The 72089-nt window shown below is 44.5% G+C and overlaps 1 protein-coding gene across 5 annotated transcripts; it reads right to left on the bottom strand.

Moving 5' to 3' along the window:
- Nucleotides 1-6133: 6133 nt before the first annotated feature.
- SLC30A6 (solute carrier family 30 member 6) lies at nucleotides 6134-41854 on the bottom strand. 5 transcript variants are annotated; one of them, XM_073557537.1, is made up of 14 exons: nucleotides 41710-41854; nucleotides 35319-35405; nucleotides 30852-30936; nucleotides 28727-28769; nucleotides 28349-28414; nucleotides 27384-27464; nucleotides 26303-26338; nucleotides 26136-26230; nucleotides 24831-24879; nucleotides 21065-21184; nucleotides 20441-20543; nucleotides 9096-9143; nucleotides 7554-7622; nucleotides 6134-6881 (listed from the first exon to the last, which is right to left on the bottom strand). In XM_073557537.1, the coding sequence occupies exons 1-14, from the start codon at nucleotides 41782-41784 to the stop codon at nucleotides 6372-6374; spliced, it is 1467 nt and encodes a 488-aa protein (XP_073413638.1). In that variant the 5' UTR covers nucleotides 41785-41854; the 3' UTR covers nucleotides 6134-6371. The 5 variants fall into 5 exon arrangements, with proteins under 5 accessions (XP_073413638.1, XP_073413639.1, XP_073413640.1 ...); XM_073557538.1 differs by lacking the exon at nucleotides 41710-41854 and adding an exon at nucleotides 41332-41677; XM_073557539.1 differs by lacking the exon at nucleotides 41710-41854 and adding an exon at nucleotides 41328-41676.
- Nucleotides 41855-72089: the final 30235 nt, after the last annotated feature.

The raw sequence follows: 72089 nt of genomic DNA on the forward strand, positions 1-72089 counted from the left end.
CCTCCCAGGGCTGTGGGGTACTCGGTACCGGGCCGGTAACTCAGGGGGAAAAGTGTACAGCACCGGTGACCCGGTCCGTGGCCCTGGGCGCCCAAATAAGAAAAGGGGACTTGAATGATGGAATAAAGTTGAATGGTTCGTGACGCCACCTGTGGTGTTCGGCAAGGGGGGTGTTAAGCCGACACTGCATTCAGATGCTCTGGGACTGATGGTGTAGTGCAGCAATGATGTTATAGCTCCCCACAGGTGAAGCTGTAGTCCCAGGGCAGTGTAGATAAGCGTTGCCGGAATGGTGCAGTGTAGGCACAGGGATGTAGCGGTGCCAGGTGTGTGGCGCAGGAATGAGTGGAGGACACCAGGGCATGTAGTTCCAAAGCTTTACTCACAGTCTGTTGTGCAAACAGGTGCCTGCCTCCGTGCCGTGTCCTCCGGGTCAAGGACTCAGGCAACCTCCAGGCCAGATGGAATACTCCTTTCCAACACTCCGCCAACATGTGCCTTTCTGAACATCTCCTCTTATAGCGCGGACATGACTGGCTGGAGCGATCACGAGTCCTACAATCACTGGATTCAGCGGTCCTATGCGATCTACATTTCCATCACCGCAGAGCCCAAAGATTGGCTGCAACAATAATGAGCCCTGCAGTCATCACATCACCGTTGCAGCCAGTCATCAAAGACCTGAGCAGTGGCGGAGTTTATTTTAAACAAGAGCAATCTATTAATAAAATACATATACATGGAAAACCCCTTTAATCATAGTATAAGGTAATGATGTAGAATTAATCAACAAAACTGTAATTTAACTCGCCAGTGCCGAGATACCAGAAAAGTCACATTGATGGGTCCTCTTATTTCATGTAACAAATCAGCAGGTCCTTGTCGTGCACCATTTAAATGTTGGATGTATTGAAGCCGTGGCCAAGTCACAGTGCAACGTGAAACATTCTGCATGTCAATGATAAAGGGAGTTGAAATGTTCTCTCTAAACATATTTATAGACAAGTCTAACCAGATTACTGACACTCACTGTGGGTGTTCCTACATATTTCCTAGTTTCATAGAAACTATTGTCAAAATTATACACATCTGTATACCAGTGTACACTGACATCACACGGGCAATGACTGAAGGATGTGTTATATAAAAAATAGGAAGAGTTTTGTGTATTTTATTCGCAACAGTGTTTGTTCTGCCGCATAATCATTTCACTAGTAAGATAACTATGAGTTGAGAAGATTACAGGAACTGCTGCATCATTTGTTAGGATAAAGCATCACTCACTGCATGATTGTAGGGCTTCCTAATTAGTGATGAGCGGATGTGCCCGATAAAAGTGTAATCAGAGCATGCTTGTGTGCTAATCGAGAGTCTTCGGCGTGTTCGAAAATATGCTCGAGTCCCCGCGGCTGCATTTCTCACAGCTGTTAGAAAACCATAACACATGCAGGGAGCGCCTGTTTGTTAGACAATCCCTGCGGGTGTTCCAGCTGTCGAACAGCCATGAGACACGGAGCCGCGGGGACTCAAACATATTTTCGAACACGCCGAAGACACTCGGTTAACAACTGTACACGGATAACACCTTATCTGAGCACATTCTTTCATCACTATTCCTAATGAGTAAATCACTGTTTTGCCAAAGTTTCCCTTACGGAAGCTGAACACAAGGCCATTACGGGTCCACTCTGATAACAGTAAAATGGGGGAATTCATCATACACTTTATTCCAATTTTCTACTATATAAGAATTGCACAATTTTTGTGCAACACAAAGATCAGATGAAGCTCGGTTAAATGCCACCCAAATTACTATAATTTAAAGGGATTGTCCAGTAAAAACAATTTATCACCTATCCACGGGACCACTGGGATCCACACTGATCAGCAGAGCCGGGAACTCTTACCCTATTAGAATGGATTAGCAGTGCACATACTCCATCGCCGCACCATTCATTCCTTACGGGGCTGTCGAGTGTTGTGTTCCACTTTTACTGGCAACCATATAGGAAATGAAGAGCTGTGACCGTGCGTCTGATCTGCTGCTCCATTTTATAAAGTTCTCCGTTGTGGGTAAAAATTCCCAGAACTGGTGAGAGTCCTGAGCACAGGTGATAACTTTTTTTTAACCTAGGCAGCAAGCCAAAAAATGGTGTAAATTACAGCAGAAATCCACTCTACATAACAGCTGAAAAAGATTTTGGACTCTAGCACATGGGCAGTCAGGTAGAAAAAGAGAAATCTAGCCATTTACTTTTAATAAAAAAAAAAATTAGAAAAAACATAAAATGGACCAACCCAACAATACAAAAATGTAAGAGTAAACCTACGCGTTTCAGACTAAAGCTTGGTCCTTACTCATGGAAGATGCATGCCTAGCCCTAAAGATTCTTAATAAATTTGGAGTACCTTCTACACCATACACTTTATCAAGACTGACGTCAGAAGCCCCCATCTTGATTAACTTTCCCCAACTCGTGCTTTAAAGCGCAGGCAGATCCTTTACCAACGTACCAGTTTGGTCCTCACTGTCAGATTTCCTTATGTCTGAACTGTATGCTGAGTAAAAAAGCATCAAGGTTGCTTTGTAGCCATTAAAGCGTAAATCAACTTTTTTCTTTTAATTTTCTCTAATGTGGAAAATTATCTAAAATCCCTCACTGTAGGATATGTCTTCGTTCCTGTAAAAAAATAAGACAAATTTTCAAGTAAGTAGCTTCCTAACCGCGGCTTTTCTCCACTCTATTTTGAACAATTACATGACACTGACATTGTGGGAAATCATTAATATAAATTAGGAGAGGCAGTGTAATTAATATGTTCATATTCCTAAATGCATAATGAATTTCTAATTAGCAATTGCAGATAATTAAATGTTATTAGATTCTGTGTGACAGTGATTAAGTAACAAAAGGGCCGATTGCCTTCTACAATGATTTTATGCTCGTTATGTCACAGCAGGTATCAGATAAAAGTTTAGTATTATAAATCTAGATTGAAAGCATTGATTTCTATTGTTTATCTGTTGCACCTCAGGGTATATGCACACGTTGAGTATTTGCAGCAGATTTTTCTGCACCAAAATCAAAGTGTTGGCAGGAAAGAAAAACCCTATGGAAAATAACGGCATTTTTAGACATTTTTTTCCGTGCATTATTTGTGTATTTTTCCTTGCGTTTTTTTCAATTATTTGAATGGGTGAAAAACGCTGAAAAAAAATTTGACATAATAGAGGTAAAAACAAAACAAAGAAAAAAAAAACATTTTTATGGTTCAAATCCGCAAGGAAAAAATAATCAGCATGTGCGTGAGATTTCAGAGATCTCATTTACTTTGCTAATACTATTAAGTGCAATGATTTTTACTCTTGGAGAAGGTACAGAAAAAAATGCAGCTTCTGAACAAACCCTTGGTCCTAGCAGCAACAAAATGATGTGGTAACAGTGTACTGATCGGACAGATGGAGTTTTAATAAATGAATAATTAAAATTACTCCCCTCACCTAAAAAAACCTAGAAAATACCTAAACCATGTGGTATCAAATTATGAAGAATACTACTACCTCTACCAATACCATTACTACAGTACTGTGCAAAGGGTTTAGGCAAGTGTGGAAAAAACGCTGCAAAGTAAGAATGCTTTCAAAAATAGACGTATTAATAGTTTATATTATTTAATGGGAATCTGTCAGCAGGTTTTTGCTATGTTATCTGAATACAACACGAGATGGGAGGCTGAAACACAGAATTCAGGGATGCGTCACTTGTCAAAATGCGTGCTTTTTACTAACTGCTAAGGATTTATCACTAAGAGATTAAGATTGCTGGACTAGTCCGCAACTAAGAAGCTCACAGTCTAGGACACAAAGCCTGTCGTGGGCGGGGTCAGGTGTGGTGTGGGTGGGGTTAGCTTCCTCAGCTCTGCTTCATTCTAAATCTAAAAGCTCTGATTGTGTGAGAACGGCTGCATCTAGTAATCTAAGTGATATATCATTGGATTTAGAGTCTATTTACTTACATTATGGTGCTCTCCGATGAGGTACCAAAAACCTGCTGACAAGAGTCCCTTTAACTATACTGGAGCATATAGGCAGAGACCTGTCAAGTTACTTGGAATAAGTGGGAGAAGGCACCAGGGACCCGCCTGTCCGACGAGCCTTCAGCGCGGTCTTTTTCGCCGGCAGCTATTAAATAGTGTTTTAATCTTGTGTAGCCTGTTTACTGGAGCAGCAGCTACAGGGAGAATACGTATTATAGCTCTAGCTATTTGTATTCATTCCAGTCATCTGCATGGCGCAGTTTCAGATACTGTTCACTATACAGAGGACATGGTGTAATCACACCCCCAACTCTGGAATTGACAGCTGGCTCCGCACACAAACACTGCATAGAAGGTTGTCAAAGTGCTGGGGACTGATTACAGTGCCCTCGCTGGAGTGAAGAGTGATTGCTCCAGCTGCCTGCACCGTCCTGCTGACAAAGCAAACGGTCGCACGGAAAATAAAAGTTATTTTCCTGTACCCGCTGCTTCAGTAAACCGGAAACACAGGATTAACACTATATCTACAGATAAATAATGTTTTTGAACATAACAGGTTCCTTTTAAAAATTAAAATACACATAAGATGGTATTTCGAAAGGCTGTTAAAAGCAATCTGTGGAAGAATTCACATTAGCATTTTTTTCCTTTGAGGGATCTCAAATATTTTAATGGAAAAATAGCACTCTGTGTATTTATACCTTTAAATTACTAGAACCCTTTAAGAAACTAGCTCATCAGACCCCTAAGCTACAAAGTGGTAGTGATACTTTTCGGGACTTAAATCAACAGGCCATTCTTCTTCTGTCTTCCTTGCATTAATACCCTCTATTTCGGAGGTTATAAATTGGTCTTTACTTGCAACAAGCCTCTATCAAATCAAGCTACGTTGATCTATTTTCTCACATGTGGTGATTATCTTTTATCCAAGGAGACTCCAGTGTCTTTATTTTGGTTTATTTTATTTACCTCTTTTTTGTTTGTGCATGTTTTTAATAGTTTGTCTGTGTCGATTCGTTAAAGGGAATCCGTCAGCATCTTTTTGCCACCTCATCTGGGAGCATCATATCGGAAAAAAGATCCTGAATCCAAGGATGTATCACTTAGCTCACTGGGTTTAGCTGTTCTGACATAATCATGAGTTTTTAGATTTAGCAATGCAGCAGAGCTGAGAAATCTAACTCCGCCCACACCAAGCTCTCTGCAGACATACTCTATAGACAGTGAGCTGCTTGTCACAGGAGGGGGCAGAGTCAGACTTGGAAGCGTGTGCCTGCTAATCATATCAATGATAATCACAAGGTGATTAAACCTACAGTCTAAGTAAACAACAGCACACAGTCAGACATGTGATACACTGTTGAATTCAGTGTTTTAACCCCTACCTCATACTGTCCTCAGATTCCATATCAAAAACCCGCTGTGAGATTCCCTTTAATACATTTTTCAAATTATCACCTCTAAATAGTTGTGCACTATTTTATCTGTGCACCCTTTTTCTTCTCGTTTTATAAATAACGTTTCTGGACTTAACAGGTTCCTTTTAAGATTGAAAACACACTTAAAATGGTAGAGACATTAGTATTTTTGCCTTTCAGGGATCTCACATTTTTGGTGGCAAGAATAGCAGCCTGTGTTTATGTGTACCTTCAGAGCCCCATAATCCCAGAAGAAGGCAGCTCCTGGCGGTTTTTAATGGCTGGATCCCTACGTTTTCCCAGTCATGGACCAGTGAATGCAGTAGCAGTCAACGCTGGATGTAAGTAAACTACTGGAAACCAAGTACTTCATTCCCACTCCCTGAAACCGTCACTACAATTGACTGAATCACTTCCATTTTGAATATTCTCTAGAGCAGGGTGTACATTGTTTGCCGACTAACAGCTGATACTCCTGAGGTGTGTACAACCTTAAAATTAGAGTAGCAATGTGTAGCAGAATATTGCTCCACAGATACAATCAAGAGATATCTCTCCACCCTTGGATAATTTCTCCATCGATCCAAAGGGCGTGTACCCACACGTGTAAGATACCATAGGTCTACATTACAATGTTTTCCAAAGCTCAAAGTGAATAAAACATGAAAACAGAAAAATATCGGTGAAAGTAGATGGTGGCCGTTTAATTTATTAAAATAAATTTGTTGCTTTATACCGCAAACACTTTAAGGAGTTTGAAGGGAAGAAAACAAAAGTAAATGAAAAAGTGGAATGTATCAGTGACATTCAAAAGAAAAGTAAAGCTTAAAACGGATAGGTCCGAATGTCCTGATCTCTCAAAGTTTTCACCTCCAACATACGAAAACTCCAAAAATGGCAGTAAAACGAATGAAGTCATTGTTTGAACTGTGTGAACTGTCCCGGAGTGTATGTTCCATATCTGTTAGCGACATTTGTAAAACCAGTTCTTAAACCCTGTGCGCCACCAATGCCAGGCACTCCAAGTCCTTGGCTAAATGTAGCACCATATTGTGCAGAAGCGTATTGGAGTCCTAGGCCGTATGGCCTTGTTTGTGCATTCTGAAGAATAACAGGATTGATATTTTTGCCTGGTGTATTAAAGGCAAATTCAGGAGGTGGGCTGGTGGACTTTGAGGGTGTGGAAGTCAAAGGACTTAATTCATCAACTGGTGATTTCAGAGATGGCATCTGAATGATGTGATGGTCTGACACGTTCAGCATGTTGGATGGCATGGCACTAGAAGACAGGACAGGCCTGGACCATTCGTCCTTGAAGATCTGAACCGTAAGAGTAGAGACCAATGTATTGAGTCGGTTTGTAACATGAGCCAACACCAGCTGTTCATTAGCGTCTCTTCTAATCCGAACTTGAACTGAACCAGCCTGAAAAGTAAGAGAACAAAATGAAAATGTATCTGATAATCTAGCTGTAGGCCTGAAATACCCTGTTTGCTTGGTCTAAATGTAAATCCTAAGTAAAGATTACAAGGTTATTCCCATTCAGAGATGGATACTGTTGTATAGTGCTTCTAAAAACAAGCACTTTTACAATTTACTGTTTACTTACATTTGCAGCCATTCTTGAGATATTAATGCTTTCCTTTTATGTACAGCTTGTTGCCTAGGAGACCGACCACTGCTGCTGTCTAGCCTGTATGTACTGTGGTGAAGCTGGCTTTGATTAGGAGGTTAAAGCGTGTTCCAGAGATCCTCGACAGCTTCAAAACTGTGCTTACAAGCTCAATAGAATGGAGCTTGCAAGTGCTGCGTATGTTATGCTTTCTAGAATCGATGGTCTCCAATTCAAGAAGCCTGTTGAAATCACAAGAACAGCTGAAATTTTTAATAAGCAGCACAGTGCAAAATTGCTTGTATTTGCACGCACCATTCGACAATTCCCATTTATGAAGTTGGGAATAACCCTTTAGGAAAATAAAACTAAAGTCTGTCCTGCAGTTCTCCAATGTAAGGGTGTATACACAAACACACACATATAATCAATATAATGTATATAACCGTTGCATAATCCATATGTAGCCGCAGCTTCTTACATACCATGGTCCCAAATCCCAAAGTCCAAAAATGCTCATTGCGGACTTCCAGAACACCATCTAATGTAGACACCTTAGTAAAGACAATACAAAAATAGCACAATTTATTAAAAAGTCCAAAGAGTAAAACAATTATAATGTTAACAATAATACGGAAACAGGTTATCCGATAAATATGTCTTTAACCACCATTTTGAATGGCAAATTTTAGCCCGTTGCCAACGTCGGGTTCACATGTTTGGGCTGATCCCACACTAACTGGTAGATGGCAGCTCTGTTATATAACCAGAATCTGCCTGTAACAGAAGCAACCAGAGATAGTTTTGATCGATGCACCATTTAAACGCCGCTACCAATCTCTGACAGCAGCATTTAAAGGGACTGTCTTGGAAGATGGGCAAGGAAAATAAATCAAAACGTGACCTGTGGCTAGAAGGAGTTAATAAGAGCTCCTGGCTCCCAATTTGTATGTGTTAGTAATTAATGGTGTTTACCCACACAGTTGGGTATATGTGGTGAATGGGTTAAAAACTACTTTATAATTATTTAAGGGGGTTGTTCAGGGTTAGAAAATGACTTTTTTTTTCCCAGGAAGGGTGTCACATCTGTAAATGAATAGAACTAGTATTGCAATTCATCCTCATTCAATAAGTGATAGTCAGATGGTCCCTAATCCTTAGCAATGGAGCATAAATGTGCCATTTTCCTTTTTGTATTCTCATCGTTTTTATTTGGAAGATGCATGACAGCTTTAATTATAAGCAGCAACTAAATGATTGATGTATCGCCCTTGCAATCACAGAATTGGTTTCTCAGTGTTTAAAACAACATCTCCACCTTTTGTTCACTTTGCTTAAACAGTAGCAGCCACTCCTTACACTTGTGCATTACATTTCCAGGTCTCGGATAGCACCTGTATAAAGGATCCTCCAGGTGCCATCACAGAAAGACATGTGACAAGTAAAGTCTGAATGTCTACATAAAAGGATCAGCATGAGTCACAGCTGCGGACAGTGATCGGCTGCAGCAGTCACATGCTTGCATGACGGAATAGTATGTCCAGAGCCAATCAGTGGTCACATGCCCGCATCAAGAGGGATACTAGAAACCGGCGGAGAGTAACAGCACTACGAGAGGAGCGGTGGAGGGTTAGTTGAAGGGTATATATTATTTTATTGGGTTTTTTTTGTTGTTTTTTTACATTCCCCATTCTTTTTTTTTAACTTTCTTTCAGTAGCAAACAAATGTAGCATAAGTGTATCCATTACTTTTACTAACAAATAAAGTTGCACTCTGTAGTGTTACAGCATGTAAACATGAAATATATGAAATATGAATTGCATTACAGCTATAGACAATAGGAAAAAACGAAGATATTTAACACAAACTGGCCAAATTCATGCATGCCCAGCAGCCACGACAAGGCGATCTTCTTTACTGGGAACCTACTTTAATAAGGTGACTCCTCTCATGGTCCTACATTTAAGTGGTGGAAAAGCCCTTTAAATAAATAGGATTTTCATTCCCTTGGTTTTGCTTTGCTTACCTCTCGAAGTAGTTTGTCCAGTTGGCCAATGACATGCGGTGGTGTAGTCTTCAGAAAAGAAAACAAAAAAAAAACATTTGTTAAAACTGCAGAATTATTTTAGATTATCATTATTAGTGAATTCCAGGGTGTTGTTCATGTGAAAATGAGACTACATACATGTTATGTGAGTAAACAGACTGTCAAACAGGTACAAGAGGGGGAGAGGCTCCTGCTCCTTACGGGCTTACCATCTACAGGTCTAGATACAAGCTAGACACTATCTAATCCCCAATGATCAGCAGCCAGAGCATATAATAGTGTGAACGCGATACATATCGGAAGCAGATTTGTTTATAGGTAAAACAAGGATGTGTTTGTGTGTCTGTTGTATTTGGCTGGGGTTCGTGTGATAAGTGTTTGTCAGAGCTGTCATTTACTGCAACAACACCCACAAGTGATGTGATGAGATGCAGTCATGTTAAACCCGAATGGGAGTACATGTGATGAGAAGAAATTGCTAGGAAACAGACGGTTGCAATTTACAAGTGTCTACACCTCAATCCTAAACGTATACACCACCGTGAGCACAAAACTGTACTTATGATGAATGTTACTAGCCAAGGAGAAACGTACAGTACCATTCGTGGGTTTATACACAAATTATTAAGACTTTTTTTAGGATACTACAATTATTGGAACCAAAAAAGTAGACATGAAAAGACAAAAGTGACAAAAAAAAAAAAACGCTCTCAAAGTTTAAAGGGAGCAGGTCAAGTGAAAAAACGATATTAACCTGAAGATATAGGGTTAATCTGCAGGTTAATAGCTTTCTGAAGCTATGTGGCCGCCACAATGAAAGCCTGGCTGCTGGAAGGGAATGAACTTTATTCCTCCCAGAAGTCTCTGGCTTTCGATCATAAAGGCACAGATTGAGTCACTGCTCAGCACATGGTGAGTGGCAGCTGTAACCGCACCCCTGGCACTGACTGACAGCCGGCTCTGTACTGATACACTGTAGAGCTGGCTGTCAGTCAGTGCCTGGGGCGTGGTTACATTCTTCGAAGCAGACACACTTTGCGCCAGGCTGTTATCAAGACAATCTTTCTTGTATGTCACCAAAACCTGGGTTTCCTCCTTTGTGATGCTTTGCCATGCCTTTACGGTAGCACACTTCAGGTGTTGCTTGTTTGTGGGTCTGTCTTAAATTGTGTGTTAAGCATGTGAAAAGCATGCTCAATTGGGTTGAGATCCGGTGACTGACTCCGCCACTGCAGGATATTCCTCTTCTTTTCCTTAAAAAACTCCTGGGTAGCTCTCGAAGTATGTTTTGGATCATTATCCATCTGTACTGTGAAATGCCTTCCAATAAACCTTGCTACATTTGGTTGAATCTGAGCAGAAAGTATCGCCCTGTACACTTCAGAATTCATCCAGCTGCTTCTGTCATCGTTCACATCATCGATAAACAATAGTGACCCAATGCCATTGGAAGCCATGCATGCCCATGCCATCACACTGCCTCTCTCCACCATGTTTTCCAAAGGGTGTGGTGTGATCTGGATCATGAGCCGTGCCAAGCCTTCTTCCCACTTTCTTCTCATCATTCTGGTACAGGTTGATCTTCATTTAATCTTTCCAAAGAATGCTTTTCCAGAACTGGGCGACTTCTTCAGATATTTTTTGGCAAAAATTAAGCTGGCCTTTCCATTTTTTAAGGCTGATTAATGGGTTGCACCTTGTGATGAACTCTCTGGGTGTGTGCACACGTCGCGGATTCTGCTGCAGATTTGGCTAAATCCGCAGGTAAAGCCGCAGGTCAAATGACCTGCATTTTACCTGCGGATTAGCCTGTGGATTTCCCCTGCCTTTTGACACCTGCAGATTTTTATAATGGAGCAGGTGTCAAACCGCTGCGGATTCCACACAAAGAATTAACATGCTGCGGATTTCAATCCGCGGAAAAATCCACAGCATGTGCACTGCGTTTTTCGTTTTCCATTGACTTTAAAGGTACTGTACAATGCAGCAGAAACTGCTGCGGATCCGTAGGGCCAAATCTGCTGCGGATCCGCAGCAGAATCCGCAACGTGTGCACAGACTCTCTGTATTTGTTCTGATGAAGTTTTCTCTTCATGAATGAAACGGTTGATTTGACCACTCCTAACATTTCTGATAATATTCTTTTTTCAGCCTAATGATGGGCTGATTATCTTCCTTTTTTTCTTATAAATTTCCGCTATTTTTTTTTTCACCACTTCGATTAAAAAAAATAAATAAATAATAATACTAATATGCAAATCACTAGCACAATTATAAAACTGGTTTTAGACATATGAAAAAAAATCAATAAGCCCCTTAGGGGCTTGTTAGGAAGAGTATAAAAGGATCAATAAATACATTACGGTGGTTTTGGGGGGGGACCCTTGGGAAGCTGACAGGATCCCTTTCACTTAGAAAAGGTGCAAATGAAAAAAAAAAATATTACTGGAATTATTTACACCCACAGACAAAACGTGGAAAAACAACGAAGAATCGAACCCTGTGTGGCCCGTGAAATGAGATTTTAAGGGGTCTCTGCCACCGCTATTTCAGGATAATGGTATGCAAGCGGGCAATGTTACAGGACTTGATTCTAGTTTGTCAGATCTCCTCATAGCAATTTCCCATCAAGATACAATGTCTGCTCCAAAACATTATTTTATATACTAAATAGATAACAATTACTTTGAAATGCCGCGTTTCAGAGAAAACATTATGAAAAGTTTGATGGCTTCTACCTCGCTGCAGTAAATGAACAGATTTCCCCCATGTGTGTACATAGGACGATATCTGTCAATCAACTGGAGGGGGGAGAGACTGACAGCTTCTCAATCTAGGTTCTCGGAAATGCCACAGCGCAGTCAGGCCCCGATGCGTGCTGCCCGGGGATCAGGCAGCCTGAACGGAATGACAGGTCCCATGTAAAACACAACCCACAACAATCTTCATTACATCAGGTCTCATAAAAACACTGAACAACTCTATTCAATGATGACTGACTGGCATTTCTTAGAGTAATCATGGATTGTCTATATTTCTCGACTTAGCTGAGCTGTACTAGCCATATCTCACAAATATAAAGACCCAAAATATGACTATTTGTGACCCAAATGTTCTGGGTGACACGGTTTATTAATATTAGGCAGGAATGAGGAAAGACATTCTTTTATTCAACCTCTGCAACGGTCATTCCATTAATGAACGCTAAAAGGGACAGGCTCATTACATACATTACACACACATTTATTACATACCATTCAGTGTGCCTTAAAATACCTGAATAATTAAAGATCAACATTTTTCATCCCTAAATACAACTCACTCATGCACAGGCAATAAAATGGGCTGTCCAGGGGATACAAATATTTGGCCTAAGACTGGGCTAAAATAATAAAAGCGTACCGGTAATTACTAACTTTCACATATCTCCCATTTTGCCGCCTGCTCATTCTCTGCTGGTCGCTTATTCATGGGCCCGTCTTGATACACCGCCAGTAGTGCCCACTGAGCCAGCCGTGGGACACAGCCACGACCCGCCATATACCTGCTCCAGCAATCGCTGTAATCTGGTGCAGCATCAAGATGAGACCACAAAGTAGAGACCAGCCGGGACGGCTCGAATGCTGAAACAGGAACTGTGAAGGTCGGTAAGGGGGGGGGGGTTGTTTTTTTGCCTCCCTTTAACTAAAACAATTAATATTTTTGTCCAAAATCATTTCAAAACTACCAATCTTTATATTAAGGTGTGCCATAATAAAGAGAAACCAATATTCCAATTGGTGTGTACAAACTTTCTACTGGTACTGTTTATTATTTGGCTTAATGCTGTCTAAACATAGAAGCAAGAACTGGACGTGCAGGTTCCTGCGTCAGCAGTGGGAGAAGTTCTCCATATCCCTACCTAATAAGCCAGAACTACTCCAACAACCTAATCCAAGCGACATGTAAAATGGGAGTGTTAATTGGGCAAGCGGTGAAGATAAGGTGAAGCCGCAGTCCTGAGAGCTGCACACAGATTGCATTATTGGCATCCATCTCTGTCCCCACTATCTATTCTCCTCATCTCAGAAAGGTACAGTGGCTTGCAAAAGTATTCACTCCAACAGCATTATTTTTTTTTGTTTTGCTACCTCACAACCTGGATTTTCACAGTTTTTTTGAGGGTTTGCATCAGTTCATGTAAAGAACTGTGAACATTCAGTTTCCTTTTTATTGTGATGCAAACACATAGGACAAAATAACTGAAAACGTCAGTGTGCATAACTATTCACCCCCCTAAAGTCAGCAAGTCAACAAATGCCCTGCAAAAACACCAAGGTTACTTACCGGTAGCCGGTTTTTCCGGAGCCCATGACGGCACACATGAGAGAGGGGATCCGCCCAGTCAGGACAGGAACCCTACTGAAGATAAAAGGGCGGTACCTCTCCCTCGCTTCAGTTGGTTTACAGAGCATGAGAGGCCCCCCGGGTTAGTACACATGGTAAAACTATCACCACATTATATCTAACTAAAAAAACACCCAAACTATAGTGCACACCAAAGGAGTGAAAAGGGGGGGAATATACAGGTGCCGTCATGGGCTCCGGAAAAACCGGTTACCGGTAAGTAACCTTGGTGTTTTCCCGTCTCCCATGACGGCACACATGAGAGACTTTTGTAGAATAAGACACCTTAGGGAGGGACCACCGCTTGCAGCACCCTTCTACCAAAGGTTAGGTCAGTAGAGGAAGACAGATCAAGTCGGTAGTGCTTAAAAAAGGTCGAAGGTGAGGACCAAGTAGCGGCTTTACAAATTTGTTCAATTGATACCTCAGCCTTCTCTGCCCAGGAGGTAGCCACGGCTCTGGTGGAGTGAGCCTTGATGCCTTCTGGAACCGGAGCGCCACTTGCGGAGTAGGATAACATAATGGCCTCCCTGATCCATCTGGCAATGGTACTCTTAGCTACCCCGTGCCCTTTTCTACTACCCTGAAAGGCTACAAAAAGGGACTGATCTTTCCTCCACTGACTAGTTACTGACATATATTGTAATATGGCTCTTCTTACATCTAATGTATGGAACTTTTGCTCCCCAGGGTTTCTAGGATTGTTACAGAACGATGGCAAGGAGATCTCCTGAGTCCTGTGAAACTTTTGCACTACCTTGGGGAGATAGGCCGGGTCTGGTCTTAGAACCACTCGGTCCTCCAATATCTGTGTATATGGAGAACATATAGACAGAGCTTGAAGGTCGCTGACTCTTTGGGCTGATGTTAAGGCTACCAGTAAGACAGTTTTAAGTGTAAGTAGCTTTGGTGACAGCTCTAGTAGTGGTTCAAAGGGGTCTTTGGTTAAGGCCTCTAAGACTAGGTTGAGGTCCCAGGGTGGTATCTTTGGGATAATGACCGGCCTTGACCTGCCACAGGACTTTATGAATCTGGACACCCACCTATTGGCTGCTAAGTTGCAGTTATATAGGGCCCCCAAAGCTGAGACTTGAACTTTGAGTGTATTAGTGGCTAACCCCAGTTGTAGCCCCAACTGTAAGAACTCTAGGATAGGTCCCACTGGCGCTACATCCCCCAAGGGTTCCCCCAGGAAGTCTAGGAACTTTTTCCACATTCTACCGTAGATTTGGGATGTTATAGGTTTCCTACTTTTCAACAGGGTGGAGACTAACCCTGGAGAGAATCCCTGGAGACTCAGTAGCGCCCTCTCAAATTCCAGGCTGCTAGATGGAAGCCCTTCACCTGAGAGTGGACCACTGGTCCCTGGGAAAGCAGGTCTGGAATCTCCGGTAGTATCCATGGATCTGTCACTGACATGAGCCTCAGAAGGGAGAACCAAGGCCTTCTCGGCCAGAATGGAGCTATAAGAATTATTCTCGCTCGATCCTCCCTGATTTTCCTGACCACTACTGGGATCATTGTTATCGGGGGAAATGCATAGGCCAGGATGAACTTCCAGGGTATTTGTAGGGCATCTACTGCGAAGGGGTTTTCCCTTGGGTTTAGTGAGCAGAACTTCCTGACCTTCCGGTTCTGTGCGGTAGCGAACAGGTCTATTTCTGGTTTGCCCCAGGCCTGAACTATTTGTTGGAAGACTTGGGGGTTTAGGGACCATTCCCCTTGTTTTAGGTGCCTGCGACTCAGGAAGTCTGCCTGTATATTTTCTGCCCCCTTTATGTGCAGTGCTGTGATGGATAACAGATGTTGTTCTGCTAGCTGGAAGAGTAGATCTGATATTTGCATGAGGCCCCGAGATCTCGTTCCCCCCTGGTGATTGATGTAAGCTACTACTGCTTGATTGTCCGTCATGACCCGGGTGTGGCGGCCCCGAAGTAAGGGAAGGAAATGTTTCACGGCTTTTTCCACTGCCTATAGTTCTTTTACATTTGAACCGTGATCCCTTTCTAGCGAGGACCAGGTCCCCTGTATTGAGTGGGATCTCAGGTGTGCTCCCCATCCTGTGGCACTCGCGTCTGTTGTAATGATGTCCTCGACTGGTTTTTGCCACCGGACACCGGCTGTTAGATTCTTTTCTACCATCCACCAGAGCAGGGAATCTCTTACAGCCACTGAGAGACATAGTTTGCCTTCTAAATGCCCTTTTGTTTCTGTGCTGACAAAACTTCCCACTGTAGTTGCCTTACGTGGTACTGCGCCCATGCTACTGCGGGTATGCATGATGTCAGTGAGCCTAAAAGGGACATTGCATTCCTCAGTGTCATATTTGGTCTTTGTATTGCTGTGCGAGCTAGGCCTCTTATCTTGGTCACTTTGCTCTCTGGTAGGAGGCAGCGTTGTTGCTCGGAGTCCAATATCAACCCTAGGAAGGATTGCTGTTTTGCTGGGGTTATCCTTGATTTGGGGATGTTTACTATCCATCCTAGTTCTACTAGAATTCCTATCACTTCCTTCACTTGATGTGTGCAGTGGGAATCCGACCTCCCTATTACCAGAAAGTCGTCTAGGTATGGGACGATCACTATGTCCCTGGAACGCAGAAAAGACATTACTTCGGCCATCACTTTGGTGAATACTCTGGGGGCTGTAGACAGGCCAAACGGAAGGGCTGCGTATTGGTAGTGTTTCACCTGCCTCTGGAAATGGAGCGCTACTCTCAAATATTTTTGATATTCCCGATGAATTGGGATATGATAGTAGGCATCTTTTAAGTCTATCACTGCCATGAGGCAATGCTGGAACAGAATCTTTGTGGCCGTATTGATTGACTCCATTTTGAAGGAGCAATTGTCTACCCACTGATTGAGTCTCCTCAGGTTGACAATGGTTCTCCAAGTGCCGTCTGTTTTTTGTATTAAGAAGAGGGGGGAGTAGAACCCCCTTCTTTGTTCTTGCACTGGGACTTCCTGTAGGACTTGTTTTTCCACTAGTCCCAAGACTTCCGTCTCCAGGGCCAGTTGTTGCTCTTGGGCTTTCCTTCTGGGTTATTATGAAGGTATGCCTGGGCGGACGGATGAATTTTATTTTTAAGCCGTCCTTGATTATATTTAGGACCCATGTACTGGGGGAGATATTTGCCCAGGCGGAAAGGAAGAGAGAAAGCCTTCCCCCTACCTCCGGCCCAACCTCATTGGGGAGATTTTTTGGAGGAAGTGGAGGGCCCTTTAAACATATAGCCCGATGCTCTTCTTTCTTTAAAGTCCCAGCTTTTTCTATCTCCCGGGGGACGACCCCTATTAAATCTCCTCCTCCGAAAGGGCTGCTTTTTGGGTTCTCCCGGAAATCAGGGAAAGCTCTTCTTCCTATCCCCCGCATGTTCCAAAATCTCTTCTAGTTTTTTCCCGAAGAGGAATTGGCCATCGCATGGAATGCAACATAACCTATGCTTCGATGGTAAATCTCTGGGACACCCTTTAAGCCACAGGGCTCGTCTTGCCGCATTTGACAGACTTGCTGCTCTAGCTGTTAACTTTGCAGAGTCTGCAGAGGAATCCGCTAGGAAAGCCGTTGCTCCGTGCACCAGTGTCAAATTAGACAAAATTTCGTCCCTAGGAACTCTATCCTTGATCTGGTCCTCTATTTGTTGCAGCCAGACCATGAGGGCATGAGCGGTACAGGTACCAGCTACCGCTGGCTTCAATCCACCTGCTGAAGCTTCCCAGATGGGTTTTAGGAAACAGTCTGCTTTTTTATCAAGCGGGTCTTTCAATACGCCGGAATCCTCTAATGGTAGGGATACCTTTTTTGAGGATCTGGCTACGGCCCCATCAATTTTAGAGACTTTCTCCCAGGTTTCTGAATCCTTCTGCTCAAAAGAGTACCTCCTTTTTGATGTGGAAGGTAAGCCCCCTGACCTCTCCGGTTTTTTCCATTCCCTGTCAATTAATGCTTTTATTTTATCATTTACAGGGAAGGTACGTTTTCGTTTTTCCTCCAGTCCTCCAAACATTACATCCTCTAATGATTTGGGAGCTTTTTCCTCTTTAAGGCCCATTGTAGCCCTAATTGCTTTGACCAGCTTTTCCACGTCCTCCGCTGGAAAACATGGACGGCCGCCTATATCGCTGTCCGAGGAGGATTCTGAGGACTGGGTAGAGCAAGAGGAGGTGGAGGGGGACAAGGGTCTATCCCGCCCCTTCTGCCTTGGCGAGGCCTCTGAATCGGAGCTCCCTCTACGGTTTCTTTTCTATTTCTTTTTAAGGGCTGCCTTTAGGGAGCCTTTCACCTCCTGTTGTATTAACTCTTTCAGGCTAGCCACCAAATCAGGGGTCTCCTCCTGTATAGTTTTGTTTATACAGTCAGCGCAGAGGTCTTTCTGCCACTGACCTGCCAGCGGGTTTTTACATAGGGCACATTCTCTATTTTTGGTTTTGCTGCTGGCCTTCCTCGACCCCTAGTGATCAATCAGAGAAAAGGGAACACCGTTACTATAAGGGTGACATTCACGAAGATCACTCACCACCGCTGTCAATCAGGGGTACCGATCTCGGAGGCTCCTCAGATGCACTCGTGACGTTCCTCCTGGACGTCTCAGAGTCACGCCGGTCGCGTTTACGACTGCCGCTCCCACCACTCGAGCGACTGCTCCTGGTATGCTGGCGGCTCGGCCTGGCATCTGGCGAGAGCTCTTGCTGCTGCTGACGCTGTTGCTTACGCTGCTGCTGCTGCTCGTCTTGCCCCACTTCCATTCTGAAGCCTTGGGCATGAGTGCGTCTTCTGTGGTCATCCCCCTTATGTAAGGGGGATCCACTGCACTCTCCGCCTCCTCCGGTTACCCCACAGCCCCTCCCCCCCCTGCCATGCCGCCGGGATCTCCTTTCGCCCGTCGGCGTTGTTCTCTATGGGCGCCGCCATCTTGGATCGTCGTCGCCGCCTCCCGACGTCACGCGGGCACGCCCCTTCCCAGCGTGCCCTGCGCATGACGTCAGAGGGGCGCGACCCGGAAGCGGCCGCCTCCTGACGCTCCTGCGCCACTTCTGGGCCTGGCAGAGGGGGAGAGGGCGGCGCGGCAGCCACGGCAGAGCCCCAGGACCCCAGCCGTGCTGCTTCTGCGCCCGCACGGACGCTGAGCCCCATGGGGACCCGCAGACGGCGCTTCCCCCACCCGACGCGCAGCGCTCAGGAAAACCAGCCTTATCTTCAACGCCGGCATGGGAGAGGGGCAGGTACGTGTGACCGCTGTCTTCAGCACACGGGTCCCTGTCAGGACAGGAAACCCAACTGAAGCGAGGGAGAGGTACCGCCCTTTTATCTTCAGTAGGGTTCCTGTCCTGACTGGGCGGATCCCCTCTCTCATGTGTGCCGTCATGGGAGACGGGAAAAAGACTTTTATTATACTCACCTACTGGGCAGTCTGGTCTGATGGGTGTCACTGGTCCTGGTCTGGCACCTCCTCTCTTCTTGAGATGCCGTCCTGGCTTCTCTGCACTATGTGTGGAAGAAGTGTCCTACTTCATCCGCACAGTGTCCAGAATCACACTCTTGCACAGGTGCACTTCTGTATAACCTGGCAAGGGCAGGGTACACTACTGTTCTGCGCATGCTCGGGGTAAGGCCAAAGAGTGCTTGCATATGCTCAATACAGTACTTTGCTCTGCCTTCAGCAGGGCAGAGACGTACACCTGCGCAAGAGCGCAATGGGGGAACGCTGTGTGGATGACTTAGGATGAGTCATCCACACGAAGCAGAGGAGGACGGCATCGCAAGAAAAGAGGAGGCGCCGAACCAAGACCAGTGACACCCATCGGACCAGACTGCCCCATATGAGAATATAATAAAAGCTCTTTTTTTTGTTTTGCAGGCAGCAGCAGGACACACATCCATCAGACATTTATAGCATATCCTGCACAAGTGTCATAAATGTCTAAGAAAAAACAACCCTAAAAAAAAAAAAAAAAAAAATTTGATACATTTTATTCCACTAGTATATCATTATTTCTACAGACGTGATCACGGAGCAATATTTATTTTTTTCTATAATTAATTTTTAAACCAATGGCATACACTACACTATGTTAGCACACCATACCAAGTAGCTCTTCTCCTGCACATAAAATACATCTGGTCCTGGAGGTGACCCTCCCTCTACTGCAAAAATGCAGCTAAACCAAGGAAAGTGGAATGCAAGAATGTGCTTCCCAACCAACCAGTATGTCCACATACATACCGCACATTCATCAATCAAAGCAGGGAATTTCCTCAGCAGTATAATGTGTGCGCTTCTCTGATATTTTTACCTACTTTGGTCTTTAAAATACCAAGCTCTATAGCAAAATACCGCGCTCTATAACCATATTCACAATTGCAAAAGTATTAGAAGAGAGTCCTCTCTCGGGACCCCATGTATAAGTGTCTCTCCCTTGCTCGAGTATCCAGCCTGTCTACAACTTTATCTGTGAGTAGTGAGGTGCCTTACAATTTATTTTTTGTAGCAATAAATTCACGCGATGTACAGGTCACTTCTCTTTCTTAATTCCAAGCAGAACCAAAAATTTGAACTTTTTATAGTGGTCGGAGCTTCAAATTAACAGTTTCCCATTAGAGAAAAGTCAGACGGCCGTAAAACCCCAACGAGGATCACAACGCAATGCTCGGACTGGCTGGCGGCTCTCCCGACTAAAGCGTGACAGCTCCATGGGAATACATGAAACAATCAGGCTTGGGTCGGAAGAGCTGCCAGCCATTCCGAGCATTGCGAACCTTCAAAAAGCCCCATATTCACCAAATTCTGTCCTTGGTAGAAGTTTAGGGTCGATATACTTTATAAAGCTGTCCAACATTAGACACCATTTTATTAAAATTTTTGGAAAGATATACAAACTGCATATAACACCACAGTAAAAAAAGAAAAAAAAAAAAAAAAAAAAAAAAAAACTTACTTGGAGTAGTACTTTGCCACTGTAAACGCTCATGGGATACATGGTGCCAAATGTCATAAGAGCAATGGCGACGGCTGATGCGGTGTCCACTGCAAAATAGTTGCTGCAAACACAAAATGCGCATTAATACCATTTATCTGGACAGAAATTGAATATGTTCCATTGACAATACCCTTCGTAGCACAAAGGAAAATGAGCATGTAAGGGAAGAAAAAATAAACAAAAAGTCACATAATGAACAGTGACAAAGCCCAGTGCTGTAAAATAAACCAAGATACAACTGCATATAAAATGAAAGGTTATATAAAAAGGATTACATAACTGTCAACACTAATAAAAGAACAATTTTAGGAATCAGTCCTTGTAAAACGAGTGATCCAATTACACCCTTAGATTTGCCTACATGGCGATGTTCATACTTCAGACATATTAAGAGGCTACAGTCAGTAGAGTAAGAAGCCACACGTACACTCCAGTAATATGACTTGTACGGGAAGAAATCTGCTTGACTTGATACCATTTTCTATGGCGCTGGACAGATTATCTTGCCATCCTATTTGGCACCTGTAAAGCAATGTATACGTGACAATACTATTTTTTTTCTTTTACAAGTACCATACTTACTTGATTTCAATCAACATGTAGGTGATGCAAAGTGCTAGTGCTCCAGCCACGTCAATCAGCACAAAAGGGTTCATCCGAGGTAAGAAGACACTGCTCAGCCCTGGGATAATGCCACATAAACTGCAAGGACAAAATACGAAATGAAAATCACTTCATATAAATGCTGAAAGGAGCTAATCTGTAAATACTGATCTCTTGATTTTGCAAACTTTCCCATTACCAATTAAAGGGACGCAAAATAACATGTGGATGTAGCAAGTGGATATTTCCCCAACAGAAGGCTGCCACACCAGGGCTTTAATACAAATATGCCGGAATAGCCTTAAAGGTGTTGTCTGGGGATACAGTATTCATGCCCCATATCCTGGATAGATCATCAATATCAGATCGGCGGAGGGTCCAACACCCTCACTGATTATTCGCTTCCGATTATTCACTTTGCTTCAGCTGCGACTTGAAAAAACAGCAGATCAGTTCCAATTTTCTTAAAAGGGCTGACAGGTGGGGGATTCTGGATGTTTCTTCAATGACGTGCTCTTCTAGGCACCTGACCACTGCAGCCAATTACAGGCTGCAACAGTGCTGTGACTTCCGAATGGGGTAGACAGGCGCAGACCTCTGGAGCAGACTGCAATCCAACACCAGCGCTATCACCCGCAAGTGACGTGACATTGCAGCTGACCGAACAATTTTAACTATTTAGAGTGGATGCCTGCCATGGCAAAATATTGATGAGCTGCAATCTATCAGTGGTCGCCGATTGGCTGCAGCAGTAACAGGACCTGTCATATGACCGCACGAAAATAACAGCGCTGACATTGCTGGATCACAAGAGGGGATTAAATAAGTCCTCCCATGAATTTTTTTCTCTCCCAATTTGTGTATGTAGTGTACTGTTAGTGTGTCAATACACTCCCCTACCGCCACCTTCACCGTTATTCAACGCTGTAATGGTCCACGTGAGTGACGTCACTGCTCAGACTCTCCAGATCACTCCATGCAGGAGCCTTATTCTGATGGGTCATGGTCTTACATTGTAAAAGGCTCTTCCAGGACACTCAGAGCGCAGTGTAACCGGGAGAGTCTGAAGAGCGGTGACGTCACTCAGAAGAGGAGCGGAAAGGTGCCAGACACCGGAGAAGACCACAGCAGGCGAGTATATTAATATACTGACTCTACATTACATACACAAAAGTATAGGGGGGAAACAAAAAAAAAAATAATGGGAGGACTTCTGTAAAGGCGTTGTCTAGTCCTAAGCTACAAGTCTTCAATCATTTTATGTGACTACAGACGTGTGAATCCTCACATCACGTGTACTGCACGCTGTGAGGCTTCTCTGATGCTGGGAGCGGGTGGTCATGTGACCGCAAGTATGCAATGTACGCACTCCTGGCCACATTCCGACTAGATGGGCACAGCCTCACGCAATGCAAGGGTGTTGTGGAAAGCCAGAAAGTCTAGTTGGAGTCCACCTACTCCCAGAGAATCCTCACATCACGCAGCGTTCACAAGTCTGCAGTCACATAGAGTGACAGTAGATTTGTAGATTAAGATAGAACAACCCCTTTAAGCACGGGTTGTCCTGGAGAGGACAACCCCTTTAATAGATAAAGCCATTATTCCATCATTTCTTTCCCATTATGAAAACATAACAGCTCTCCCTTTTAAGCATTCTCCATGAAATAACATTGCTGGAGCAACTCTGACTTCTGGAATGTGTTGGTAAAGTGTTCCCTTAAGGTTATGTGCACACGGTAAGCATTTGTTGCAGGCATTTCTGCTTCAAAAACGTGTTTCTTGGCACAAAAATGCTGCATGACAAAGCACGGTTTTGAAGCATTTTTAAGTGTTTTTCGAACCATAAGGATGGGTGAAAAAACACTGCAAAGATGTGTAAAGAAGTCACATGCTTCAAATTTGAAAGGAAAAAATAAGCAACATGTACACGAGATTTCAATAATCTCATTCACTTTGGTGGGACAGTAAAATGCTACGCTTTTTATGGAAAAAAAGCACTGCAGGAAAAACGCAATGTGTGCAAATCCCCCTTACGCCACTCACACATAGAACTATCAAATTTATTTATTTTTGCAGATACAGCATAATAGGTACATGTCCCATGTACTGTTATTTTGCAAGCCATAACTGAAATTAAAAAGGAGACCTGTCAGAGTTTGATCTCATTCACAGACCAACACACACAATGAGTACATCTTGTGATGTAATATACAGCACAGGGATGCCTAATATATTCCTAAAAGTCAGTATCAACCCTTTAGTGAGCTTTGCCACACAACTTAGATGCCAAACCAGAACTTCTATTTGAATAACGTGTTTCAGGATGTTTACCCATCCTCAGTGCAAAGCAAGGGATCTTATTTGGCTGGACGAGAGGCCTTTTGGTCAAGAAAACTCAAGCAAGTGAATTAGACTTATACCCAACCATTCATTGCTAGACGTGACAAACCAACACACTTAACTTCCCAAGAAATGGTAAGGCCCAGTTGATATTCTACTCATATTTCCAGGAACTGTGATCTGCCATTTCCCCTCCTCCTTCTGAAAATCCAGTGTACTGCAGTGATGCATATGGATACAGCAGGGCACCTGCTCTATTGCTCTTGGGATATAAAGAATAGCCCCAACCCTTAATAAACCAGTCACCGTGGGCCTTAAGCCAGCAATACTGAGGTGATCAGGAGGAAGTGGTCATCTGTGTTCTCTCCAAAATTTCTATAAAGGCTCATTCAGACATCTATACAAATCAGTCCAAGATTGAACGGCAACTCACGGACCAGCCATGGCTATCCCTCAGAAATACATGAACCGGTCGTGCTCTGGTCGGGGGAGAAGCAGCCACAGTCCATGCATTGTGGTCTGATCTCGGGATGATTTGCACAGATATCTGAATTTGCCTTAAATGGAACCTGTCACCAGGTTTTTCCCCATATATAGTAGGGCCAGCACCTGTAATTCCTCATATACAGCATTCTAGAATTCTGTATATATACCCCCAATGCATTCTCCATAACAAAAGAGATCGCTTTTATTATACTCACAGACTGCACGTTCTGAACTAATGGGAGTTCTCTGGTCTTGATCTGGCGCCTCCTCTCTTTTTCGATGCCGTCCTCCTTGTTGCTTCATGTGGATGACATATCCAAAGTCATCCACAGTGTCCTCCATAGCAGTCCAGGGCCGGCGTACTTTTCTCTGCCCTGCTGAGAAAAGTGCTGTAATGTGCAGGGAAAGGACACAGAGCGCCGACGCATGCGCACTACAGAACTTTGCTCTGCCCTCGGCAGGACAGAGAGAAGTATGGCTGCGGAGGAGTGCGATGAAGGACACTGTGTGGATAACATAGGTTGCATCATTCACACAAAGCAAGGAGGAGGAGGACAACGATGCTCCCAAGAAGAGAGGCTGCCCCAGATCAAGTCCAGAGAGGCCCATCATACCGGACTGAGTATAATAAAAGCTGTTTTTAGTGTTATGCAGAGCGCATTGGGGACATAGATACATATAGTATAGTGTATATATAATTTTATTACAATACACACAGCATTCTAGAATGCTGTATATGAGGGATTACAGGTGCTGGTCCTAATTTACAGGGGAAAAATCCAGTGGTAGGTTCGCTTTAAAACTCTTTCTAGATCATGTACACCCGTATCTTCACATAAGGGCATTTGTGCAGACACAGAGACTGACCAGTTGCACCCGTGCTGGATATGGCAGGACTGTAGAGTTATAAGCACTGTACCTCCGGCTCAGGTCTGCTACATGTTCTTGAAGCCAGCTTGTACTAGCAGCTGCAAGATAAAGAAAGCAAACACCTGTAACATCCCATAGTGACCTGGTGGAAACATAAAACTATTGGGATCCTTACTCTATAACATTACTGAGTGCATACATGCATGATATACACAAAGAGGAACATTGTATGTAACCAAGTAGATAAAGGAAACAGCAAAACTTTAGGAAGGCAAATGATGATGGAGAGCCTAAAATTGCTCCAACAGAAGATCAACAAGACATTTAGAGACTTGTTATGGCATTTTACTAAAATGTATCAGTCATGTTAAAAATGATGAATATTCTGACTGATTTCTGTTCGACCTGGACTGTCGACAATACAATATAAGACCAAGGACACATTGTATTCAAGCGTTTTCCGATTAAGGGTGTCTGAGCAGCGTGAGCACCTACAATTCTCTACAACCTCATGCATCTGAGACAATCGGGGCCATCACAGGGGTACATTTACACGTGGCAATTTTTTTTCGTGAGGGAGAGAAGCTGCGTTTTACACTACCCGCAAAAGCAAGAAGATTTCGGACGTCTCATGCACACGCAGCTTTTCGATTCCAGACTGCAAAGTCTATGAAAATCTGCAACATGTAAAATCTTTCTGCGTTTTTAGCCACGGAGAGTAACGAGAAACAGCAAGAACACGAAAAATATTCAGTCATAACATTTGTGCTGTGTTTTTGGTGAATAAAACTAATTAACATGTACTTTAGATAAATGACACATGTAACCTGCCTGAACAATGCAGAAAGAGATATCGCAAAAAGCTGCATTTTATACACATGGTTTTACTGCATAAACGCCACATGTGAACATACCCTGGGGTATACAAATGTCCAACATATAAAAACACCATACTCTATTACATGCCGTGTTACTGAGGTCTTCCCCCCTAAAAGCTTTCTTCTAGGGGAGACCAACGTCAAAATACAGCGCCGCATGGAGCGTTGTACTGCAACACCGATGATGCACAGTCTCCCAGTTAAGTCAGGGTTTCCTTATAAACCAAGATGGATCAGGGCTGTGGAGTCGGTGTCATGGAAATTGAGGAGTCCGAATCGGAGGTTTGGCTTACTGACTCCACAGCCCTGATGGATATAAATCCAAAAGACTGACCACATGCATATAAAAGTCAATGGGGTAGAGGGCTTCATCTTTCCTCCTGAGCATATGATTGAAGATTGCAACACAACCTCCCTCTGACTCCAGAAGGTCAGAGACGCTCAGAAGAAAACTGGACGTAGTAATGTAAACTTACCTTCTGAAACATACACAAACGGCTTATTCCTAACTGAAAGCATAGTGAGCAGATTGAAAAACAGGGCCACGAATGTTCCCACAAGCAGACGCCCCCTGAAGAACAGTAAAAAAGAATATAGTAAAAGCTATACTTTACATCGATACCACAGAAGGAAAATCACTTACGTGTGGATCTCTGGTTGCTCCAAAAATCTTTCAGCACTAGAAAACATAAAAAAAGAAAAAAATCTATTGAACAATGTTGGATGATTCTTGATTCATGCACTAAAATGATCGTGGTGCCTTAAGAGTGAGAATAACAGGAATAGGAGGTAGGCTTTCTATACACGAGATAGCCGTCACCCCGCAGTAATGATCTCAAAAAAAGATGCTACTGCCAGATAAATTCTGCATGCTTATCCCACGATGGTAAGAAAAAAATTAAAAAAAAATCAGGCTGGAGGATGTAATATCTGATGACAGTTTCTTCATGACGCTGAACATTAGATCGTAGTTGGGTCGTGACATACAGGATCTACCAATGAACGTCTGCGGAGTACGATCAGCTGTACTCTCACAAGTCTACGGAAATACGGTTGGTTTGTGGGTATATTTTCTGCACATACACGTAAAGGGGTTGTCCACTTAAGACAAGGTACACCTATCCATGGGATAGGTGATAATTTGATTGGCGGCAGATCTGGGATTTTTATCCGTTACAAGTTGGCACCGCAGGTGGGCTTCCCGTCCGCTGATCCATTCATTCTCTTTAAGGCTGGCAGAAAAAGCCGAGTACAGCACTCAGCAGCCCCACTGAAAATGAATGGGGGACATATTGAGCACGTACACTGACGCTCCATTGTATCGGGGTTAAAAGCTCCTCTCTGCCGACCAATGTGCATCACGGTGGACGGAGCCCCTCGATCAACAATTATCCTGCAAACAGGAACTGGTTTATGATGTACAGCAAAAAAGTATAGATAAAATAAGAAAGTGATATTATATAAGCCAGAAAAATACTTTTATGCCCCAAAAAACAATAATATTACTCCTAGAATACTTTTGTCTTTTTTGGAGCATATAATGTGCACAATAAAACCACAACAGGGTGAAGAGCGGTCAGAGTAACCACTAATAATCACAATTATTTCTAGTAACCACAAGTTGAACCTTTCTGCTAAATGAATAAGCACCAGCATTTATCACGTGATTCAGTGTTGCTGGGGTCTGGACTGAGCATCTACATTAGGACATTTGGAACATGTACCTCTCTTTCAGTATGAAGAGCGCCCCCAGTTGTGCCAGGACTGTGGATGCGAACACTGATAACACTTCAAACCTTTCAAATCTAAAAAAAAAAAAAAGAATAACATAAAATATTTAAAAAACATAGAAAACACTGCAATTTGCTAATACTTATTAAAAAAAACGGGAGCGCAAGGTTTTTTGTGATCGTTTACGTTCTTGTCACGGTCTACCGGATTTCAGTAGATTGATAAAGGTTTTTCTGACCAGCAGACTATGGCCCACAGGGTCTCATGCACTCCTCACTAGGACATGGCCACCGGACATTATTATTGTGCACTGCGAGCAGTGAAAGGCCGCTCAGGTGTCGGACCGTACATGTGTAACATTTACTCAGAGGTTGAAGTTGTACCCAAACTGCAGCTTGTGAATTTCTCTTAGCATACTAAAAGGGTTGTGCCCTAACAGAAAATCTTGGTCCCTGGGAACATGTTAAAAAAATAACATAAAAAAGTCAACTCACTCTCCCCAGGTCCATATCAGGGCCTCTACCACAGCGCCTGGGAATGACATCACGTGGCAAAGCTCTCAATTGGGCACTGAGCTAAGCTCGGGGATTGACCAGGCACCAGAACCAGTGGTGGGAATGCAGTGCTGGACCGGAGGAGGAGGAGCAAAGCCCTACTTGTTGTTTTCTTTCCTTAATAACAAACTGCACCTAGGGACTGGGATTTTCTGAAAGGGGAAAATCCCAGCTGATCTCATGGTGAACCATCTAATTGATAGGTCTTTAAAAAGGGCTGGCCAGGACTGAACAATATAACAGAGAAATAGCCAATGGACAACGTTTCATATTAAAAAAAAATAATTTTAAAAATATAACAAGGTTAACCAATTCATTATTAGCTTGTTATTATCATCACTGTGAATTATTCGCAAGTGTGAGCGAGCCCATAGCTGGGCAAATAACATGCAAGCAGTACATACCCAAAAGAATATGTTGGACTTTGTTTTTTCACCATTACCCAATAGCTTATCAAACACGTTATTAAACTGCGAAAATAAAGGCAGAATATAGGGTACAGGTTAACGGGAAGTAATGAGAACATAGAGGAAGCATTCTCCATTAATGACATTGCTGGGCAGATGGAATAAGAGGACGGACTGGTCCTATAATATGAAGTGTAGATCACAGCAATATTCATATATGGAAATCACATGGATCCGGCATCCTGGGAGAACGAACAGGGAATATCCCATTCGGCACCGCTAATTCATTGCTCCAAACACCAGCCAGGGACATTTTTTTTTTTGCCATATGTCAAATTACCTAATAAACAAAGGTAGAGTTCATCACAAGCTTACCTGAAGAGGTCAAAAATTGTAAGGTAGGTGTAAGCAGTTAAAGCTGAAAAAGAAATACAACAAGTCACACTGCTGGTAAAGTGATGCAGGAAAGAATAGGTTATTCTAAAATTAACATTTCATAAGTCATTTAAAGGGAACGTACCCACAGTCTTTATACTGCCTAAAAAACTCACAGGATGACGTTCAGGAACGGCCCTTTAATAGATTAATTTTCTTTATTTTGAAAAATGCTAAAACATTGAAAAAGGAGACGAGTCCACTGGGTGGCTCCTTGGAGGCTTTTCTCCGCCCAGCCTGGCATCATTGACAGGTCTTACCCCGTTCCCATATAGAGAGGGACCTGTCACTCAGGTATCACAGGGAAGGGAGGAGCAAGATGGAGCCACCCAGCGGACTCTTCTCTCTGCCCTACTTGTTTTCTCGGAACCACCACCATAAAACATAGTTCTCTATAATGAGGGAGTCTGACTGGATCTCACGCTGCCTGAAACTGTGGACAGGTTGCCTTTAATATGCTGTGCACCTTGGGAAGGTGATGGCCTTTATATAACTCACACTGGACTGACCCCTTAATAAAAGGCTTCGCTTGTTTTAGAATACATAAACTAGTAGTTTACACTATTAAAAATACCGGTGATAAATAAATGTGGGATAATGATGGATTGCCCTTGGCTCATGAGTAAGAGGTATCATGGAGAGGCAGGACACGCAGAGGTAGCATGGAGAAGAGAGGACACGCAGAGGTAGCATGGAAAGAGAGGACACGCAGAGGTAGCATGGAAAGAGAGGACACGCAGAGGTAGCATGGAAAGAGAGGACACGCAGAGGTAGCATGGAAAGAGAGGACACGCAGAGGTAGCATGGAAAGAGAGGACACGCAGAGGTAGCATGGAAAGAGAGGACACGCAGAGGTAGCATGGAAAGAGAGGACACGCAGAGGTAGCATGGAAAGAGAGGACACGCAGAGGTAGCATGGAAAGAGAGGACACGCAGAGGTAGCATGGAGAGAGAGGACACGCAGAGGTAGCATGGAGAGAGAGGACACGCAGAGGTAGCATGGAGAGGGAGGACACGCAGAGGTAGCATGGAGAGGGAGGACACGCAGAGGTAGCATGGAGAGGGAGGACACGCAGAGGTAGCATGGAGAGGGAGGACACGCAGAGGTAGCATGGAGAGGGAGGACACGCAGAGGTAGCATGGAGAGGGAGGACACGCAGAGGTAGCATGGAGAGGGAGGACACGCAGAGGTAGCATGGAGAGAGAGGACACGCAGAGGTAGCATGGAGAGAGAGGACACGCAGAGGTAGCATGGAGAGAGAGGACACGCAGAGGTAGCATGGAGAGGGAGGACACGCAGAGGTAGCATGGAGAGGGAGGACACGCAGAGGTAGCATGGAGAGGGAGGACACGCAGAGGTAGCATGGAGAGGGAGGACACGCAGAGGTAGCATGGAAAGAGAGGACACGCAGAGGTAGCATGGAAAGAGAGGACACGCAGAGGTAGCATGGAAAGAGAGGACACGCAGAGGTAGCATGGAAAGAGAGGACACGCAGAGGTAGCATGGAAAGAGAGGACACGCAGAGGTAGCATGGAAAGAGAGGACACGCAGAGGTAGCATGGAAAGAGAGGACACGCAGAGGTAGCATGGAAAGAGAGGACACGCAGAGGTAGCATGGAAAGAGAGGACACGCAGAGGTAGCATGGAAAGAGAGGACACGCAGAGGTAGCATGGAAAGAGAGGACACGCAGAGGTAGCATGGAAAGAGAGGACACGCAGAGGTAGCATGGAAAGAGAGGACACGCAGAGGTAGCATGGAAAGAGAGGACACGCAGAGGTAGCATGGAAAGAGAGGACACGCAGAGGTAGCATGGAAAGAGAGGACACGCAGAGGTAGCATGGAAAGAGAGGACACGCAGAGGTAGCATGGAAAGAGAGGACACGCAGAGGTAGCATGGAGAGGGAGGACACGCAGAGGTAGCATGGAGAGGGAGGACACGCAGAGGTAGCATGGAGAGAGAGGACACGCAGAAGTAGCATGGAGAGGGAGGAATGCAGAAGTAGCATGGAGAGGGAGGACATGCTGTGTCTGACACCAAGGATTGTCTCCATGGAATTACGTACCCATACTGTTTGTAGAGCTGCACCACGTCAGCAGGAAGCCCGTGCAAACCACATTTATGGCACCAAACAACAAGATCTTCCATGACTGCAAACAGAAAGGCCAGAGTCATTCACACAGTATGGATCAATATCGCTGCGCTCGCTGACTGTTCCTAGATGTGCCGAGCCACGGCTGGAACTTTAAATAACAATTTAGTTCTGCGGTGAATGCTTTGGGCACCTTTGCACATATTTTATTTTCTGTTGTTGTTTCTTTGCTTCCTAAAAGCAAAGATGTGCAGATTTCTGACTCGTCTTTATTAACCTCTTGGTGCATATGAATGCAACTGTAGTCCGTGCCACATGTGAGAGATGCCGGCTGCTGTTTAACCATTTAGATGTCACTGTCAATCACCAACAGTGGCATTTAAATGGAGTGATTGCCGATGCATGTAAGCTCTTCTGGAAGCAACTGTGGGGTGTCGATGGGTTAGGCCGGTTTCACACTAGCGCATTTTCAGCGCGCGCACGGCCGGGGGTAGCTCCGCCCCCGATCCGGCTCTCTGCCCGCCGTGCCCGCCCCTTCCTTGTAGCGCCGCCTCCTAGCGGACAGCGGCGCCTGCGATCGGCGCACCCTATCTTTAGCATAGGGTGCGCCGATCGTGCGCAGGCCGTGCGCTAGTTGCGCTTTGACCTGCGCTGCGCACTTTTGACGGTGCGCCGTGCGCGCCAAAATCAAACTTTTCGGATTTTGGCGCGCACGGCGCACCGTCAAAAGTGCGCAGCGCAGGTCAAAGCGCAACTAGCGCACGGCCTGCGCACGATCGGCGCACCCTATGCTAAAGATAGGGTGCGCCGATCGCAGGCGCCGCTGTCCGCTAGGAGGCGGCGCTACAAGGAAGGGGCGGGCACGCCGGGCAGAGAGCCGGATCGGGGGCGGAGCTACCCCCGGCCGTGCGCGCGCTGAAAATGCGCTAGTGTGAAACCGGCCTTACTCTGACTCCCATTATTGCCATCTTGGTACCAATGGTTGGGCGTTGTAGATGCCCATCACTGACACGAAATACTGCAAAACATCAGTACTGCAGTATACAGAGCAAATCAAACAAGTCACCAAAGGGAATGAAAGAATGAGTCAGTCAAACAGGAGGCGGCGGCGCTGGTCGAGGAATAGAGCTGGAGTGACGGAGGCTTCAGAACTATAGTAGCTCTTCAGCTTTACTTGCATATCGATTCAAACGCTGATTTCTCAGAAACTAAGGAATGGACGGCCCATGTAATGACCTTGCTGAATTTGTCTTTGAAAGAGCTACATGGACATATAAATAGTTGGGGGGGGGGGGTTGAAATTCAGCAGCCAGATTCCCTGTAAAGAGTTACAAGCCATGGTGGCTTAGTGGTTAGCACTGCAGTCTTGCTGCACTGGGGTTCTGGGTTCAAATCCCACCAAGGACAACATCTGCAAGGACTTTGTATGTTCTCCCCGTGTTTGCTTAGGTTTCCTCCAAACACATACTAATAGGGAACCTAGATTGTGAGCCCCAATGGGGACAGAAATGACGTGTGTACAGTACTGCAGAATATGATGGTGCCATATAAGCAAAGCATAATAATAATTAAGCCCCAACTCACTCAGCCATTATCCCTCCTGCTGTCAGATACGATTTTCAGTTTTTCTGTACAGCGAAGTGCAGCCTGTTGTGCCATCTAGTGGCCAATGTGAAAACTGCAACGTTCACAAGATGTAATAATAATGGATGGAAGACGAATAATAATAATAATAATAATAATCTTTATTTATATAGCGCCAACATATTCCGCAGCGCTTTACAGTTGAACAGTTTCAAACACAACAGTCATAAGTAACAACGTTAACAATACAATAATTAAAGCGAAATAAGATGACCCTGCTTGTGGAGCTTACAATCTACAATGAGGTGGGGGAGATACAAAGCATAGGTTTGTATTTACAATGATGTATTTACAATGACGGTCCAGCCATCTTCAGAGGGTGGGGGTTAGATGGAGATAGTGAATGGGCTACACACACACAAACATAACATGACTTTGATTACTGAATGTGATAGGCCGCTCTGAACAAATGCGTTTTGAGCGAGCGCCTAAAACTATGCAAATTGTGGATGATCCTAATATCTTGGGGTAGAGCATTCCAGAGGATTGGCGCAGCACGGGAGAAGTCTTGGAGTCGGGAGTGGGAGGTACGGATTAGGGCAGAGGTTAGTCGAAAGTCATTTGCAGAGCGCAGCGGTCGGTTAGGCCGATAGACAGAAATGAGGGAGGAGATGTAAGGGGGTGACGCACTGTGGAGAGCTTTGTGGGTGAGAACAAGTACTTTGAATTGTACCCTGTAATGAATTGGCAGCCAGTGTAACGACTGGCGAAGAGCGGACGCGTCTGAGTAACGATTAGCCAAATGGACAACCCTGGCTGCTGCATTAAGGATAGACTGGAGAGGGGAGAGTCGAGTGAGAGGGAGGCCAATTAATAGAGCATTACAGTAGTCCAGGCGGGAGTGGATCAGTGCGACAGTGAGAGTTTTTGTTGTTTCCATGGTGAGAAAAGGGCGGATTCTAGAGATGTTCTTTAGGTGTAAGCGGCATGAGCGGGCAAGAGATTGTATATGGGAGGTGAAGGAGAGATCGGAGTCGAACATAACACCCAGACAGCGTGCCTGCTGTCGGGGTGTTATTATGGTGCCACCCACAGAGAGGGAAATGTCAGATTTAGGGAGGTTAGTAGATGGTGGGAGCAGAAGAAGTTCAGTTTTGGAGAGGTTGAGTTTCAGATAGAGAGCAGACATGATGTTGGAGACTGCAGACAGACAGTCAGTGGTGTTCTGTAGTACAGCGGAGGTAAGGTCAGGGGATGATGTGTACAGTTGTGTGTCATCAGCATAAAGATGGTACTGAAAGCCAAATCTGCTGATGGTCTGTCCAATTGGGGCTGTATAGAGAGAGAAGAGAAGGGGGCCAAGGACTGAGCCCTGAGGTACCCCAACAGTGAGAGGAAGAGGAGATGAAGTGGAGCCAGAAAACAGAACACTGAAGGAGCGGTCGGAAAGATAGGAGGAGAACCAGGAAAGAGCAGTGTCCTTAATGCCTAGTGACTGGAGCCTAGAGAGTAGGAGAGGATGGTCAACAGTGTCGAAAGCTGCAGAAAGGTCGAGAAGAATGAGCAAAGAGTGGTCACCATTACGTTTTGCTGTCAGAAGGTCATTGGTCACTTTGATGAGTGTAGTTTCTGTCGAATGTAGGGGGCGGAAACCGGACTGTGAAGGGTCTAGGAGGGAGTGAGTGGAGAGGTAACGGGTAAGGCGTGAGTATATCAGGCGCTCCAAGAGTTTAGAGATGAAGGGGAGATTGAAGACTGGTCTGTAGTTGTTTGTGCAGGATGGGTCGAGGGTGGGTTTCTTTAGTAATGGAGTAATGATAGAGTGTTTGAAGGAGGAGGGGAAAATGCCAGAGGAGAGGGAGAGATTAAAGATTGTAGTTAGGTGAGTTGTGACGACTGGGGAGAGAGACTGGAGGAGATGTGAGGGAATGGGGTCGGTTGTGCATGTAGTCGGACGAGAAGAGGAGAGGAGCCTGGAGACTACTTCTTCTGTGATGGGATCGAATGTGGAGAGTGAGCCAGGGGGAATGCAGGGAGGGATGGGAGTCACTGAATTTGGTGATTGGGAGCGGATTTCCTGACGGATATTGTCTATTTTCTCTATAAAGTGGGAGGCAAGGTCATCAGCGCAAATGTCTGTGATAGGGGCTTGTGCTTTTGGCCTGAGGAGGGAGTGAAAGGTGTCAAAAAGTTTCTTGGGGTTGTTGGATAGTGAGGAGATCAGGGTGGTGAAGTAGGTCTGTTTGGCGAGGTGAAGGGCAGAGTTATATGTCCTTAACATAAATTTGAAGTGTATGAAGTCTTCTGGTGTGCGTGTTTTCCTCCATAAGCGTTCACGAACCAGAGGACGAACCAGAGGAAATGATGAATGGGCACTGTGCAAAAACCAGATACACACAAAAGTATGTTCTCAAGGCATAACGGGCCCTGCTTATAGAATACGTGTGCACTTTTGACAAGGGCTTGTGTGATCTCCTTTTTAATAAAAGTCGACAAGGTAAAACGTTTTTATAGCCAGAAGAGAAGCACATACATCTCCCCTGCGGTTTGCTCTGTAGGTTTTACATGCCAGTCATTATGTAATGGCCCAATACACTGGGAGTGACTTACATCATAGCGCCACAGAATTTGGAATGTGTGACGATAGCTAAAGTATAGAATAACACTCTTGGCCAAATTCATCACTTTGCACCAGAAATCTGGCATAAAATTATTGCACAAGTATTGGGCAAGACACAGTGGTGCACAAATTCTGCAAATGCTGGTAGTTTTATGCCAGGTCCTCCAAATATGCTTTCTTGTGACTACTTAGCCAAATTACCCGCCCATATAATTGGGCCCTTAGTAGCTACTCACCCTCCGGTCAGATGTCACTAGTCGAAATTCTTGCGTTAATTTGCCCAAAAGTGATCGCTGTGTCTTCCGGAATAGATGTATGGTCCCCTTAAAATGAAAGAAAAGGTATTTAAGTGTCTTCTTACTGGACCAAAAAATACAACAAAGGCGGCTGTAAGAACTCCATAACACCCCCAGGAGAGCAGCCTTAGACATGACCCCAGAGAATACTGTGAACCATGCCGCCTTGGTAAAGACCATAAAAATTACCAAAAAATATAAAGGCCCATATCGTGGATTAAAAAGAAAAAAAAACACACAGGGACCAACAGGAACAAATAAAATAGGAGCAAATATTGGCCAATTTTGACCGGGTAACAGGTCCTCTTTAAAAAGAATATGCCCAGCAAAAACTGCAGCCATATATACTATTCTCAGGAGCGCCGCAGCATTTCAGAGAAAATATACTTTGAAAATGTGGCAAGTTGAGAGAGCCGACGCTAAGGGTACCGTTACACCTAGCGATACACCAGCGATGCCGACCAGCGATATGACGCGGTCAGGATCACTGGTGCATCGCTAGGTGGTGGCTAGTGAGCTGCCACACAGGCAGATCTCACCAGCAACATCGCTGGGGATGGGGGTCGCTACTTACCTGTCAGACGCGGCGATCCTGACGTCCTCCCGAACGGCTCCACGCGTCGCTCCTCGTCACAGCAGGAAGCGCCGCAGGAAGTGGCCGACGAGAAATGATCCAGGAGCTTCTCGCGCGATCAGCGATAACCAGCGGGGGAGCCGGTCGGAGGTAAATATCACATGCAGCGATATCACTAGCAATATCGCTGCAAAGTCACAAAATCGGTGACTTTACAGCGATATTGCTAGCGATATCGCAGTGTGTAACGGGGGCTTAATCCAACACCACAACAGGTGATTGACAGGTCTTTCCGTTGTGTGTACATATGAAAAGACCTGCTTTAGCAGAGGTGGGAAGAGCCGGGCAGGGGCGGTGCCGTGATAGTCTGTTCCCTGCCTATGGTCCCCAGATGGGACCACGTGCTTGAACAGATCCTCTGAACTTCTGCCAACTAACATAAACCCATGTCTCTAGGGGACAACACAACATGTTCTCTAGAGGTGTTTCAGCAGGGGTAGCCCGATCTGATCATGAGGGGCAGACAAAGGCAACTGCATATACGCCAGTTAAATGACATGGTCACCGGTGCTCAAGCGCACTGGCTCTAATAAGCCTCATAGCATGCGATTGTGGGGTACCTATGTGTTACCAAGGCAGCTTGGAGCCTACTGAAAGTCTCCCTTGTCTTTTTGGTACTCCTTTGAAGCTCATTAAACTAAAAAAAAAAAAAAAAAATGAGCTTAAGAAAAAAAGATGTATAAACTCCCTCAAAACATTAAAATATAAAAATTTGAATCAAACCCTCCCCCTATTAAAATACAGTAATAAAAAAACAAATATTTGTAGTAAGGCTGCATCTGTATATCTGCCTCGTATGGCGATATGATCGGACTAGACCCTCCCCCTGTGGCCGCACTAGACCCTCCTCCTGTGGCCGCACTAGACCCTCCCCCTGTGGCCGCACTAGACCCTCCCCCTGTGGCCGCACTAGACCCTCCCCCTGTGGCCGCACTAGACCCTCCCCCTGTGGCCGCACTAGACCCTCCCCCTGTGGCCGCACTAGACCCTCCCCCTGTGGCCGCACTAGACTCTCCCCCTGTGGCCGCACTAGACTCTCCCCCTGTGGCCGCACTAGACTCTCCCCCTGTGGCCGCACTAGACTCTCCCTCTGTGGTCGGACTAGACTCTCCCTCTGTGGTCGGACTAGACTCTCCCTCTGTGGTCGGACTAGACTCTCCCTCTGTGGTCGGACTAGACTCTCCCTCTGTGGTCGGACTAGACTCTCCCTCTGTGGTCGGACTAGACTCTCCCTCTGTGGTCGGACTAGACTCTCCCTCTGTGGTCGGACTAGACTCTCCCTCTGTGGTCGGACTAGACTCTCCCTCTGTGGTCGGACTAGACTCTCCCCCTGTGGTCGGACTAGACTCTCCCCCTGTGGTCGGACTAGACTCTCCCCCTGTGGTCCTCGGCTGTGTCGTCAAACGTTTTCTCTAAAAAGCTGGAAAGTTTCAGAGTAAAACATATTGGGCTGCAATCACCCAGCCGGGCTCCGATCCGTGCCGCATGAACTTAATGACAGGCTGCCTTTAAGATCACATGTCAGGAACGGAGGGGCGCAGGAATACAATCAGAACACCAACAAATTCAGAACAGTGGTATTTACAGCAGGCATATTTATGGTAAGTCTCTAACACGTGATCATTTCTTCATGCTGGGTTCACTTATTTCAGCAGTGCATTTTTTTGCTGTGATTTACAAAAGGGCTCATACTCACTGACAAGAAATACGGACAAGTGCAATCCAATAAAAAAAATCTGATTGCACTCGGACCAATGTTATTCAATAGGTGACATCCCATTTGTGATTTTTTTTTTTCTCAGCCGAAATCGGACTGAGAAAAAAATTGCAGCATGCTGAGAATTGCTGTGTATAGCGGACAAGACTCGTCAATACAAGTCAATGGGTGCGAGAAAAAAAAAATCGTACAGCACCCGATTTATATGCACCGGTGTCTTTTGAAAAACCGGCAATTCATGTGCGGCTACTGTAAAATCACACTGACATGTTAGAATACAAAAGATAGAATACATGTATACACATAGAATAGATGTGATGTATATATACAGTACAGGCCAAAAGTTTGGACACACCTCATTCAAAGAGTTTTCTTTATTTTCATGACTATGACAATTGTAGATTCACTCTGAAGGCATCAAAACTATGAAATAACACATGGAATTATATCATTAGCAAAAAAGTGTGAAACAACTGAAAATGTCTTATATTCTAGGTTCTTCAAAGTAGCCACCTTTTGCTTTGATTACTGCTTTGCACACTCTTGGCATTCTCTTGATGAGCTTCAAGAGGTAGTCACCGGAAATGGTTTTCACTTCACAGGTGTGCCCTGTCAGGTTTAATAAGTGGGATTTCTTAACTTATAAATGGGGTTGGGACCATCAGTTGTGTTGTGCAGAAGTCTGGTGGATACACAGCTGATCGTCCTACTGAATAGACTGTTAGAATTTGAATTATGGCAAGAAAAAAGTGGCTAAGTAAAGAAAAACAAGTGGCCATCATTACTTTAAGAAATGAAGGTCAGTAAGTCCGAAAAATTGGGAAAACTTTGAAAGTGTCCCCAAGTGCAGTGGCAAAAACCATCAAGCACTACAAAGAAACTGGCTCACATGAGGACCGTCCCAGGAAAGGAAGACCAAGAGTCACCTCTGCTGCGGAGGATAAGTTCATCTGAGTCACCAGCCTCAGAAATCACAGGTTAACAGCAGCTCAGATTAGAGACCAGGTCAATGCCACACAGAGTTCTAGCAGCAGACACATCTCTACAACAACTGTTAAGAGGAGACTTTGTGCAGCAGGCCTTCATGGTAAAATAGCTGCTAGGAAACCACTGCTAAGGACAGGCAACAAGCAGAAGAGACTTGTTTGGGCTAAAGAACACAAGGAATGGACATTAGACCAGTGGAAAACTGTGCTTTGGTCTGATGAGTCAAAATTTGAGATCTTTGGTTCCAACCACCGTGTCTTTGTGTGACGCAGAAAAGGTGAACGGATGGACTCTACATGCCTGGTTCCCACCGTGAAGCATGGAGGAGGAGGTGTGATGGTGTTGGGGTGCTTTGCTGGTGACACTGTTGGGGATTTATTCAACATTGAAGGCATACTGAACCAGCATGGCTACCACAGCATCTTGCAGCGGCATGCTATTCCATCCGGTTTGCGTTTAGTTGGACCCTCATTTATTTTTCAACAGGACAATGACCCATAACACCCCTCCATGCTGTGTAAGGGCTATTTGACCAAGAAGGAGAGTGATGGGGTGCTACGCAGATGACCTGGCCTCCACAGTCACCAGACCTGAACCCAATCGAGATGGTGTGGGGTGAGCTGGACCGCAGAGTGAAGGCAAAAGGGCCAACAAGTGCTAAGCATTTCTGGGAACTCCTTCAAGACTGTTGGAAGACCATTTCCGGTGACTACCTCTTGAAGCTCATCAAGAGAATGCCAAGAGTGTGCAAAGCAGTCATCAAAGCAAAAGGTGGCTACTTTGAAGAACCTAGAATATAAGACATATTTTCAGTTGTTTCACACTTTTTTGTTAATTATATAATTCCACATGTGTCAATTCATAGTTTTGATGCCTTCAGAGTGAATCTACAATTTTCATAGTCATGAAAATAAAAAAACTCTTTGAGTGAGAAGGTGTGTCCAAACTCTTGGTCTGTACTGTGTGTATTATATATAGAAAAAAAAAAACGAACAGCACCTCCTAAGTTGAACAAGTGTAAGCTACAAAAACTGTACAATATAGACAAAAAGAATACAGCAGCACATGTGCATGGCCTAGATTCATGCACATGTGCTGCTGTATTCTTTTTGTCTATATATATTATATATACACACATATACACACACACACATATATACACGTTTTGAGGAATATTTGGTTTTCAAACGATTTGTACAGTTTTTTTTACAATGCCATTTTAACATGAGATTTAACAGAGAGAACTGCTGTATGTAAAAGCTCATGTTAAAATAGCATTGCATACGGAAGTTCCGTGTAAAAATCGCACGGAAATCGTATTACACTCGCACAGCACTCGTCCGTGTTTTCGGTCCGGCAATCTGACCCTTTTTTTTTTCTCGCAAATGGGTATGAGCCCTAATAGTGAGATACAGCAGGGTTTCTGCTGGAAATTCTGGAATAACCTGAAACAAATCAGGAGCGAAATTATGAACCCATCATCAAACTGAAGGGATGTTATACTTATGAAAAAGAGAGTTTTCAGCTCACCCCAATTGCAGATTTAAAAATATTTTGAGGATCGCGAGCAACAGATTCATGTCTCTGCCAAGACACTGGGTTCAGACAAGAAAAAGGAAAGAAGAATCGAGCTCCAAGGTAAAAAAAAATATGCAAAAAAACTATTGATATTCAGTAAAAAAAAGGGCTACAAGATCAAATTCAATACAATTCCATCCTTTGTATTGAATTTTCAAGTTATACCATTGGTGCAACCTGTGCGGCCACCCAGGGGCCCCAAGAGATGGGGGGCCACTAATCTCTAAAGCGGGTGTAACTGTGCATTATGAGGAGCTATTAGACTGCCAAGGGCCCATATACCATTCTTGCACAGGGGCCCCTTACTGTCTGTGAGTGCATATGCTACGACTGTCGACAAACACGGCACGGCCGCCTTCTCCATCTCCCTGCGATTATCGCCATCTAACCCTACAAACAGCAGATAGGCAGAGTTACTGCAGCTCACCGTCTCATTATCACCACAACCCCCTGATGTTTCGCTGTTAAAGGGGGTTCTCCGGTAGAAACAAAGATAGGTGATCACTTTTTGACCAGTGAGGGTCGGACTCTTGGGCTGAGCAGTAGGGGAACCATTTTCCCCGTCAGGATGGAGCAGCAGCGCACTCAACCACAACTCCATTCCCTCTCTATGGGCTGCAGGAAGAGGCTGAGCGCAGCGTTCTGCTGATCCGTGCAGGTCCCACTGATCGTCCCCGGAGAGCCCCTTACACAGCCCTGTTAGGCTGTGTGCACACATTGCGGATTCTGCTGCGGTGTACAGTACCATTTAAGGCAAAACAAAATGAAAAACACAGTGCCCACGGTGCGGAATTTTCCGCGGTTTTAAATCCACAGCATGTCACTTCGTTGTGTGGATTCCGCTGCGGTTTGGAACCTGCTCCATTACCAGGTGTCAAACCGCAGGCTAATCCGCAACGTGTGCACTCAGCCTTAGGACACGCAGGGCTGGGACTGCGGCCACACAACCCCTTGTGCTGGGGAATGGCGGGCAGAGTGCAGGGGACGCCTGTTGCTTGCTGTAATCGTTAATGGTACAGTGACCGCCACTCACATACATAATGGGGTCTTCGGCAGGAGTGAGAGGAGGCTGTGGAGCTGCACATGATCAGACACCATTGTGTATTAAAGGGGCCCGTGCCCCCTATGTGCTGGAGCGGCTCTGGTGGCCCCCATGCACTATCCGCCCTCCAATATATGCCCCAGGCCAGAGCACTGCTTCACACCATCCAGGACGCCACAGGTGCGATCTGTCACCATCAGAGGTGCCCTTTAAATGCCACTGACAACCACGATGGAGTTAAAGAGGGGAAGTCCATGCCATGTGACACCCGCATTCTAGGTCAGAGGACAAGGAGCGGTCACTGCTAATTTATATCGCGACATGCCGACACTCGCCGGCATCCCATCTACATGCCAGAATACACAACACTCACCATGTTTAGGAACCCGGGGCCGGAAGAGCCACTGAACGGGGGCGGAACATGTTGGCATGGAGACCGGCTTCTCATTCATTGGTTGGTTGTAGGGAGAGCGTCACGTCAGCGTCCATCACGTGCCTATTTTACCTACGTGGCCGGAAGCCATCTTTACTTTGGGAAAGTTACTAATCCAATGTGCAGTAATCAGAATCGCCAGTAGGGGACAGCAATGGACCGAACAGACAGAGAGTGGTGTGTGCTTCTTATCCTGTGGCTACTTAGTCCGTGGCTATGGGCTTTTCCTAAATTATCGGGCCAGGTTTATGTTTTCTAAAGAAAATAAAAAGAATAAAGTAAAATCCAACAAAAATCAAAGTGGAGTTGTTCCCAGGAGTATGTGTCCTTAACCCCTTAACCCCCAAGGGTGGTTTGCACGTTCATGACCGGGCCAATTTTTACAATTCTGACCACTGTCCCTTTATGAGGTCATAACTCTGGAACGCTTCCATGGATCCTGGTGATTCTGACAATGTTTTCTCGTGACATATTATACTTCATGTTAGTGGTAAAATTTTATTGATATAATTTGCGTTTATTTGTGAAAAAAAAACGGAAATTTGACGAAAATTTTGAAAATTTCGCAATTTTCCAACTTTGAATTTTTATACCCTTAAATCACAGAGATATGACACACAAAAAACTTGATAAGTAACATTTCACATATGTTTACTTTACATCAGCACAATTTTGGAACCAAAATTTTTTTTTTGTTAGGAAGTTATAAGGGTTAAAAGTTGACCAGCGATTTCTCATTTTTACAACACCATTTTATTTTTAGGACCACATCACATTTGAAGCCACTTTGAGGGGTCTATATGATAGAAAATACCCAAAACTGACACTATTCTAAAAACTGCACCCCTCAAGGTGCTCAAAACCACACTCAAGAAGTTTATTAACCCTTCAGGTGCGTCACAGGAATTTTTTGAATATTTAAAAAAAAAATGAACATTTTACTTTTTTTCACAAAAAAAATACTTCAGGTTCAATTTTTTTTATTTTACCAAGGGTAACAGGAGAAACTGGACTGCAAAAGTTATTGTGCAATTTGTCCTGAGTACGCTGATACCTGATATGTGGGGGAACCACTGTTTTGGCGCATGGCAGAGCTCAGCAGGGAAGGAGCGCCGTTTGACTTTTTCAATGCAAAATTGGCTGGAATTCAGATCGGACGCCATGTCGCGTTTGGAGAGCCCCTGATGTACCTAAACAGTGGAAACCCCCCCAAGTGACCCCATTTTGGAAACTAGACCCCCCAAGGAACTTATCAAGATATGTGGTGAGAACTTTGAACCCATAAGGGCTTCATAGAAGTTTATAATGTACAGCGGTACAATTAAAAAAATCATATTTTTTCCACAAAAATGATCTTTTCACCCCCAATTTTTATTTTTCCAAGAGTAACAGGACCCCAAAAGTTATTGTGCAATTCGTCCTGAGTACGCTGATACCCCATATGTGGGTGTAAACTACTATTTGGGCGCATGGCAGAGCTCAGATGGGAAGCAGTGCCATTTGACTTTTTTGGCTGGAATTGAGATCGGACACCATGTCGCGATAGGAAAACCCCTGATGTACCAAAACAGTGGAAACCCCCCACAAATGACACCATTTTGGAAACTAGACCCCCAAAGGAACTTATCTAGATGTGTGGTGAGAACCTTGAACCCCCAAGGGCTTCACAGAAGTTTATAACGTACAGCCGTACAATTAAAAAATCATATTTTTTCCACAAAAATGATCTTTTCACCCTCAATTCTTATTTTTCCAAGGGTAACAGGACCACAAAAGTTATTGTGCAATTTGTCCTGAGTACGCTGATACCCCACATGTGGGGGTAAACCACTATTTGGGCGCATAGCAGAGCTCGGAAGGGAAGCAGCGTCATTTGATGTTTTTGGCTGGAATTGAGATCGGACACCATGTCGCATTTGGAAAGCCCCTGATGTACCAAAACAGTGGAAACCCCCCACAAATGACACCATTTTGTAAACTAGACCCCCCAAGGAACTTATCTAGATGTGTGGTGAGAACTTTGAACCCCCCAGTGCTTCACAGAAGTTTATAACGACCGGGCGTGAAAATAAAATGTATTTTTTCAACAACATGATCTTTTAGTTCCCATTTTTTTATTTTCCCAAGGGTACCAGGAGAAATTGGACCCCAAAAGTTGTTGTACAATTTGTCCTGAGTTTGCTGATACCCCAAATGTGGGAGAAAACAACTGTTTGGGCACACGTCGGGGCTCGGAAGGGAAGTAGTGACGTTTTGGAATGCAGATTTTGATGGAATGGTCTGCGGGTGTCATGTTGCATTTGGAGAGCCCCTAATGTACCTAAACAGTGGAAACCCCCCACAAATGACACCATTGTGGAAACTAGACCCCCCACGGAACTTATCTAGATGTGTGGTGAGCACTTTTAACACCCAAGTGCTTCACAGAAGTTTATAACGCCCGGGCGTGAAAATAAAAAAAATCATTTTTTTCCACAAAAATGTTATTTTTGCCCCGAATTTTTTATTTTCCTAGGGGTAACAGGAGAAATAGTAACATAGTAACATAGTAACATAGTTATTAAGGTTGAAGGAAGACTTTAAGTCCATCTAGTTCAACCCATATCCTAGCCTAACTGGCCTTAACATGTTGATCCAGAGGAAGGCAAAAAAAAACCATGTGGCAAACAGTAGGCTTCACCTTGGGGAAAAAAACTCCTTCCCTACCCCACATACGGCAATCAGACTAGCTCCCTGGATCAACGCAATATTAAGGAAACTAGTGTATATACCCTGTAATATTATACTTTTCAAGAAAGGCATCCAGTCCCTTCTTAAATTTTAGTAGGGAATCTCTCATTACAACATCATATGGCAGAGAGTTCCATAGTCTCACTGCTCTTACAGTAAAGAATCTGCGTCTGTGAGTTTGCTTAAACCTTCTTTCCTCCAGATGTAGAGGATGCCCCCTTGTCCCCATCACAGGTCTAAGAGTAAAAAGATCATTAGAAAGCTCTTGGTATTGTCCCCGCATATATTTATACATTGTAATAAGATCACCCCTAAGCCTTCGATTCTCCAAACTAAATAACCCCAAGTGTAATAACCTGTCTTGGTATTGCAGACCCCCCAGTTCCCTAATAACCTTGGTCGCTCTTCTCTGCACCCGCTCCAGTTCAGCTATGTCTTTCTTATACATCGGAGACCAGAACTGTACACAGTATTCTAAGTGTGGTCGCACTAGTGACTTTTATAGAGGTAAAATTATGTTCTCTTCATGAGCATCTATGCCTCTTTTAATGCATCCCATTATTGTATTTGCCTTTGCAGCAGCTGACTGACACTGGCCACTAAATGTGAGTTTGTCATCCACCCATACACCCAGGTCTTTTTCTGTGACTGTTTTGCCCAGTGTTTTACAACTAAGCACATAATTATACATCTTGTTCGTTCTACCCAAGTGCATGACCTTACATTTATCCCCATTAAAGCTCATTTGCCATTTATCAGCCCAAGCTTCTAGTTTACATAAATCCTCCTGTAATATAAAATTGTCCTCCTCTGTATTGATTACCCTGCAGAGTTTAGTGTCATCTGCAAATATTGAAATTCTACTCTCTATGCCCCCTACAAGGTCATTAATAAATATGTTAAAAAGAAGCGGGCCCAAAACTGACCCCTGTGGTACCCCACTGCTAACCGTGACCCAGTCCGAGTGTGCTCCATTAATAACCACCCTTTGTTTCCTATCCCTGAGCCAGCTCTTAACCCACCTACACATATTTTCCCCTATCCCCATTGTTCTCATTTTATGCATCAACCTTTTGTGTGGCACCGCATCAAAAGCTTTTGAAAAGTCCATGTACACCACGTCCACTGCATTCCCTTGGTCCAGTCCGGAACTTACCTCTTCATAAAAGCTTATCAGATTAGTCTGACAGGAACGGTCCCTTGTAAACCCATGTTGATATTGGGTCATAAGGTTATTCTTCTCCAGATACTCCAGTATAGTATCTCTTAGAAAACCCTCCAGGATTTTACCCACAGTTGAGGTTAAACTTACTGGCCTATAATTTCCAAGTTCAGTTTTTGTCCCCTTTTTGAATATTGGCACCACATTTGCCATACGCCAGTCCTGTGGTACAGACCCTGTTATTATGGAATCTTTAAAGATTAAAAATAATGGTCTATCTATGACTGTGCTTAATTCCTGCAGTACTCGGGGGTGTATCCCATCCGGGCCCGGGGATTTGTCAATTTTAGTGATTTTTAGACGCCGCTGTACTTCCTGCTGAGTTAAGCAGGTGACATTTAACGGAGAATTTTTATCCCTGATCATGTTATCCATCATGGGATTTTCTTGTGTAAATACTGTTGAAAAAAAGTCATTTAGCATGTTGGCTTTTTCCTCATCCTCATCCACCATTTCACCCAGACTATTTTTAAGGGGACCAACACTATCATTTTTTAGTTTCTTACTATTTATGTAGTTAAAGAATATTTTGGGATTTTTTTTACATTCTCTGGCAATGAGTCTCTCTGTCTCAATCTTTGCTGTTTTGATTTGCTTTTTACAGAATTTAATTTTCTGTATTTATTTAATGCCTCATCACTACCTACTTGCTTTAATTCTCTATATCCTTTATTTTTATCTCTTTAGCACCATTTGACTTTTTCAACACAGAATTGGCTGGAATTGAGATCAGACGCCATGTTGCATTTGGAGAGCACCGGATGTGCCCAAACAGTGGAAACCCCCCAATTATAACTCCAACCCTAACCCCAACACACCCCTAACCCTAATCTCAGCCCTAACCCTAGCCCTAACCCTAGCCCTAGACCTAACCCTACCCTAACCCTAGCCCTAGACCTAACCCAAGCCCTAATGGGAAAATGGAAATAAATACATTTTCTTTTAATTTTATTATTTTTCCCTAACTAAGAGGGTGATAACGGGGGGTTTGATTTACTATATATGGCGGTTTTTATGTTTGGCAGCTGTCACACGCTTAAAGACGCTTTTTATTGTAAAAATAGATTTTGCATCACCACATATTGAGAGCTATAATTTTTCCATATTTTGACCCACCGAGTCATGTGAGGTCTTATTTTTTGTGGGACGAGGTTACATTTTTATTGGTACCATTTTCGGGCACATGACATCTTTTGATCGCTTTTTATTCCGATTTTTGGGACACAGAATGAACAAAAACCAGCGTTTCATGAATTTCTTTGGGGGGTGCGTTTACACCGTTCTACCTGCGGTAAAATTGATAAAGCCCTTTTATTCTTCGGGTCACTACGGTTACAGCGATACCTCATTTAGGTCTTTTTTATGTTTTGGCACTTTTATGCAATGAAAACAATTTTATATAAAAAATAATTATTTTTGCATCGCTTTATTCTGCGAGCTATAACTTTTTTATTTTTTTCGCTGATGGTGCTGTGTGGTGGCTCATTTTTTGCGGGACAAGATGTCGTTTTCAGCGGTACCATGGATATTTATATGCGTCTATTTGATTGCGCGTTATTGCACTTTTTGTTTGGCAGTATGATAATCAATCATTATTTTTTGCTTAGTTTTTTATTTTTATTTTTTAAGGAGTTCACTAAAGGGGTTAATTACTGAGACAGTTTTATAGGGCAGGTCGTTATGGACGCGGCGATACCAAATATGTGTACTTTTATTGTTTTGTGTTTTTTTTTATTTCCAAAAAATGAATTTGTTAGGGAATATTTTTTTTTTTAATTTATTTAGCGATTTTTAAATAATTATTTTTACACTTTTTTTTAACTTTATTACATTGTCCCAGGGGGGACATACCTGTCATGTGACAGATCGCTGATCTGTCACATCACAGATCACTGTGACAGATCAGCGATCTGTCACAGGCACTGCGCAGGCTTTCCTCATGCCTGCGCTTTGCAGGCACTGAGGAAGCCAGCTCCCTGCAGGCCCCCGAAGGTCCCCGTCACCATATTGGATCCGGGGACCTGCAGGGAAAGAGCCCCCCGCAGCAGCGCTGCACATTGCGCTGCTGTGGGGGGCTCAGGGAAGCACCGAGGGAGCCCCCTCCGTGCCGATGCTTCCCTTTAACCCCCGGTACACCGTGATCGTGTTTGATCGTGGTGTGCAAGGGGTTAACGTGTCGGGGGCGGTCCGTCCCCTGACATATTGTGCCAGGTGTCAGCTGTGATAATCAGCTGACACCCGGCCGCGATCAGCGGCGCTCACCACGTGGGCGCCGCTGATCGCTGTGACATACTATCCCGTCCCTGGGAATTAAGTCCCAGGGCACATGGACACAGTGGTGGGATTCAAATTTTTAACAACAGGTTCTGTGTAGGAAAGCCACCCCCATTTAAGCCACACCCATTTTAAGCCACACCCATTATTAAGCCACACCCATTTACACGCACCTTTTCCTCAAACATATACAAGTAGGGGCGCAGTCAAACAGTTGAAAAAAAATAAATTGGAATGAGATCAGAACAGTGCACATTCTGGCCAGCGGCTCTCCTGACCCGAGTGTGACAGCTGCATATATTTCTATGCAGCTGTCTCACTTGACTGTCCGGCTGGCCAGGATGTGCACTACATGTCTACGTCCTAATGGAAATTAAAAGTAAAAATCACCATACCCTTCCTGCAAACTGGTGTTACTCAAGTCCCATCTATGTCAAACAATGATGATTTTAATTGCAGGGTTAAATTGGCATATTTCCACAACTAGAACACCACAAAAAGAATGGTTCATGAAAATATCACAACCACAAGTATAATCGACAGAGTAATAATAATTTATTAATGTATAGTACTTATAAAATCACATCAGAACTACAAAGTGCCAAATCCCCAATACGCAGGCACAGGTCCCCAATAGGCAGCATTGTTCCCTAATAGGCAGGCACAGGTCCCCAATAGGCAGGCATAGGTCCCCAATAGGCAGCATTGTTCCCTATAGGCAGCACAGGTCCCCAATAGGCAGCATTGTTCCCTATAGGCAGCACAGGTCCCCAATAGGCAGCACAGGTCCCCAAAAGGCAGGCACAGGTCCCCAATAGGCAGAATTGTTCCCTATAGGCAGCACAGGTCCCTAATAGGCAGCACAGGTCCCCAATAGGCAGCACAGGTCCCCAATAGGCAGCATTGTTCCCTAATAGGCAGCATAGGTCCCCAATAGGCAGGCACAGGTCCCCAATAGGCAGCATTGTTCCCTAATAGGCAGCACAGGTCCCCAATAGGCAGCACAGGTCCCCAATAGGCAGCACAGCACAGGCCCCCAATAGGCAGCATTGTTCCCTAATAGGCAGCATAGGTCCCCAATATGCAGCACAGGTCCCCATTAGGCAGGCACAGGTCCCTAGTAGGCAGCACAGCACAGGCCCCCAATAGGCAGACACACAGGTCCCTAATAGGCAGCACTGCGCAGCACAGGTCCCCTATAAGCAGCAGCACTGCACATATACAACTGACCTGGTGTTGGCCTGTGTGTACCACAGGATGAAGTTGAACTGAAGACTGAAGTAAATAATCCCGCGGTGAGGCAGGCGGGCGGCGGGCCACGGTCACCACACACAGACTAGTGTCCTCCTGTCCAGGCTCAGGCGCTCAGCTCACTGGGCTGCCGCAGCAGCGGTAACTCCTGAGTCCAGACCAGCGAGCTCCAGAGTCTAGTTACCCGCCAATTATAGCCGCACTGCGCCGCAGGAATCAGTGCACGGGCAGCGGGGGCCGCCGGGGTTTGCTGTGCTGCTCTGTCCAGTAGTCAGCAGACAGAGAGCAGCACGTCAAGTATCAATGCGTGCGCGGTATCTGGCAGGAAGCAGAGCAAGAGTCCTCCTCTGCTCCTTGCCTGCAGGCAGCGCCGCCAGCAACATCAGAGGACCAGATCGCGGCTCTGGATCTCCCCGGTTCGGGGAACCAGCTGCTTTTTTAACAACCGGTTCCACCAAACCGGGGAGAACCTGCTGAATCCCACCCCTGCATGGATGGGATAGTACGTCACATGATAGAAAGGGGTTAAATCTCTGGAGCGCTATGTGAAGTTTCTTTAAGGCTGAGGAATTAAAAAATAATAATTATATATATATATATATATATATATATATATATATCAATGAATATTTGGTTTTCATATCTACATTTTGAGTAAAAAATTTCAGATTTTGGCACTTCTCGCTATATCTAGTACTTAGGTACAATAGTAATGTAAAGCGTAACCCCCATTTTCACAAGAATACAATTATAGTGCAGGTTCAGCAGACGGCAGTATAATGATTTCTATAATGATATTTTCTGCCAATCCGCAGCACGGACCACCTGAAGTCTGTGGCAAAGGCAGCAACAAACTAGACAGCATCGTCCTCCTGCCGCCAGGCTTCCGTCATCATGAGTGCATGTCATAGGGTCTGACAGACAGTGTCCCCTCCCACACTGAAGACAATGGCTAAGAGCGACACGCAGGACACTGCAGAGCTCAGTGTGGCCTGCGGTACAGACTTTGGGTGGTCCGAGCAGTGATTTAAAGGCAGAGTCCTTAACTCCAAGGCCACGTTCACACATTCAGTATTTGGTCAGTATTTTACCTCAGTATTTGTAAGCCAAAACCAGGAGTGGAACAGTCAGAGGAAAAGTATCACAGAAACATGTGCAGCATTTGTGTACTGAGGTAAAAAACCTCACCAAATACTCAATGTGTGCGCATGACCTAGCGACCGGGCCAAATTTTTCAAATCTGACCTGTGTCTCTTTATGTTGCAATAACTCTGGAATATTTCAACATATCCCAGTGATTTTGAAATTGCTTTTTTGTGGTACATTATATTTTATGATAATGGTAAATTTAGGTCGAAATGTTTTCTGGCTATTTATAAAAATATAAGAAATTTTGCAAAAAATTAAAAAAAATAGCAATTTTCAAACTTTCAATTTAAGGGCTCGCTGACACTAGGGCCGGGATCACACTATCATGTGTGATGCGAGAAACTCGCACGAGTCTCTTGCATCAACACCCGACGCTGCCGCCGGCATTCAGGACCGGAGCTGAGGTTGCATGTATTTCTATGCAGCCGCAGCTCCTGTCCTGAGTGCCGGCGGCAGCGCCGGGTGTTGATGCGAGAGACTCGTGCGAGTTTCTTGCATCACACACGGTAGTGTGATCCCGGCCTAGCATATATTCTCTCATGCGAGAGAATTGGGCCGAATATGCCCATGCACTCGGCTCAAACTCTGTCAAAGTTTGATCCAAGTGTCATCTGAGATGTTCTCTCATATGAGATAATCGGAGCACAAGTGCGTAGAAGATGGAGAACTACATTTCTCCATCTTCTCCATTGACTATGTGCGAGTACATCGGACTGCACTCAGATGACATCTGACTACAGTCTGATGTTGTACATGCACCCATAGACTTTTATGGGTGAGTGTGATCTGATTATCTGATGCACCTGCAGCATACTGCAACCATTTCCTCATGGCAAATCGGCATGGGAAAATGATCAGAGATCTGCACTGCTCCATAGTATAACATTGGGCTGAGTGCTATCTGATGAAACATTGCATGACACTTGGCCGGTTTATACGCCAGTGTGAGTGAGGCCTTATCCAGATAGTCACACCACACAAAATAGTTAATAAATAGCGTTTCCCACATGTCGGCTTTACATCAGCACCATCTGTAAAATGTTATTTTATTTTGTTAGGAGGTTTAAAATTGTAGCAGTAATTTTTCATTTTTTCAAGGAAATTTACTAAACTGATTTTTGTAGGGACCTATCAGTTTTGAAGTGACTTTGGAGGTCCTATGTATTGGGAAAACTCCCAAAAGTGATACTATTTAGAAAAGGCGCCCCACAACATATACAAAACTGCTGTCAGGTAGTTAATTAATCCTTCAGGCACTTTTCAGGAATTAATGCAAAGTGGCATAACAGGAAAGAAAAAATTTATTTTTACCACATAAATGTGGGTAAACAGGTCACTATAGTCCCTAAAACCATTATTTGGCCGAGAATTGCCATAGCAACCATCAGGACCACACAATCATTATCTTAGGGTGCTGATGGGGTTAAAAGGGAGCCAATACTGTAGTCACTATTGGCACAAGCATCTAAGGCGGCCATGGTCGGTGCCAACACCAGTCTTGACTGATGCAACAGGGTGTCAGCTATAGTGTACAGGTCACAGCTGCTGCATTTTCCCCACAGGGGGATACTAATCACATATATTTCAGATCTTTCACATCTTAGTGTATCTCAGGTACGTGTGGTGACAGTTTCCACACGTACACTTACACACGTAGATCCACTCAAGTGAATGGGTCTGTGCACATGTCAGTGTTTCCACGGACCGCGTGGGCTGTTCAGGCTGAGAACCACTTTGGAATGCGCTGCTGCGAACAGCGGTGACATCATCAAGGTTACCGCTGGTCACTGAGGCTGCATTCCCAGTTGGGTCCCTGAACTGCGGTGACCTCGGCAATGTGAGAAAAAGTCAGTGAGTTCACCGCAGTTCAAGCTCAGTGACTTCACCACACTGAGTTGAACTGTGATGAGGTCATTGTAACCTCAGTTCAGAGGCCCAGCTGGAAAAGCAGCCCCAGTGACCCGCCGTAACCTCGATGAGGTCACCGCTGGTCCCTGATGCAGCACTCGCAGCAGCTTATTCCTCAGTGGTTCTCAGTCTGGACAGTAACATCTTGGCAAATCCCAGACATGGATTAGAGCATGGAACTGAACAATGAACAGGTGAGGGATTTAGTTGTTTTTTATTTTTGTTTTATTATAGGAGATGAGGGCTTCAAAATGGAAAGAGTGTTTTGTTTTTATTTCAAATAAGGGACTTTATTCCAGCTGTGTGTTTATTTACAATATAATTATAGGATTTGTAATAGATGGGTGTCTTATAGATGCCTTTCCATTACTAACCCGTGGGCTTGATGTCACAGGACAATACAAAGGTGACATCAACCCCACAAATATGAACCCCACTTGCCAACACCACAGGGCAAGTGGGAAGAGCTGGGCAAAGTGCCAGAACTGGCACATTTAGTAGATGTGCCTTTTCTGAGGTGGCTGCGAGCTGCTATTTTTAGGTTGGGGGAGGCAATGTCCATGGCCCCTTATAAGCCTGAGAATACCAGCCCCCAGCTGTCTGCTTTAGCTTGGTTTGTTGTCAAAAATGGGGGGGACCCCACACGGGTTTTTTAAATTATTTATTTAAATAATTTAAAAAATACAGCTTGCAGATCCCTCTATTCTTGAAAACCAGCCTTGTTAAAGCTGACAGCTAAGGATTGCAGTCCACTGTTGTCAGTTTTGCCTGGCTGGTTATCAAAAATACAAGTGAACCCCATGCCATTTTAAAAAAAAATAAAATCCTATAACCATTTGCACTTGATGATAGTATTGGGGTTTTCATAACCCCTAGCTCTAGGAAAAAAAATTCTGTACAGATTTTTGTTCACAGTGCAGAAAAAAAAACATGTGAGAATAAGTTTCCTACTACAAGTTCTCACGTTTCCTGCACAGAAAAGTCAATGCAGTCATTGCAAAGAGAGTGATCTATTTCAAGTGTTTGTTGCTGTTAATGTTGATGATTATGGCTTACAGCCAATGAAAACCCAAAAGTCATTATTTCAGTAAATTAGAATACTTTATAACACCAGCTTGAAAAATGATTTTAAAATCTGAAATGTTGGCCTACTGAAATGTATATTCAGTAAATGCACTCAGTACTTGTTCGGAGCTCCTTTTGCATCAATTACTGCATCAATGTGACGTGGCATGGAGGCGATCAGCCTGTGGCACTGCTGAGGAGTTATGGAAGCCCAGGTTGCTTTGATAGCAGCCTTTAGCTTGTCTGCATTGTTGGGTCTGATGTCTCTCATCTTCCTCTTGACAATACCCCATAGATTCTCTATGGGGATGAGGTCAGGCAAGTTTGCTGGTCAGTTAACCACAGTGATACTGTTGTTTTTAAACCAGGTATTGGTACTTTTGGCAGTGTGGACAGATGCCAAGTCATGCTGGAGAATGAAATTTCCAACTCCAAAAAGCTTGTCGGCAGAGGGAAGCATGAAGGGCTCTAAAATTAACTGGTAAACAGCTACGCTGACTTTGGTCTTGATAAAACACAGTGGACTTACACCAGAAGATGACATCACTGATTGTGGAAACTTCACACTAGACCTCAAGCAGCCTGGATTGTCTGTCTCTCCACTCTTCCTCCAAACTCTGGGACCTTGGTTTGAAAATGAAATGCAAAAATTATTTTTCTTGTGGAGTATGTCACTGACTGCCTTCTGGACATCTGTCAAGTCAGCAGTCTTCCCCATGATTGTGGAGCCTACTGAAACAGACTAAGGGACCTTTTTAAACGCTTAGGAAGCCTTTGCAGGTGTTTTTTGTTAATTTATCTAATTTACTGAGATAATGACTTTTGTGTTTCCATTGGCTGTAAGCCATAATCATCAACATTAACAGAAATAAACACTTGAAATAGATTACTCTGTGTGTAATGACTCTGTATAATGTATGAGTTTCACTTTTTGTATGAAAGAACTGAAGTAAATTAACTTTTTGATGATATTCTAAATTTGTGAGAAGCACCTGTAATTGTCGAATTTGCCAAATCTGACACAAAAGAAACTGAATCTGTTTTCTTCACAGATAAAACACGTACCCATTATAACCGATTATGTTCACATGTCTGTGTTTTTCATGGACCATGTATACATGCAAAACACAGAGATAGGCCGGTTTCACATTTGCGCTTTATGGCGCTGCGATGGCCTGCGCACGGCCGCCGCTAAGCCCCGCCCCCTGCCGGCTCCCTGCCCGCCCCATCCGGTCATCGCCTCCTACTAGCGCACATGGACGCTTGCGATCTGTGCACCCTATCTTTAGCATAGGGTGCGCAGATCGTGCGCTGGCCGTGCGCTAGCAGGATTTTGCCGTGCGCTGCGCACTTTTGAAGGTGCGCCGTGCGCGCCGAAATGCAACATGCTGCGTTCGGTGCACACGGGCACACCTTCAAAAGTGCGCAGCGCACGGCAAAATCCTGCTAGCGCACGGCCAGCGCACGATCTGCGCACCCTATGCTAAAGATAGGGTGCGCAGATCGCAAGCGTCCATGTGCGCTAGTAGGAGGCGATGACCGGATGGGGCGGCAGGGAGCCGGCAGGGGGCGGGGCTTAGCGGCGGCCGTGCGCAGGCCGTCGCAGCGCCATAAAGCGCAAATGTGAAACCGGCCATATGCTCATTTTTATCAGCAGCACAGATGAGAAGTGCCAATACAAGGCTATAGGTCCGTGAAATACACGTATAGCACACGGATGCCATCCATGTGCCATCCGTGTCCTGTCCGTGTCTAACATTGCAAAATATAGGACAAGATTTGTAAGTTATTTATTTATCCATACTGGAAAAACACTTATAACACACTGAACGCACGGATGACACACTGATAGAAAACACTGATGACACCCGGTACTATTTTTTCAGGTATGTGTTTAAACACTGCTATGTGGATGAGGACTAGGAAAGCTGTTGGGCAAACTTGGGGCAATGTCTCTAGCACTGTAGCTGTCATTGTTATGTGGCTTTCACTATTATGGGGGAAGAGTGACTGCTGCAAATATGGAGGGGGCCATGTGTGTGACATTGTTTGGGCAGCATGGTGGCCACCACTGTCAGGGTAAGGTTACAAAACCGTTTTCTCCACGTCCAAGAAAAACTGTCAGATTATTCTGATCAGACTTTAATGAGAATTTAATCAGAGTGGTATCGGGTTTTCTCGGATGTGGAGAGAAAAAAAAGTTTCTTCATCTTCTCCATTCTGTCAGTCCGTCATCCGAGTGTGGTCTAATTTTTTTCATGGACCCATAGAATTGCATTGACGATTTTGATCCGACACTCAGATCAAAATTGGACATGTCTCCGATTTTTTCCGCAGACCACTAGGTCCTAGGAACATATCGGACATGTGCACAGCCCCATAGAATAATATGGGTACTAGAGATATCTGTGAAAACGATGGATAGCACTCATATTAGAGAATCGGCCAGGGGCGGTCATTGTTGTGGGGTCCTGTAACTATCACAAAGTTAACAAGTTAATAGGAGTAGCGAGATAAAGGCACAAATACATGAATAGTTACCAACATTGCGTTTGGTATACGGTAATAGGACGGGTTTAAGTCTGCACCACTGTCCTGTCCAGCTCCACCAAGGAACCCCCACAAACTGGACTGACAGCTCCACTTTTTGTACATAAACGTGAATCCCCTTTTCAGGGTGTAAGCATGTACTCTATAATTACCCAATAAGTAAAAAAAATAGAAAGACAACAGTATATTGCATTTCTTAAACAGTACAGATAAAATCGTCAACATAGAAAACACGCTGATATCAAAAAGAAAATGTGTAAAAATTCACTAGGTGAGAACATTACAGGACCTGTCTTCAGACTAAGACCACGTTCACACGATCAGTATTTGGTGAGTATTTTACATCAGTATTTGTAAGCTATAACCAGGAGAGGGTGATAAATCCAGAAGCGGTGCCGTGTTTCTATTATACTTTTCCTCTGATTGTTCCCACTCCTGGTTTTGGCTTACAAATACCGATGTAAAAAACTGACCAAATACTGAATGTGTGAACGTGGCCTAATGATAACACTTCATTTGGGGGAAATATGGAGCAACCAATCAGATTCCATCTGTTTTCTAGTGCAGAGGAGAAAATGAATGCAGAGTCCTGATTGGTTGCTATGGGTTACATTTGCAGGATGTATCAAGCACTGGACATTCGACATTGGTGTGCACTGGTTATACCGGATGGCAAGTAGCCAAGGAATTAGACAAAGTTATATTATTGTATATACTGTATATTCATCCAGATAGTTTTGGTTATAGGACTATTAGGTTAGTTATACTTTGGGTGGATGTCCTTCAGGGTCTTCAACTTCCTCTCACAGTTCGAAAACTTATGTCCCGATTCATCAAGACCAGTATTTTTTTCACAGGTCTTGCTTGGTGAGACGTCTGACCAGTGGTGTGCGCCTCTGTGCACCATGCCAGAAATCGCATTCGAGTCAAGGATTGGAGCGAGATTTCTGACGTAGGGAACGCCACAGCTTGTCATGAATCAGACGAGCTGTGGCATCACACCCTATCTCACCCTAGCTTTGCCCATTTTAGTGGAGCTGGGAGAAATGGGTGTGAAAACTCCAAGATTTGCAACATTTTGTTCCCCAAATTTTGTGACTTTTCAAAGCTTTTATACCACTTTCTTGGTGATAAAGTTTTGATGAATCAGGCCCTTAGGGCCCCGTCACACATAGCGACTTACCAGCGATCCCGACAACTATATCACCTTGTCAGGATCGCTGGTGAGTCGCTATGTGATCGCTGGTGAGCTGTCAAACAGGCAGCTTCACCAGCGATCAGGACCAGCGACATGCGGGTAACAAGCGACGCATGTTACTTAGTTACCCAGAGTGTATCTTAGTTACCAGTGCGCTGATGCAGGGAGCTGGTAACCAAGGTACACATCGGGTTTCTAAGGGGCGCGCAGCACTTAGAAACCCGATGTGTACCTTGGTTACCAGCTCCCTGCATCAGCGCGCTGGTAACTAATGTACACATCGGGTTTCTAGGCGCAGCGCGCCCCCTTAGAAACCCGATGTGTACCTTAGTTACCAGCTCCTGCTCGCTGGTCACTGGTCTCCCACCTGTCACACGCAGCGATGCGTGCTGGCCAGCGGGAGACCAGCGACCCCAAAAATGTCCAGACATTTAAACAGCGATCAGTAATACCCGGCAGGAGGGCCGGTCACTGATAGCTGTCACACACAGAGATCTCGCTGGTGAGATCGCTGTTGCGTCACAAATCTTGTGACTCAGCAGCGATCTCGCTAGCGAGATCGCTGTGTGTGACGGGGCCTTTAGTGTCTGAGATAGGAAAGTAGATTATGAGCCCGACTGGTGACAATAACCTCTGCACTTATATAAGAGATAGAAACACCAATAATGAAGACGAGGCCCCTGATTACATGACTTTAACCCTTCTAATGAAGCAGGAGTTATCTAGTTTGGATAAACCTATTTTTAGATTGCCCGCTCCCTAAATAAAGATGGTCATAACTGATCCGACCGAGGGAGCCAGTGGCAGGAGGTGATAATATTACTGAGTGAATGAATGAATGAATGAATGATTACAATTTGTTGACCCCCAGAGTTGAGCATGATACCAGATGTGGCTCTTGAATCTCATTTATAGTGTTAGGTGGGGAGGGTCTTCCCTAAAAGAAGCTTTAGTTGTAATGAGGATTTCTGGAACATTGATATTGATAGCATAGGTCATGCAATTAGGTCAATGATTACCTAAATGAGGGAACACCGCAGTCTGGAGAGCAGGGCTGTCACTAGGAATTTCGGGGCCCCAAACTGGCAACATTTTTGAGGCCCCCTTGAGACTCAGCCCAGGCTCCACCCCAGCCCCACCACTACCCCATGAATTGTCCACAGTGAAAAGATTTTTTAAGCCGCCATCACGACAAGGTAGACTCTATTGGCCGGGCCCTACTCTACTCTAATTTATTAAACATTTGTTAAAACATCCAATACAATTTAAGTATATTTTTATTTATTTTTCAATTTTTAAAATGACCAATAATATCACATGCAGGGGACAAATACCACCGCACCATGACCAGACACCATATTACCACCACATAGTGACCTATAATACCACATACAAGGAACAAATACCACCACACTATAACCAGACCACATATTACCACCACATAGTGACCAAATAATAGCACATACAAGGAACAAATACCGCCACACCATGGCTGGACAACATATTACCATCACATAGGGAGTGAATACTACAATACTGATCAGTAATAAAAAAACACAATACTAATATCACAATAAGAGCCATTATACCTAAGAGATCTGTATTTAGTATGCAGTGTCTGTGTACAGGTAATACAGTGATCACCGGTGACATTGTACACAGTTTTGCTGTATATAGTATACAGTGTATAGTGTCAGGGTACAGGTAACACACTGACTCACCAGTGACATCTCTAGGTGAAGTCCTTCATCTACGCTTTTCATCTTCACCTAGCACAGACCGCTGTCACTTTTTCTAGCCAGGGCTCATCTCTGCAGGAAATAACACAGTTATCTAGAGCACCACTTGCAGAACACATTACTTATTTTTTCCCAAATTCTAAACTACACCAGATGAAGTTTTTTCTTCATAGTGTCACTCTGCACAGTAACAAGACCGCCTCCCCCATTTAAATCAGTATCCTCAAAAAATAAAAAAACGCACCGCTACAGTAATAATATCTCTTAATTAGCCCCTATTGTAATAATATCCCCCATTCTGGCCCCCGTGTCTCTCATTCCTGGCTCCAGCCATGTGTTCTCCCATCCTGCCCCCATGTGAAGTCCCATCCTGCCCCATGATCCTGCTCCATTTGTCCCATGATCCTGCCCCATCTGTCTCCATCATATCCATCCTGCCCCATGATCCTGCAACATCTGTCTCCATCCTGCCCCATGATTCTGCACCATGTGTCTCCATCCTGCCCCATCTGTTTCCATCCTGCCCAAGCTGTCTCCATCCTGCCCCATTTGTCTCCATCCTGCCCCATCTGTCTCCATCCTGCACCATGTCTCCATCCTGCACCATGTCTCCATCCTGCCCCGTGTCTCTAATCCTGCCCCATGTCTACATTCTGCCAATATGTCTTCCATCTTGCCCCATGTCTCCATTCTGCCTCGTCTCCATTCTGCCCCTTGTCTACATTCTGCCCCCGTGTCTCCCATCCTGCTCCCTTGTCTCCAACCTGCCCCGTGTCTCCAATCCTGCCCCTTGTCTCCAATCCTGCCCCATGTCTCCAATCCTGCCCCGTGTCTCCAATCCTGCCCCGTGTCTCAATTCTACCCCAATGTCTCCCATCCTGCCTCCGTGTCGCCCATCCTGCCCCTGTGTCTCCCATCCTGCCCCCGTGTCTCCCATCCTGCCCCCGTGTCTCTCATTCTGTCCCTGTGTCTCCATTCTGCCCCCTTGTCTCCAATCCTGCCCCCTGTCTCTAATCCTGCCCCCTGTCTCCCATCCTGCCCCCGTGTCTCCCATCCTGCCCCCGTGTCTCCATCCTGCCTGTGAAACATATTGAGGCTTGGCACTTTCAATAAAATAAAAAAAACAAACTTTCTCCATACCTGGTTGCACTCCTGCGGCAATGATCATTCCAGGCGCATGCGGGCCCCCTCTGCTGATCGGAGCCAATACACCAGTCAGGGCAGTAATGCCCTGATGGCGGCCCAGCTGGAGAGCACCGGATCCTCTTACTTACCAGTCTCTGTACAGTTTGTGCTCACTGTGCCTTCTTCTGCTGCTGCGCTGAACTTCTGTGGCATTTTCAATCAGTTAATCAATGGGATAAGGGGACTTACATAGATGTGATACTGATAGCCTAACCTGAAAAACCCTTAGGCTGGGTTCACACGTAGCTTTTTTTTGTGTTTTCCTGGTGATTTTAAATGCGCGATTTTGCCGCGAAAACGCAAAAAACAGCATCCCATGCAATCCTATAGGATTCCGCAATGCTGTGCTAATGCTGCGGATTTTCGCGCGGCGGAATCGCATCGCGGTAAAATACGCAGCATGCTCATTCATTTTGCGGAATCGCGGTGATTCTGCCCACATAGGATTTGCGGATGGTACCCACGGTCCAGAGGAGAGACTGTCCTCCTGGCTGTGGGTACCATATCCCTGTAAAAAATAGAATTAAAATAAAAAATATTGTTACTCTCACCTTCCGGCGTCCCGCGAAGCTTTCCCGCCTCTCTCCACGTTCCTGGCATCTTCCGGTCCCAGTAATCCTTTGCGAGAATGACGGCGACGTCTCGCGGTCATTCGCGATGACATCGCGGGAGCGCGACGTCTCGCGGTCATTCGCGCCAAGGATTAATGGGACCAGAAGATGCTGGGAGCGTGGAGAGAGGCGGGAAGGCTGCGCTGGACGCCGGAAGGTGAGAATAACAATATTTTTTCTTTTTTTTATTATTTTTTACATCCTATCTTTTACTACTGATGCTGCATAGGCAGCATCCAGCGGCGTACCGTCAATAGTAGCAGACCACGCAGCTGCTATGGGGCCCGGACAGGTGAGGGGGCCCGGATGGGTGAGGGGGCCTGCGACGGCCACTGCGGTTCTTTGAAAAAGAATCATAGAATCATAGAATCGTAGAGTTGGAAGGGACCTCCTGGGCCATCTGGTCCAACCCCCTGCTCAAAGCAGGATTCGCTAAATCATCCCAGTCAGATGTCTGTCCAGCCTCTGTTTGAAGGCTTCCATTGAAGGAGAACTCACCACTTCTCGTGGCAGCCTGTTCCACTCATTGATCACTCTAACTGTCAAAAAGTTTTTTCTAATATCTAATCTCTGTCTCCTCCCATTCAGTTTCATCCCATTGCTTCTAGTCTTTCCTTGTGCAAATGAGAATAAAGTTGATCCTTCTACAATGTGACAGCCCTTGAGATATTTGTAGACAGCTATTAAGTCTCCTCTCAGTCTTCTCTTTTGCAAACTAAACATTCCCAAATCCTGCAACCTTTCCTCATAAGACAGGGTTTGCAGACCGGTCACCATTCTGGTCGCACTTTTCTGAACTTGCTCCAGTTTGTTGATGTCTTTTTTAAAATGTGGTGCCCAAAACTGGACACAATATTCCAGATGAGGTCTGACCAAAGAGGAGTAGAGGGAAATAATGACTTCACGTGATCTAGACTGTATGCTTCTGTTAATAAATCCTAGAATTGCATTTGCCTTTTTTGCTGCTGCATCACACTGTTGACTCATATTCAGTCTGTGATCTATTAGTATACCCAAGTCTTTTTCACATGTGCTGTCACTTAGCCCTATTCCTCCCATTCTATATATGCTTTTTTCATTTTTATTGCCCAGATGTAGTACTTTGCATTTCTCCCTGTTAAAAACCATTCTGTTAGTTGCTGCCCACTTCTCCAGTTTATTTAAATCTTTTTGAATCCTCTCTCTCTTCTCTAGTATTAGCTATCCCTCCTAGCTTTGTGTCATCAGCAAATTTAATCAGTTTACCCTCAATTCCTTCATCTAAATCGTTGATAAAGATGTTGAACAATACAGGGCCCAGGACAGAGCCCTGTGGTACCCCACTTGAGACATTCTTCCAACTGGATGTGCAGCCATTTACGACCACTCTTTGGGTCCGATCACTAAGCCAGTTATGAATCCACCTAACAGTTGCCTTGTCCATTCCATACTTAGTCATTTTTTCAATAAGGATTGTATGAGAGACTTTGTCAAATGCTTTGCTGAAGTCAAGATATACTATATCTACAGCATTTCCTTGATCCACCCAATCAGTGATACCGTCATAGAAGGAAATTAAGTTAGTCTGACATGACTTATTAGTTACAAACCCATGCTGACTCTGTTTGATCACTTCATTCTTATCCAGGTATTGACATACATGTTGTTTAATAATTTGTTCAAAGATCTTTCCTGGTATAGAAGTCAGACTCACCGGCCTATAGTTGCCTGGGTCCACCTTCTTCCCCTTTTTGAAGATAGGAACAACATTTGCTCTTCTCCAGTCTTCTGGCACTTCTCCTGTTCTCCAAGAATTTTCAAAGATTATGGAGAGGGGTTCAAAAATTTCTTCTGCTATCTCCTTCAGTACTCTGGGGTGTAATTCATCTGGACCTGGAGACTTGAATTCATTTAGGTTAGCTAAGTGTTTCCTCACTATCTTTCTGTTTATAGATATCCTGGATTCTTCTATTCCCTTAATAGGACAGTGAATAACAGTTGGTGTTACATTTCCTTTCTGAGAGAAAACAGATGCAAAATAGGAATTTAAAAGTTCAGCCTTCTCAACATCCTGTCTTACCATTTTATCATTTTCATCCTGTAAAAATCCTATAGCATCTTTGACTTTTCTTTTACTTTTGACATATTCCGAAAATCCTTTATTATTGCTTTTGACATCTCTTGCAAGCCTCAATTCATTTTCAGCTTTAGTTAATCTGATTTGTGCCCTGCAGGTTCTGCAGACAGCATTATATTCTTCTTTAGATATGCCTCCCTCTTTCCATTTTATAAACATTTTTTTCTTCCTTTTTAGCATGTGCTTAAGTTCTGTGTTCACCCATCCTGGTTTCCTTAAATGCTTCCTATTCTTCCCTCTTTTCGGAATTGTTAACAACTGTGCTTTGAGAATTTCATTTTTCAAGATTTCCCATCCTTCCTGGACATTTTTGTCTTTAAGGATATCCAGCCATTGGATCCCTCCAATTATCTTTCTGAATCCCTTAAAATCTGCCTTTCTGAAATCTAACCTTGACGTCTGAGTCTTCACAGGTCTTCCGCCTCTAGTTATCCAAAATTCTAAAATAGCATGGTCGCTACCTCCTAGGGTTCCAGCCACTTTTACCTCCTCAACCATTTCCTCCCTGTTTATAAGGATTAGATCCAAGGTAGCAGTTCCCCTTGTTTTCTCCCCTACCTTTTGGAAGATAAAGTTGTCAGCTAGAGAGGATAAGAATTTCCTTGACCTATTAGTTTTGCCTGAGAGAGATTCCCAACAAATGTCTGGATAGTTGAAATCTCCCATGATAACTATGTCATATTTTTTGGAGAACTTGGCCATTTGATGCATAAAGAGTTCATCCATATCTTCAGCTTGCACAGGCGGCCTGTAGTAAATGCCTACAATGGTGTCCTTTCCATTGTTCTGTCCTTGTATTCTTACCCAAACAGTTTCCACAGAACTCCCAGTCTCTGAAGCTTCAATCTCTGTGCAGATATACGCGTTTCTAACATACAATGCAACACCCCCTCCTCGTTTATCAAGTCTGTTTCTTGCAAATAAGTTGTATCCTTCTAGTCTTGTATTCCAATCATGTGTATTGTCCCACCAAGTTTCAGTGATTCCAATGACATCATATTTCTTTTCCTGTGTTAGTAGTTCCAATTCTCCTTGTTTGTTGCCCATGCTTTGTGCATTAGTATAGAAACATTTTAGTTTGTGATTGGTTTCTCTTTCTCCAATATTTTTATTAATTAGATTCTTTCGTCTTTGTTCTTCCTTTCCACTTCTAATAGCAGAGTTCTCAATAGCATTTGTCAGGTGTATGGCTTTTTCTGGTCTTTTGCTTCCCTTCCCATGTTGTTCTAGTTTAAAGCTCTCCTTACAAGTGTAGCAAGGCGACTTCCAAATACATGCTTTCCAGTCTTCGTAAGGTGCACCCCATCTCTAGCAAGTAGTCCATCGTATAAGTAGTTCACTCCGTGATCCAGAAATCCAAATCGTTGCTGACGGCACCATCGACGTAGCCAGTTGTTCACCTGCAGAATCTTATTCCACCTCCTTGTTCCATGGCCATCCACTGGGAGGATGGAAGAGAAGACCACCTGCGCTCCCATTTCTTTCACTTTCTTGCCTAAGTCTTCAAAGTCTCTGCAGATGGTTTCCAGGGCGTTTCTTGCGGTGTCATTTGTCCCCACATGTAGTAGCAGGAATGGGTAGTCATCTGTAGGTCTGAAGAGTCCTGATATCCTGTCAGACACATCTTTAATTTTTGCACCTGGAAGACAGCACATTTCTCTTGAAGTTATATCCGGTCTCCAGATAGCGGCCTCTGTTCCTCTCAACAGGGAATCCCCCATGACCACCACTCTCCGTTTCTTCTTCACAACATTTTTCTTTCTCCATCCAGGAGGACTCTGAAGGCGTACAAGGTTGCTGTTTGTTGGCAAAGTCTTATCCTGATGTATTTCTTCATCGTTTTCCTGCGTGAGAGCCTGGTACTGGTTCCTGAGCAGTATGGGTGCTGACTGCCTCCTGATCCTCCTGCTTCTCTGGGTCACATGTCTCCATTCCTCTGTTTCTTCAGGTGCACTTCGAATTTCTTCTCTTTCTGTAACATGAAGAGATAATTCTGCTCTGTCCAAGAACTCTTCACCTTCCTTAATGATCTTCAACGTAGCTAACCTCTCTTCGAGATTTTGCAACTTTTCCTCCAACAGGGACACAAGCTTGCATTTGTGGCATGTGAAGTTTGGCTTTTCCACTGGTTCGGCAGCTGTGCTGACACAGTACTATCTCCTTTAATTAAATGTAAGTGTGGCGCCCCTGAGGCTCAGTCGCCACAGAGGTACTGCACCTTCTCCTAAGGTGTGGTACCCCACCATCCAGGTAAGTTGGAGGCTCCTGACCACGCTCCAACACTCGCATCCCACACAACAGAGTAGTTCAGCAAAACCACATTGCGGCTCCTTGCTCAGAGGGTAGCAGAGCACCTTTGGTGGTTCCCTGCTTGGAACACTAAATGTGCTGGGAGGCGGGTGGAGTTTAGAATTCATAAAAGAGCGGGAAGGTTTAGGATTACAGGTCAGTCAGACAGTAGGAGTCTGAGGGAGAGGAAGTCACTCGGAGAGGAGTGAGAATCCCTGGAAGAGGGATGGAGGAAGGAGTGCTGTAGCTGCCTCAGTGATCTGAGCCAGCTGGCACGGGAAAGGAAAGATGGAGAAAGACATTGAACTGAAACCTGAGCTTCCATAAGAGAGAGAAAGACAAGTACGGAATGAAGGTGTATAAGAGAACAGACAGGACGTGGGTTAGAGGAAGAACCCTGCCTATAGGTTCTAAGCGCAAGGCCGGGGCCCTGTCCCCGAGGTTGTATGGACACTAATGGTTCTGCAGCAGATACCGGTGGAGTAGCGAGCTGTAAATGCACTACTCCCATCTAAGACTTGGGGGCACAACAGCAACTTGGATAGTGAGCTAGGACTCAGGAGTAGGGAGTCCCCGAAGCAGGCTACAGCTGTCTGCCGTACAAGTAGAGTTCTTGGGAACATCTGTCAGGAGGAACTCCAGTGTAACTCAGTACTAGGAGATCATCACACTTAAAGGCGCTATAAAGGAGATGTTCAGATGGGCACATGTTAGCGGAGTGTTGGAAGGGAGCATTCCATCTTGCCTGGAGGTTGGCTGAGTCCCTGACCCGGAGGACACGGCACGGAGGCCAGCACTTATGTGCACTACAGACTGTGAGTAAATCTTTGGAACTGCAAGCCTTGGTGTCCTCCATTAATTCTCGCGCCAACGCACCCAGCATCGCTACATTTGGGTACCAGCTTTTACATCGCTTGTGCCTCTCCTCTTCCCCTACATCTACGCTGCCCTGGGGCTACAGCTCCACCTGTGGGGAGCTTCACCATCTTGGCTGCAACACACCATCAGCCCCAGAGGATCTGCATGCAGCGTCGTCCTAACATCTCACTTGCCGAGCACCACAGGTGGCGTCACGAACTATTCCATTAACTACATTCCACCATTCACAATTTCCCCCATTAATTGAGCACCCAGGGCCACGGTCCGGGTCACCGCTGCTGTGACACATCCCCCTGACACTGGCCCGGTACCGAGTACCCCACGGCCCTGGGAGAGCGACCCATAAGCGCCGGCCGCTGTATACCCCCTGGCCCCTTGAAGCTCCCCTTTCCTTGTTTCCTGGTCAGCAGTTGGCTGAAGTCTCTGGCTGGATTTGCATAAGAACGCCACGCCTCCTGGCAGCCAGAGAGCAGCACATGTGCATTGCAGGAAGCAGAAAGCAGAAAACACTCATGAGCCTCTCTCACTCAGGGAGAGGGACACACACACAAGACGGTGAGCCTGGCTGGGGGTGGATTTTTTTTGTTAAATGTGTCACCTCACTGTGCTGGCAGCCTGGCACTTTACATTTACAATGGCTCTGGCTGCACTTTGCACCTTAGGGAGGGGGGCCCGGCTGCATGCACTGTGGAGGGTGGAGGGGACCCTGCATGCACTGCAGGTGTGTGTGTGTATATATATATATATATATATATATATATATATATACACACACCACTGAGCCACCAATGATTTATTCTGCCTTGCTAAATGTCTGTGTTATATATATTGACAATCAATCAGCTACTTGTTGGCCAATAGCTGATAGCCCATTTTGTCATTTCTTATGCTCACAGGATGATCAGTATAGATTGTTTTGTGTGCATAGATTATTATTGTTCTCACCAGCACATACTGGTTACAAAGAAGGATGTGTTACTGAGTGGGATTATTTTTAAGCCAGATTGAAAATCATTTTAGTCAATAATTGTTTTGTTCATTGTTTGGGTGATCGGCTGTCTGTTTACACACTGATTATTGGGCAATAAGCAGTTCTAGGAATCCTTTGGGGGGGGGGCCCATTCAGACTTTTGCTATGGGGCCCCATGATTTCTATGAACGCCCCTGACAGCATCAGTAGTAAAAAGTTGGTCACACTTGTCAAACACTATGTTTGATGAGTGTGACCAACCTGTCAATCAGTTCTCCAAGCGATGCTCCAGATCGCTTGGAAAACGCTAGCATTCTGCAAGCTAATTACGCCTGCAAATCGCTCGTTTTTCCGCAGGAAAATCAAGAGAATTTAAAATGCGATTTTCCCGCAGAATGGAATTCCGGAATTCTCTCGGTAACTTCCACGGGAATTCCGCTACGTGTGAACTTAGCCTTGACGTTACTTCACATTAACTGCCTTTTTTTTGTATTTTGTCCCATCCAGTGGCATAGGTTTGCATAGGTAGGAATTAGAAAATGGGTCCTTAATCCATTAACCCCTTCACAACATGGCCTATTTCCGTTTTTGCATTTTATTTTTTTCTTCCTCTTCCCATTTTTATTGATACCATTTTGGAAAAGATTTAACGTTTTAATCACTTGTTACAGCATTTTTTGTGGAATTACAGCAACCAAAAAAATTTAATTTTCTTGTTATTGATTTTTTTTTTATTTATGGTATTTACCGATCATGTTAATTATTTTAAAATTATTATAGATGAGACCCTTCTGAAGTCCCCGATACCACATGTTTATTCTTTATTTTTTTTTATATCTTTATTTTTAATAGGGGAAAAGGGAGGGGATAAAAACTTTTATGGTTTATTTTTATTTCTTTCATATTTTTTAAAACATTTTTGCTTACTTTTTACTGTAGTCCTCTTTAGGGGACTTGAAACTGCAATCATCTGATCTCTTGTGCTATTTACAGCAATGTCATAGCATTGCTGCCTATAGCAGAAATCATGGTGTCCTTTGAAGTCTGGTCACAGGCAGAGTATCAAGGAAGCTCCACAATGACAAGCACAGGGGTCTTCAGCAGATCTTCGGCTATCACAGCAACTTTTCTTTGACCCGCGATCATGGCACAGGTGTGCTGATTAGCGCATGGCATGACGCTTCCGACTTGAGCTGTACATGTACAGCGAATGTCATGAAGGGGTTAACAGGAAGCTGTTGTCAGAAAATGAGCTATTGTTTAAATATTTTTTCTTGTGTTGCATATCTTTAAAAAAAATGCCAATTTTTTTTTCCTATCACGGTTTTTATTTAAAAGAAAATAATTAGTAAGTAACAATTTTCACACTGGCCACTGGAGCTTTTTTTTGACTCATAGGGGCCATGAGTTAGACTGGTGTTTGCACACACCAGTGTAAGGCTATGTGCACACGTAGTTTTAGGAGCTGCGGATTTTTCCGCGCAGATTTGGAAAAATCAGCACGTAAATCCATCCACAGGTCAAAAGACCTGCGGTTTAGCCCTGCAGTTTCACACCTCTACAATGGAGAAGGTGTGAAACCGCTGCGGATTCCGCACAAAGAATTGACATGCTTCGGATTTGAACCCGCGGAAAAATCCGCAGCATGTGCACTGCGTTTTTCAGTTTACCATTGAAAACAATGGTACTGTACAAAGCAGCTAAATCTGCTGCGGACCCGCAGCTCCTGAAACGCTGCGGATCCGCAGCAGAATCCGCAACATGTGCACATAGCCTTAATGAAGGGGTTAATGGATTACAATGGGCCACATTCAATAAGAGGCCACTTAGAAAATTTGGCAGGTCTTCTCTGTAGCGTGCGAGTGCCTTCGTGTGCCTCACCCAAAATTCTACTCCAGTCTAGGACCACGTTAAGTATAGGATTATGTAACGTTTTGAGTGAAAAACCCATCAGACGTATAAGGGTGTGTGCACACGCTGCGGATCCGTAGCAGATTTGGCCCTGCGGATCCGCAGCAGTTTTTGCTGTGGTGTACAGTACCATTATAACCTATGAAAAACAAAAACAGCAGTGCACACGGTGCGGATTTTTCCGCGCGGATTTGCTGCCGTTTCAAAACCGCAGCATGTCAAATCTTTGTGTGGAATCCGCAGCGGTTTCACACCTTCTCCATTGTAGAGGTGTCAAACCACAGGGGAAAACCGCAGGCTAATCCGCAGATAACTGCGGATTTTATGCACTCAGTTATAGTGTGAGCTTTTTGACACTATTCCAAAGAACCCTCAGGGGTCAAATGTTGCACACAGCCTAGAGAGTATCCCACATAAAGTCAATTAAAACATAACCTTTAATGAACCATTAAAAGGACATAACACACAAAAACATTACAAAAAAAGTGCTCATGTGAACCAGTGCTCAATAAAAAATGGTTTGGTCTCATCATTGGTATTACAGTCATATGTTAAAGTTTGGGCACCCCTATTAATGTTAACCTTTTTTCTTTATAACAATTTTGGCTTTTGCAACAGCTATTTCAGTTTCATATATCTAATAACTGATGGACTCAGTTATATTTCTGGATTCAAATTAGGTTTATTGTACTAACAGAAAATGTGCAATCTGCATTTAAACAAAATTTGACCGGTGCAAAAGTATGGGCACCCTTATCATTTTCTTGATTTGAACACTCCTAACTACTTTTTACTGACTTCCTGAAGCACTAAATTGGTTTTGTAACCTCATTGAGCTTTGAACTTCATAGCCAGGTGTATCAAATCATGAGAAAAGGTATTTAAGGTGGCCACTTGCAAGTAGTTCTCCTATTTGATTCTCCTATGAAGAGTGGCATCATGGGCTCCTCAAAACAACTCTCAAATGATCTGAAAACAAAGATTATTCAACATAGCTTTTCAGGGGAAGGATACAAAAATTGTCTCAGAGATTTAACCTGTCAGTTTCCACTGTGAGGAACATAGTAAGGAAATGGAAGAACACAGGTACAGTTCTTGTTAAGCCCAGAAGTGGCAGGCCAAGAAAAATATCAGAAAGGCAGAGAAGAAGAATGGTGAGAACAGTCAAGGACAATCCACAGACCACCTCCAAAGACCTGCAGCATCATCTTGCTGCAGATGGTGTCACTGTGCATCGGTCAACAATACAGCGCACTTTGCACAAGGAGAAGCTGTATGGGAGAGTGATGCGAAAGAAGCCGTTTCTGCAAGCACGCCACAAACAGAGTCGCTTGAGGTATGCAAAAGCACATTTGGACAAGCCAGTTACATTTTGGAAGAAGGTCCTGTGGACTGATGAAACAAAGATTGAGTTATGCATGGAGGCTAAAAAACACAGCATTCCAAGAAAAACACTTGCTACCCACAGTAAAATTTGGTGGAGGTTCCATCATGCTTTGGGGCTGTGTGGCCAATGCCGGCACCGGGAATCTTGTTAAAGTTGAGGGTCGCATGGATTCAACTCAGTATCAGCAGATTATTGACAATAATGTGCAAGAGTCAGTGACGAAGTTGAAGTTACGCAGGGGATGGATATTTCAGCAAGACAATGATCCAAAACACCGCTCCAAATCTACTCAGGCATTCATGCAGAGGAACAATTACAATGTTCTGGAATGGCCATCCCAGTCCCCAGACCTGAATATCATTGAACATCTGTGGGATGATTTGAAGCGGGCTGTCCATGCTCGGCGACCATCAAACTTAACTGAACTGGAATTGTTTTGTAAACAGGAATGGTCACAAATACCTTCATCCAGGATCCAGGAACTCATTAATAGCTACAGGAAGCGACTAGAGGCTGTTATTTTTGCAAAAGGAGGATCTACGAAATATTAATGTCACTTTTATGTTGGTGCCCATACTTTTGCACCGGTCAAATTTTGTTTAAATGCAGATTGCACATTTTCTGTTAGTACAATAAACCTCATTTGAATCCAGAAATATAACTGAGTCCTTCAGTTATTAGATATATGAAACTGAAATAGCTGTTGCAAAAGCCAAAATTGTTATAAAGTAAAAAGGTTAACATTAATAGGGGTGCCCAAACTTTAACATATGACTGTATATATAGCATTCCAGCATCAGGACGTATCCTGCTGGAGAGACGATCCACTCATGGGGAGCTGAGACATGGGAAAACCAGTGTTAATGTAAAGTATTCCCCTACACTCCCTGTCGTGCCCCAGTGTTACTCCTGTCCTATCAAGGACAGGCCCCAAGTGGACACCCCCACTGATAAGGGGAAAAATAGACAGGATCCACTTGGGGCCTGTCCTTGATAGGACAGGAGTAACACTGGGGCACGACAGGGAGTGTAGGGGAATGCTTTACATTAACACTGGTTTTCCCATGTCTCAGCTCCCCATGAGTGGATCGTCTCTCCAGCAGGATACGCCCTGATGCTGGAATGCTATATCTAATACCAATGGTGAGACCAAACCATTTTTTATTGAGCACTGGTTCACATGAGCACTTTTTTGTAATGTTTTTGTGTGTTATGTCCTTTTAATGGTTCATTAAAGGTTATGTTTTAATTGACTTTATGTGGGATACTCTCTAGGCTGTGTGCAACCTGCGGATTTTACAAAATCCACGCAGAAAAATCCGCAGGTGAATCCGCAGCGTGTGCACAAGGCCTAAACTATGATCACTGTGTATAGATCTGGGGGATCCAGGGTGCTGGTTGAGCTTCTCCCAACCAGGGATAACCAGGATCCAGCTGTAAATAAGGACTTAATACAGTTAGATCCCGCTTGTCCCTGTTTAGGGGAAGGCCAACTCACACCCAGGATCTCTTTGACCTATAAGCAGTGATAACAGCCCAGAGCCAGGACTAGAGGAAAGCACCCGCCTAGGGCACTACCTTCTGCCTACCCAAGGGATGCATACTTTGGAAAAAAAATTGTCATTGCTCAATGGCTGCGGCTGCCTTGCACCTTCCTCAGGTCATAGGAATTCAGCACAGTGACTGTGAGGGCACAGGCACGCAGGGGAGCAGTGCCAGTCACTGACAAGACTCACTCCTCTCTTGGCCTGCACCCTGGTTGTCGCTCCTCCTGAACTCAATTGTATTTGTGTCTCTGAGACGCAAATACAGTTGATGTGCTGCCACTAGAATAGGAGCAGAGGAGCTCCGTAGGGAGACTCCATCACAACACACTCAACTTCCGG

Source organism: Dendrobates tinctorius, unplaced genomic scaffold, assembly GCF_039654945.1.
Source record: "Dendrobates tinctorius isolate UK_male_01 unplaced genomic scaffold, ASM3965494v1 ptg000250l, whole genome shotgun sequence".
Taxonomy (NCBI): Eukaryota; Metazoa; Chordata; class Amphibia; order Anura; family Dendrobatidae; genus Dendrobates; species Dendrobates tinctorius.

Excerpts from the sequence above, each read along its gene's own strand:
- SLC30A6 (XM_073557536.1), bottom strand. The coding sequence starts at position 40,895 with ATGGAGTTGTGGTTGAGTGCGCTGCTGCTCCATCCTGACGGGGAAAAT. Across the intron at positions 24,880-26,135 it reads GTTTGTGTATGTTTCAGAAG|CTGCTAGTACAAGCTGGCTT; the intron begins GTAAGTTTACAT and ends TTTATCTTGCAG. Across the intron at positions 20,544-21,064 it reads TACATGTTGATTGAAATCAA|CAACTATTTTGCAGTGGACA; the intron begins GTAAGTATGGTA and ends TTGTGTTTGCAG.